Here is a 69,329-nt window from a genome sequence, read left to right as displayed (position 1 = left end):
GACAGTAACTTGACCCCTACCCAGGATGTCGCTTTCAAAGAAAGATTACATTTCTAACCCTTTCCAAGATCTCTATTACAAAAGTGACCCACAACGATGTGATTCCAGGACTGTCTTGATTCCTCATTTCCCTACTCATTAGCTTCGTCCGCACCAAGTTCGTCTTTGTGCGTATCTCGCCTTCGTCGATCAAGACCTTCCTGATCTCGTACTCTGGTCCCGGTGTCTTCTCGAAGCCAAGTCGCTGGGAGTTCCGTGGAGGCTTTAACTTCGGGAATCTTCTCCTACAAGACCACAGAGCGAACATCTTTGGACCAGTTAGCTTCGATTAATTATTAACTTCGGGAGAAGGCGCAACCACGAAGTCAGCGTCGGTGTCGGGGAGAGCTCCGCGCCGGCTTCGTTCTGGGTGTGTTTATGGGGCGGTCCCCAACAGCACGCAGGCCATTAAATACTTTATGGTGACAATACATATGGCTCCAGCCATATTGCCGTAAGCGTGACATGCAGGTCACAAATCAGTTACACACATGCATCACATACACAGGGGCCATACCGATCACAAAATCCTGCAAAACAGACTTACGCGTTCTAACGTTCCAAACTTAAAAGGCCCGAAACTCCATCTTCCAAGCTGAATTTGGAAAATCTGATTTCGCCAAAAATGCATAGCCATTGAATTTCATGTGTAACTTTTTTTGTAGATCAATTTACATATAAAATTCGCCTTGATCTGAGATCTTATCGAAAAGTTACAGCCATTTTACCGAAACACATGATCACGGTAAATAACCCGATCCAATAGTAGATCCAATCGACTACTGCGCATCATATGCATTTGGCATATGAACCTAGATTTCGATTCGACCAATCACAATGATCTTTGCTCGCTGCAACTGGCATTACGTGTATCACTTAACTCCCATGGCGGAAATCCGACCGGTAGGAGTATGTCGTTACACGACCATTGCAGCAAGAACACGAAACCAGGTCATAGATCAATCTGAAAAACCGCATATCTCCATATGCACACATCCCGAATCCATAACTAAGAAGCTACGACTCTGATACCACTTTAGGGATACGAGGTAGGCTACGCTAGCGCAAAATAAAATTTTCTACCGCGTAAACCAGGAATAACTGTTGTTATAGATCACAGGATTACCACTCGACGCACAGGTGCGAAAGTTGTAGATACGTGTCAGGGCAGCGAAGTCGATCACACGTCAATGCAGTGTAGTCGAACACATCGACGTCGAGCAGCTCCTCAGCAGCTCGACCACGTGCAGCAGACTCCCTCATCATGCCGCGGCTCGTCAGGCTCGTCGTTGGCTCGTCAGGCTCATCGTCGGAGCTCTCGTGCGGCAGCTCGTCCAAGTGCTGCAGATGCAACACCTCCAAGGTATACACGCGTGCAGGGAGGAAGTGTCGCAAGCCAAACTGCTAGGTCCGCGAGTTGCAACAAGGCGAGGGCATGGGAGGCGCGGCGGCTGCTGGTACAAAAGGGATGAAACCCTAGGGCGCCCCCCACCCCATAGTATATAGGGGTTCCTAATGGGCCTCTGGGTCCGAGGCCCATCAGTACTCCTAAACCTGATCCAATTCCGATCACATCCGAATTGGGCTTCTAGCCCTTTAAGTGTATGACCCTATAGGTTCATATACGTATAGACATGGCCCGAGTACTCCTACTCGGCCAATAGTTAGTAGCGGCCTCTAGCAAGACATACTAACTCCTATACGCACATGAAGATCATATCAGACGAACCATCACAACATTACGTACATACTATTACCTTTGCCTCATGATATTTGGTCTAGCTCCAAGCCGACCACTCTTTCTCGATGTTGTGATTCGGAATCCCTTTCTAGGTTAACTCTTAACCTCACGTAGCATGGCCATGCATTTTCGGACTCGATCACTCGAGGGGCTAGAGATATCTCTCTCAAATAGAGAGGGGCAATTCCATCTTGACTGACCATGCCTCACAGCATGCTTCTTGACAAACCCGAAAGTGACCTTTATGACTACCCAGTTACGGTGTAGTGTTTGATAGCCCCTAAGTAAGTCGATCCATATTTTGAGTACATACGATAGTCTCAGGTCTAAGGACAAAGCGTACACATTCTGTAAAAAGAGACTACATAACTCGTGTTGGGTCAGTCCTAGCACATGTCTCTACACATGCCCACATTATTAGTTTGACATCTCCATGTCCGTGACTTGTGAAACATAGTCATCAACTAGTACATGTGCTAGTCTAATATTCATATGTATCCTCATATGAACTCCGACTAGGGACAACTTTTAGAATAATCATACAAGTAAAGAGTTTCACACACAATTCACATAATTGTAAATCAATTCAAGTAGCCTTTAATGGATATTCAAGGAACACAATATAAAACATGGATACATAGAAATATCATCATCTCTATGATTGCCTCTAGGGCATACCTCCAACAGTTTTAGTCACTTGAAACAAACACCCTTTAGTCCATGGACTAAGGGTACCATCAACTGTTTAGATGGCTGCCGTCTGTAAGTCACATATAGATAGTGAAACCGATAGCTTGTACAATGATTTGTCTTTTAAGTTGTCTTTTAAGTTTGTCTTTTAAGTCATTATACAAGCTGTCAGTTTCACTGTCTATATGTGACTTATAGACGCCAGCCGTCTAAACTGTTGAACGTGCCCTAAAGAACCAAGCAGGGCCTTAATTGCCCATGGTGTGTGATGGAAACAGCTATGTTTTCTCCGTGGAACAACATCTTCATACTCATTTCCACGGCACTCCAGCATGTAGTATGACACTAAGTATCATTGCTTTTCTTCTTTGCCAGATGCAGTATCATTACATTACCAAACTATGGCCCTGTTTGTATACGCTTTTCTGAAACTCGCTAATCTGGCAAGCATGCTTATCTGATAAGCTTACTGTCTAGAGAATCCACTATCTGAATAAGCAGGGTGTTCGACAATCCTGATTATTTTGTGTCGATTGTCTGTCCTGGCTGGTAAATTGACCTGAATGCCCCTGAGGTTGATAATAGCTCATTTTTGTTGTGAATCTGTGAAGAAGATAATAATTCTAATGTCATTGGATTTTCTTAAATAGAAATTGCATTACAATAATTTGAAATTCATATGATAGATCGGTCTAGTATGGAAACATCCGTCATTGGTACAACAACGAATCACGAAACCATAGCGACAGCAATAGCATCACGCAATGCACCCATATCCATGTCATCTCCTAAAGCAGCATCACCATCATCTGTACTAGGTTGGGTTGGATTAGCATCATCTTCCTCAAAATCCTATTCAAAATGCACGTCATGTATGGCACTATCTCTGATGAAATTGTGAAGGGCCATACAAGCAACTATAATTTTGGATTGCTTGTTAACCGGATAACTGGGCAAATTCAAGAGAATGCACCACTTCATCTTTAGAACTCCAAATGATCGCTCAATCACATTTCTAAGGGATGAATGTGCATGATTAAACACTTCTTTTAATCCCACCGAATGCTGACCATGCTGCCATTCAGAAACATGATACCTCTATCCCTTGTAGGGTGCAAGAAATCCTTTTCTATTAGGATATCCAGAGTCAACAAGATAATACTTGCCTGCATATTATATTTATATGTTATATCACAATGAGGAAATATTCTCTAGAAAATAAATTGCAACATAACTCGTTCTTACCATCTGGAGGATGTGGAAATTGTTCCTTGTATGTGAGAAGCGTGTCCAATAATACACGAGTGTCATGGACAGAACCAGGCCAACCGGTGATAGCAAATGTGAACCGCATATCAAAGTCACATACCATCATAACATTTTGTGAAGGATACCCATGCCGGCCAATGTATTTTGGTTGATCAGCTAATGGCACAGTTACAGGTATATGGGTACCATCTATTGCTCCTATGCAATCTTTGAAAGGAGGCTAGAACCTTGCTTCTTGTAGTTTAGGATGAACAATAGAAAATTGTGGGTCCTTAGGTCTCACAATATCAATAGCTAATCTCATGATAGATTCAAGAACCTCTTCAAATTTCCTAGTGACAGTTTCTAATGAGCGACAGAAATTATTCTTGCATTGCCTAAAAGATTGAGGTGCACCACAAGTCCATAGAAACATTCCTAATGCTTCCTTGCTATAAAATTATCTACTTGATCTCAATCCATAATCTTGTACCAAGGTGTCATGAAGGCTTAAGAAAATTGATCTCCTCATTCTGAACATGTTAAAGCACTCCACTGGATCTTGTAGTTGCAACTCAACACACTGTATTCCAGTCATCCTTGGTATCGTAGTAGTAATCTTCTTCTTGTTCATACCAGATGATGCCATGTAGTCCAGACCAAGCATTGCCACTATGTAATCATCATTAGTATCATCAGATTCATCGACATCCAAGGTATGAACAGAGTCACTGTTGCCTTCACATTCACTAGTTGCACTAGAGGTACTCATCAAAAAAAATGCAAGCCTGTCAAAAAGCACTAATCAGATCATCAGATGAATTTTTATTGGTACAACACAACTGATAAAAGGTACATAGTCTCACACAACATACTTAGGAAATTGAAATAATGTCTCACACAACATAAGGGAAATGAAAGAGAAATGGCACACTAATGCAAGACCCTAATGCTTCTTCCTTATCTCCCAAGCCCTCCTCAGCCAATTCAACCTCCCATTTGATGTCTTCAATGTAATGAACACATCACGATTCTCCTTTTTTTGAAGAAGTTGTGTGGCATAGAAGTGTTCATCACTCCCCTTCTCAGCCCCATCCTTGATGACTTAATCCAACATACTTCCAATCTCATCTCTAACATGATCAACAACTTGTGAAGTAGCTGAATGTTTGCTACTTTGAGCTTTCAACTCATATGCATCGACCAAATGCTTCATGCACTGGTCTCTATAAGTATTCTTATTCTTTCCTTTAGGGGAACTAGGAGCTGGCCTTTTTGCAGCCCTCCGATCAAAACTTGTTGGGGCCTTAGGTGCCTCCCTATCATTGTTGCCCGCAGCATCAACAACATCATATTCATCAACATCAACATTGCCATCACCACTTGGAACATATGAAGTCTCATTTGTAACAATGACAGATTCAAACATGATTCGCATCTGATCCTCATACTCAAGCGGGGCTGTTCTAAACCGAATACAACCTTGCATAGCCTGTAAAATATCACCAAAATAGCATGCCATTAGACCTTCTTGTAACAACCTATCCTAATTAAACCATATTTAATCTTAAATAAAGCTATTAGAGCATAAGAAGAACAATTGGCAGTTGTGAAGACAAGTAAAAAGACACTTTTGCCCTCACAAGCTAAACCGTTGTTTAAAACGTAACTTAAATTTTTGCTTAAAAACTTAAAAATCTGTCCAACTAAGAGTTGTGGAACTCAACTTTCCCAACAACTTTTAATTTTAGTGTTTTGTCTCAATCTAAGTAGAAGACCTTCAAAAACTCAAAATTTGAATCTGTGTCAATTTAAGAAAAACAGATGAAGTCCCAACTTTGGGGCTCTTTATTTAAAAATTTTTAATATAAACTCAAGCTGAACTATATACCAAAGTTTTAGAGCTTCGAGACCTTAACAACTTTAACTAAGGGAGCAAGATCGAAATCTGCACAGAAAGCTTTCAAAACCCATGTCAAAGTCAGCCAGTTCGATCAACTCAGCCTCAATCAGCAATCTAGGCTGTCTGGAAGCAGCTCAACCAGGCATATTGGCGTGAGCTTATCTCTCAAAAGTTGAACAGAACATTAGAAAAACCCTTTATAAGAGTTTGATAACTAAAATTATGCAACAACTTTATCAATTGGACTCTGGTCAAATTCGCATCAGAAGCTTTTCAAAATTTAAGCTCAAGTCAGCCAAAAACCCAAAAATTGGCCAAACCACCGTTTTTGCCTAAGTCTGAAATCCGGCGTTCCTCCAAACTTTGAAGCTTTGTATCTTCAAATCTGCTATGAATTTGAACTCGGTTCAATTATAAAAGTTGAACTTGGATCTGAGGACTACAACTTTTGTAAAGGGAGTTAATGTCGCGCGGATCAAAAATCTGAAGTTAATTGCGCTCGAAGACCGCCTCATCGCCGGATCCTGTAGATCCCTCACACCTGAGCTCGCTGCAAGTGGCACTTGGCCTACCCAACTTCCTTCTGGTTGGACGGTTGAGTGGGATCCCTCCTCGGACGGCGACGACTGGGATCATTGATGTCATGATCGGCTTCGTCATGATATCCTGCTATGACGTGCAGCTTCCGCTTATTTATTTATGTTATTTGAGAATTCTGCAAACTTTGCTTGAATTTCGAACTTGAGGTTGTAATAACTTAATGGACTTGCTTAATTGAGATGGACTATTGTAATCTCTGTAACCACTCGCCTTCGTGCGAGTCTTGCTTTCTCGATCCTGAGATAAGTGGTTTTTCGGATGAAATCCGACAGACGACCAAGTTGATTTGTTTAAAGGACATGATTGCATGCTAAGTGGCTTAAGTGTGCTTTAACCAAGTTAATTTGGGACAATTCTGTTCAAAACAAACAAGTGTATGTGAACTATCTCTAATGGGAGTGTTAGTGGGCTCACCGCATTTTGTTCTTCCCACCATTCCTTATCAGCCACAATACAACTAGTAACAGGATCTCTTCCCAATCCGATTGCTCTCAAGTTCAAAGTCTTCCATTGGGTATACATTTTTTCAATATATCCCACATGTTCTTCATTTGTCTCATTGTATGGCCTCTTAGTACACTCATAAAACTTTCTAACAAGATTTGCATATCTCACCGCATTCAAATATTGCTGCGACCGATTGAAAGCAGGTACTTCTTCCACACAAATGTCATTGAAAGCTTTCACGGCAAATGAATCCCATTTTGCCACAATCTTTGACGTCTTTTCCATCTTAAATTTGATTACAGTATGTAGAATTAAATATAAATCTACAATCTTGCTTACTGACCATACAACCCACAATCTGCCATTTGAGCAATCCATCAAGAAGTGACAGCAATTTTACCTTGCTCTTGGTTGGCGGCCTTGCAATCGGAGCAGCAACAGCCGGCCAAATCCTCCGCAGCAACTGCACGCATGCAAACAAAATTGCTCAGTTGACTCTATCATCATACAGCTCCAGTTGCTCCAATGCAAAATGAAAAACGAATCAATATATATGCTAACAGTATGGCTGTATATTCTTTACATGTGAAGTTGCTTTGTGAATTAGTTAAGGGTAATGTCCAATCACAGAGGAACTTGAACGTTACTGGAGGACTACCAAATGGAATTAGTTAGGCATGGATAATTACAAACACATGTACCATTTAGGACTACCAAATGGAATTAGTTAGGCATGGATAATTACAAACACATGTACCATTTAGCACCGAACAGATGGATCGTAGAGTTCAAGACTATTATAAATACCTACAGATGTCAATTTGAACACATTGAAGAGAATAGGAACAGAGGTCAGGGAGGAAGGTATTTCGAAAATTTACCTGAACACTTCAACTTATGACAAATGTGCAGGGAGGTGGGCAGGGGCGGCCGGCGGCGGGGGCCAAGCCCAGGGGCGCGGCGTCGGTTGCAGGAGGCAGGCAGGGGTGGCCGGCTACGGGGGCCAAGCCCGACGGAGGCAGAGAGACGGGCAGGGCGAATTGAGCCGGCGGCGGGCGGCGAACTGAGACGGCAACGACGGGATCTGCAGGAGGTGGCGGCGGACGCTCTCGGTGGCGGACGGAAGCCGGTGATGGGATCTACAGCAGGCGGATGGCGGACGCTCCCGGCGGCGACGGGATCTGCATGAGGTGGCGGTGGGACCTGCAGGAGGCGGACGGGAGCCGGCGACGAGTTCTGCAGGAGGCGGACGGCGGACGCTCCCGGCGACGGACGGGAACTGGCGGCGATCGCGGGATCTAGGCGCGGACGGCTGGAGGTGTCGGTGGGGTGAGGGTAGCGGGGGAAAATTGGTTCGCTTGCCCCAGAAGCGGCTCCCGGGCCGCATACAGGATAAGCCCAGCGCCAGTTATTTTCTGGATTGTGGGCTAAGCGGCTTACATGGTAAGCGGGAAATAAGCAAAGTGTTTAGGTGAGCTTATGGTTTATTTCCCCCGATAAGTGGAAAATAAGCGGATATAAACAGGACCTGTGTGTCCACCATCGTGAAACCGAATGAGATGGATGGAATACGATTACACGAAGAATTGGGATATAGTATTAAAAAATCCCAGTTGTGCTCAGTAGATTGTAAAAAAAAAAGGAAACCTTTGTTCCGAAGAAAAAGAGAGAAAAACAACACTTGATTTAGAAAAAGTTTTAGCAGGTCGCTGAATCTTTGATGGAAAAGGATCGCTATTAGTGTACTAGCAGTAAATGGTCGTGGGTCCCACATCACCGCCCTCTGAGTGCCAGTCTGGCCCCACGAGGCGTCATTCGAGCCAGCGAGGCAGCGACCTCGCAGCCCCACCTCAGCGCTCCGCCTTCCATGAACGGAGTCCCTCCTGCACCGACCTTTGCTGATTCCACCGGGTCCCACAGGTCGGAGGTACACGCCAGGCTGCGCAGCCCACTCGAGCGTTACACCCGGCGCACCGGAGCGGGTCGCTGTGGACCTTGTGGTGCGGCGGTGCCCAGCGCAGCGCCCCCCGGCCTCTTCTCTTCCTCTCGCGCGACCTCACGAGCGCGAACCCCGCGAAGCCGCCAGGCCACGAGCCCACGGCTCCCCCTCGGCCTCCCCGCCTCGCTCCGTCCGCCGCCTAGGGTTTTCGACCGGGCGCCCGCCGCAGCGGCGGCGCGGGATGCGGGTGGGCCCGCGCGGGTAGCCCTCCGACCCACAACCGCCGCGCCGCGCCATGTCGCTCCTGCGGCGGCGGAAGCAGCCGCAGCGGGAGCAGCCGCCGCCGCCCTCAGATGGAAACGGGTCCGACCACGACGATGACGACAAAGGGAAGAAGGCGTCGGCCTCCTCCTCCGCGGCGCCGGAGTCCAAGGAGGCGACGAGGCGGACCAAGGCCAAGTGGTCGTGCGTGGACAGCTGCTGCTGGCTGGTCGGGTGCGTGTGCTCCGCCTGGTGGCTGCTGCTCTTCCTCTACAACGCGATGCCGGCGTCGTTCCCGCAGTACGTTACGGAGGCGATCACGGGGCCACTCCCGGACCCGCCCGGGGTCAAGCTGCAGAAGGAGGGGCTCCGCGTCAAGCACCCCGTCGTCTTCGTCCCCGGCATCGTCACCGGTGGGCTCGAGCTCTGGGAGGGGCACCACTGCGCCGAGGGGCTCTTCCGCAAGCGGCTGTGGGGCGGCACATTTGGCGACGTGTACAAGAGGTTGCTTCCTTCTTTTTTTTTTTGCTCTTCCCAATTCTTATTATTTTCTGCAATCGCTGTATTGCGCACGAATTTAATTTTTGTTGTTAGCGCTAGAGTTTTGTCTGGGTTATAGGAGGTGTATGTTTCGGTTGGTTGAACCACCGATTGAATGCTTGTTGTCTACATCGCTTGTGCTTTAAGCTTTACTACTTTGTTTGGTCGTTGGTGTTTGTTTTAGGAAATAAAGGTTCCTGCTAGGATATTTTCTGCCTTTGTGTTACTGGTGCCTTTGAGATGTCTTTGAGATGACTTCTGCTCTTCTGAGAGCTGTGAGGAGTTATGTATTGTGATGCCTCAGTGGCAGGGTGTTCCGCTGCGATCTCGGCAACAATGGTTGATCCATTGTTTTATTTTTGGTTCTTTAGCAATGGTTCAAATTTTCCTCGTACTTTCAATTTGGAATTTACTTGGTGAGTAGGTTGGTGGCTTGTTTTGTCTCATTTCTTTGTTTAGTTGTGTGGTTTCACAGGATGTGAAATATAGTGGCAAGAACAGCTTTATTTTGTCTTCATATATTGGGACTTTTGTTATCACCAGGAGTGAAATTTTGGGTGTGCAGTATGTGCATTTTGGACTAACATCAATCCGGTGTCTTGTGATACTATAACTTGTCCACACTTTTCTTGTCCTTGGCTTACTATTTATGTCTTCGAATTCCCACAAGTGACGAGCTTCTTGCATTTGCACTTCTGCATAATCCTTACCTGGTTTTAGGTGGTGGAGATATGGGAACTGTCTTAGTGTCTTAATGTAGAGAAATATCTTTTTCAGTAAATCATGCAGTTTCTGAACTTTTAGAAGAAAACTGCAATTTACATGAAAAGCAGGAGGTTTCCCTGTGGTACTGGGTAATACATTGTAAAGTTTGACAGAGAATTTGGTCCCCCCCCTAGCAGTTGTATCATGCTAGGTATTGCTTTTCTTTCTATAAAGATGAATGTTTCCTACTTTCCAATGAGAGTACCGACCAGAATTCTAAAGAACACACCTGCTGGATGTTCCTTCTGAGCATTGTGCTGTTGAACTATAGGGAAAATAAAGGCGTTATACTTTTGACGAAACAGTTTGTTTTTTTTAAACTAGCATTTCAGCTGGATGGTAATTTTCTTTGCAAGTATTTTTTTTGCTTGAAGTGAAGTATGCCTGCTGGAGGTTCATTACTTTTACTGTAACGTGAAATCTTATTTATTTGCTCATTTTGAACTAAAGTGGTCTTGTTCCTGCACTTAGGAACGTCATAATGTTTATGAATCACCTACTTTAGAATACGGTGGCAGTTTCTGCTTTGCATTTTGAGGATATATTTTTTACAATACATCTTTATCAAGTTAGCTGTGGTGTGCTTGTTATGCAAAATATCAGCACATTATGTAATCTTTATAATAATCCACAGCATGTTCCCCTAGCAATAGGAGTGATACTACGTAGATGAAGAACAACTGAAGCATTGTGTGCTGTACTGCTGTAGCCTTACCCTGAAAACATCCAGAGGTTGTTTAAAACTGTATCAGAATTCTCTTTTACTTTTCACAACCTATGCTATGGTCAAGCAGAATTGTAAAAAACAACTATGACATGAATAAAAGAACCTCATGGTGTTTTACCTTATTTGATAGCGTCACTGTTACGAAGATTGTTTTGAAGTGAATGTCATCACTTTGGGACTTCATATTATGTTTACTAAACTTGTTCTACTGGGAAAAAACTTTTGGCTACTATTCAAGTTGTTTATGTTCGATTGATTGGTCCTCTTTATATATCCAATCTAGCTATTGCAGTATTGTTATGTATCTATTAAGGTAGCATGTTCTCAGCCTTTCCTATGTTAGTGCAATTGTGCAAATACAACATTCTATGGAGTTGAGCTTGTGCACTTTTACTTTGGCTGCCGAGTCTTACTATCTCACCTCTGACATTTTCAGACCTTTATGCTGGGTTGAACATATGTCACTGGACAATGAAACTGGATTAGACAAGCCAGGAATAAGGGTTAGGCCAGTCACAGGCCTTGTTGCAGCAGACTATTTTGTACCTGGATATTTTGTTTGGGCTGTGTTAATTGCCAATTTAGCTCGTATTGGATATGAAGAAAAGACCATGTACATGGCTGCATATGATTGGAGGTTATCTTTCCAGAACACTGAGGTACCCTTCTTTGATGACTTTACGCCAGTAGATTAGTCAAAGGTCATGACAGATTGGTTTTTCGTTATTGATGATTTAGATATAGTTCCCTGTGTAAAAATGCTACTGGTATAGAATGGAGGTGTCCTGTTTCTAATGTAGGTTACTATCTCCAGGTTCGTGATCAAACCCTGAGCAGAATAAAGAGTAACATTGAACTCCTGGTAGCTACCAATGGTGGAAATAGGGTTGTGGTTATCCCACACTCTATGGGGGTCCTCTATTTTCTGCATTTTATGAAGTGGGTCGAGGCACCTCCTCCCATGGGAGGTGGTGGTGGTCCAAACTGGTGCGAAAAGCATATCAAAGCGGTTGTGAATATTGGTGGACCTTTCTTAGGAGTTCCCAAGGCTGTTGCTGGGCTTTTCTCATCTGAAGCCAAAGATGTTGCCGTTGCTAGGTAATTCAACTTAAGAGTTTGTTAGTTTTAGTAGGCAATCATTACTTTATCAGGGTTGAAGCTTAGTAGGTGGTGCCTAATGAGATTATACTGTCTCTTAATGCAGTTCTTTATAAGATTGCATCTAATTAATTCATTCTTTGTCTATTCTAGCTGTTAGTATGCATCAGACTATAGTTTACATTTTACATTTGTTAGTGTATATGCTTACTTCAGACAAATTATGCTTATATTTTCTTTACAAGATTTGCTGTATTTTAGTTAATCCATAGCCCTGACACTCGGGGGTCTTGCCGGTGATCGTTTTTCATAAATATTTTCAAATGGTAAATTGCTATGCTGACATGCTAATTTCTGCTCATCTATTATGCACTTAAAGTTAGCATATAAGCATGGTCATGAATTCTATTCAAGATCACATATTTTGGTATCAATTGACCATAATTATTATTTTTTGTTCTGTAATGGGTGGGGATTTAGTGGTACATGATCTAGCTCAGAAGGGTCATTACACAAAATCGTTATATATTAGCTGATATTCTGATAATACTTGTTGCTTTCTTGATACTGAGGAAATTCAAGAAATGCATGTTGTCCGCTTTCAATGTATGAAATTATTCTGTTAAGTTAGGTAGCAATCAACTCATTTATTTAACTAAGGGAGAAATAGAAAAATGCCATGAAACTTTCTCCTTGGAATCATAAAATTTCATACTCAATAAGGACCAGGCCTAAAATGTCATATATTTATGGACAAAAGGAGTAGCTTCTAAAATCAAAGTATCACTGCAATAAAGTAATCGTTGATGCAAGTCTCAGCACTTCTCTGTTAGCTGTCGTTCACCCCCTAAATAAATTGAGCGGTAATATAATTGCAGACTTAAATCTTATCTCTTTAGTGGTGTCATTCATTCTAAAATAGTGCAGAAATATTCGTCATGCGGTTTACAGTCAATCAGTTATATATAGACCAGTATCCCAGAGCCACAATGTACAATATGGCAAAGAAAGATATTCCATTCGTTAGCTTAACTGAATACAAATACTGTTCATCATTTGGGTTGTTCAGGTGTTGCAATGTGGATGCATTTGGTTGGGGTTTTTTTTTATGATTTCATTTTTAAACATGAGCTTCGAGCCGCTGGATACCTTTTTATTCTGATTTACTTATCTTTATTTGTTCAAAGAAATTACTTTCCAGTGTAAGAAAGGAAATTAGGTCCCTACTAAGTTTTGTTCTGTACATACAGAGCTATTGCACCTGATGTTCTGGACTCTGACTTTCTTGGACTTCAGACTTTGCGCCATTTAATGCGTATGACCCGAACATGGGATTCAACAATGTCAATGATTCCTAAAGGTGGTGATACTATTTGGGGAGGTTTGGATTGGTCTCCAGAAGATGGTTTTGAATGCAAAGCTAAGAAGCAAAAAGGCAACGATACTGGGGTTTCTAGTGACATTAATGTGGAAGATGTTGAAGTTGAACCTGAGCCTATTAACTATGGAAGATTGGTATCTTTTGGTAAAGATGTAGCTGAAGCTCTTTCTTCAGAGATTGAGCGGATTGAATTTCGTGTGAGTATTCAGAAGTGTATTAACATCTCTTTACTTATTTTCTGGGTCTTAGTGTCTTTTTTTGTGCTACTTGTCAGTGCCTTTTACATTTTGCATTATTCGTTGTTTCAGATACTCTTTTTCTGTAGCATGTGATTTCCAGTATTTAACTATTATAAATTTTGTAATTAAGCTATCAATTATGCTGGTTTGAACCTTTGAATTCACCATAAAAGGTTTGGGCCCCAGATGAAGCTCTTGATTTATCCTTTGTTTTCTGAGTAGTGCCTCTATACTCTCCCAGAAACAAGTTAAGAAATCTTGAAAGTTTTCTTCCAAAAAAAAATCTTTAAAGAGCTTTTCTAGTAGCGATAATAGTGTTGTTAACAACCAAAGGCCTAGTGTGCTCTAAAGATAGTAGTGAAACACTTAAACAAAGATCATTGAAGCACATCTGGACTTACCTTACCTTCTGTGTGTTACTCATGTTGGTATATAAGGTGACTTCATTGCATTAAGGTGTATATATGGTGGGCCTTAGTTTTATGAAAATGGATCTATGAGCTGCATATGATGTATTTTTGACATTGGAATGAAATTTTGCTTTGACCATTTCAGGATGCTGTTAAAGGTAATAATATTGCCCATTCAAATTCGTCATGCCGGGATATCTGGACAGAGTATCATGAATTAGGGTGGGGTGGAATAAAAGCAGTTGCAGACTACAAAGCTTATACTGCTAGTTCCATTATAGACCTTCTTCGCTTTGTTGCTCCAAGGATGATGCAGCGTGGAAGTGTTCATTTTTCATATGGAATTGCCGATAACTTGGATGACCCGAAGTATCAACATTATAAATATTGGTCGAATCCCTTAGAAACAAAGTATGTGTCTTTTGCCAATGCTCCTATTATATATTTTATACATTACCTTTTCTTGCTTCCGCCTATTTACATGACTGGCCATTATTCAAGTATGTTAACTTATTATTTCATTTTCAGGTTACCGAATGCACCTGACATGGAAATATTTTCAATGTACGGAGTAGGCATTCCTACAGAAAGAGCATATGTCTATAAGTTGGCCCCACAAGCTGAGTGCTATATACCTTTTCGGATCGACACCTCGGCTGAGGGTGGAGATGAAAATAGCTGCTTGAAAGGGGGTGTTTACTTAGCTGACGGTGATGAAACTGTCCCGGTTCTTAGTGCCGGCTACATGTGTGCAAAAGGATGGCGTGGAAAAACTCGGTTCAATCCTGCTGGCAGCAAGACCTACGTGAGAGAATACAATCATTCTCCACCGTCGACTCTCCTGGAAGGCAGGGGCACTCAGAGTGGTGCCCATGTTGATATCATGGGGAACTTTGCTTTGATTGAGGACATCATCAGAATTGCTGCTGGGGCAACCGGCGAGGAAATTGGTGGCGATCAGGTTTATTCTGATATATTCAAATGGTCGGAGAAAATCAAATTGAAATTATAGTGCATGGGAAGATGAAGTGCCATTAGTGGATTGCGTGCCAATGTGATTGCTCCAGAGTGCAATTCTATGGATTTTGCTTTGCTATTGTAGTTTTCCACTGATTCGTCCCTTTCACAAATTTACATTGAGACAGGAAGCTGATGCGGTGCTGTACCACTATTTTGGGAATCGTACGGCATTGTATATTAAAATGTACAGGTGTAAGTTACAGTCGCTAGCAGAATTTTATCTATTGATTGATTTTGAAGTATTTGCTAGGTATTTTCCCCCTTTTTAAAAAATGGTGCATACAATGGTAGGAGATAAATAAATTGTTCACTTAGCAATCATGTTTATCCATGTTCGTTTTATGTCTTCTCTCCCATTGCGTCCATAGCTTTCGTGATTTTCTAGCCACCTCTGATCCGGTTCTGTTGAGTCAGAATGAACAAAATATCGATCACGAACGTAAGTAGTTTTAGTCGTGTGCACGAATTAACGAGTTGGGAAACATCAGTACATAAGCCTTATTTATTGTCTCTTTTCCGAAAAAGTTTATTTGTAGAACAATGAAGATAACTAAAATCACTTAAATGTGTGATAGCAGAAAGGCTCAAGAAAATCCTGCTGGGCTCAGCAAACATGCCGACCCGTCCAGTGTTGTCTCGGCCCGCACCGAGCCGCGACGCGGCGTTGGGTGGTGAAGATGGATCACTCTGACAGGCAGGCCGCACTCGGTGTGCAAAGAGCTTGCAACGGGCGGGCGCACATGCACGGCGTGCCGCAGCGGCACGGGGCTCCCGTGGATACGATAGAAGAGACCAACGACGAGGCGGCGCGGCTCGTGGCGGCCACGTTCTCCTCCCTCTCCCTCCCGCGGCGCGCGACCGCAATTCGCGAGCATGTGCGCGTGAAAGCGGCGCGCGACCCACCAGGGGCACGGGCACCACGGCACCACCGATCCGCGCGCTCCCGTTCCCCGCACCGCCGGGGCGGGCGCATTCAAGCGGCTGCCCGCGCGCGCCGCCGCCGGGCACCTGCAGCAACAGTGCGCGCGGCGCGCCCACTTCCGCGCACGGTTCCTACCTTCCAGGGGTCGGGTCCGTGCGCCCGCGACCGCGACGGAGCGAACGGACGGCCGCGCCGCCCGCCACGGAGAAAGGCACGCTCTCTCTGCTGGCTGCCTGGCTCCGTTTGGCTCATTGGCTGCGACGTCCGCGTCTGTCTGGACTCCCGACTCCGCCCCCGGCCCCGAGCGCAACCACCGGGAGGATTCGACCGACCGGCCAGTCGATGCGTGTCGCGGCAAGTGGCCCGCCCGCCGCTGGGGACCTCGCGGCCGTGTATGGCCATGTATAGGGGCTTCGCCCTTCACCAGTCGAGAGCGCGCACCGGCTGGCGCGCGGCGCCCGCGGCACGGTCCGCGTCGCAATAACGTCCCTGCCGCCTATCTGCTCGCCCGGTGGCCTGGTCGCCCAGTTCATTTCCATTACTGAATGCTGATACTGCCGTGCACCCTGAACTTCACAGTGCATAACGTTCGCATTACCATTCGACAATTCGACCTGAGTGAGATCTATCAGATCACCGAAAGCTTCCTCCTGTCCCAAACCGGCGGTGCGCGAGCTATTCTAATTCGCGACACGCCACGACCACGACCACGGCCACGGCGCGTTACGTGCCATGTCGCGCGGCGCGCAGAACACGACATTCCGATCGGCGCGCCGCACCGCTGCCAGGGGCGGTGTTTCAGGGGAAGCTAAGGTCCTCCTGAACTGGCACGCTTGTCGTCTTCCCGACACGCTCCAGGCTCATCACAGAAAACACAGAAACGAAGGCGTGGTTCGATCGGTCATCAGGTAGGTGTACCCAGCGCCTGCTCCGGCCGGTCGTCCCGTCCCTCTCGCGCGCGGCCATCCTGTCCAGATCCTGCTCCGGCATACAGATCGGCCGTCCATGTCGCCGCTCCATGTGTGGCGCGTACTTGCGTCGCGTTGGATCCTTCCTCCACACTCCCATGCAGCACCGCCGCCACATCAGCCACGATCGATCGACGTCGAAGCGGAAAGCAAACAAAAGGTGCATAATAATTCAGTGACCACAGCTAATTGGACAGCACTGGCGATCGATCCTTAATCATGCAGTGCTCCTTTGCCCTGAGAGCTGCAAGTTTCGCAACTGAATCTTTCGTGCTCGGAACGATCCTGAGCTTTTCTAAAGGCCTAGAAATTGTTCTCGCCGCAGCAGCTGGGGTTGCAAAGACTTGTGCGCCTACGAGCGGACATGGACTGCTCTGCCCATGCGGGTGCTCGTGCTCATCAGATCGACTGGGGGAGCACGGATCTTGAGGGTAGGCCATCAGCCATGGCAGTGTCGTACATTTTCGTGGCATGTCGTACTATACAGGCCCAAGATTCCAAGATTCCATCTCTGATGAGGTTATCCATAACAGCATCTATTGTTTAAGGTCACATTGCTCCAGCTACTTGCTCCTCGCCATCTTCCTCGAAACCGAGCTGGAAATATTCTACATGCTGAGTGTGTACTTGCATATACGTCGTATCACTTGATCACTGAGAATGAGTCTGTATACAGATGTTGGGGCTGTTCGCTTCAGCTTATAAGCCGGCTGAAAAGCTGAAACGGCTGATTTGTTGTGAGAGGAAAACACTGTTTGGTGGCTGATAAGCCGGCTGAATAAGCTGAAGCGAACAGGCCGGTTATTACAAGTACAAACAATGAAACCGGAAGGCTGCTTGGTGCTCCAGCACGAGGGGCCATGGCATGATGGGACGGATCGCTTGCTGACAACGCATGCCCTGTCTCAAGCCAGTCCAAGAAGTCCCGGCCGGCCCACACAACCACATCAACATAGATGCCGAGTCCTATTTTTAACCAGACTGCATAGATGGTCCATGCAGCACATCATGATTAGTTTCGGACGTTATGTTGATGGGGTGCAAAGAAAACAAATGCTTCAGGTACAAGTTACACAAATCTATCCAAAGATGTAAAGGCTAGTCACGTAATATATGCAGATCATTCAAAAGCACATGAAACTAATGCGAGAAAGATGACGGCTTCGTCATGGAATATTGGTCGGTGGAGCCTGGCCTAATTCGATGGGTTAACCAATTAGTTGTGGCTTTGGTAGGGAGCATCAACACATTGAGCATAGCCATGCACGATAATGATCCCTGTTTGGCGAACAATGAAAGAATTGGCTTAGGACAACGTTGGAGCAACGTGCTGCCCCCCATGAAAGAAAATTAACTACTTCAGTTGATGGAGAGTCCCAACTTCTGAAATACTTCAGGTGGTGTACACTTTTTTAGATGTATATGGTTGTGGATGACAACGTTATGGAATCCTAAAAAAGAGGAAGCAATGGTTTCAAGCAATCTAGGCTAAATACAATTCATGTCAAATTGTCGAGGGTTTTACACATTTAGGCATGTAGCACAATTGCACAATGACAACCTTTATCAAAGAAGAATGCAATTCCATTTTTGCTCTAAGTCAATATTTTTCAAATTTAATTAAGTTTATATAAAACACTGCAAAACGCAAGTTTTCTTACGGTTTCCAAACACAAGTGTATCAATTTTTATGATACCAAATAGATATATTATAAGAAATATATTTATATAAATATAGCAGCACATACTTATTTAGTATCGTAAATATTGGTATTTTTATACAAAAATTTGATCAATCTCTAGATGATTTGACTCAGTACAAAACTAGAATCGAATTCCTTTTGGGATAGAGGGAGTACACAGTTCGATTCACTTCGCAAAAGTGCAACATGCCCACTCCGATTGGTTTAGAATTTGTTGTTGCCTCAATTCCTTTCTAACCACAATTTTTGGAATTTATATTTTTACATGGAAAAACAAATTTAAGGGAACGTACAAACTTCAAATATAGACACAAGTGCTGACCATACTGCAGCATTATTTTTTTAAACGAAAATACTGCAGCATTATTGAAGCCGAGAAATGAACGGAGAGCCGTGACAATGTTTTGACTTTTGACGGTGTTTTTACGGATCTTAACAAGCTGCTCCCTGTGCGATAGCGCGGTTGGCCACGAGGCTGGTCGTGCCGTACACGGGCAGCTCATCGGCGCCGGCGCGGCGAAGGCTCTCCAGCTCGAAGAGGTCGGAGCTGGCGTCGCTCCCCTCCTCGTCCTCCTCCAGCTCCTCGAGGCTGCGCACCAGCTCCTCCACCCTGCGCCGCACCACCACGGATGCCCCGGCGTCCGGGCCGAACCTTACCGTCCTCGGCTCCGAGGGTTGCGGCGCGTCAGCAGCTTTCGCAGTGCTCGTCGACGACACCCGCTGTGGCTGCAGTAGCGGAGGCGAGGCTGGGGGCTGGGGGGCGGCTGCCGGAGTCTTGGTCTTCCTTTGGAGGCGCGCCGAGGAGAACAGAGCCTTGAGGGCGCACGCGAACGTCGCCGGCGACGGCGGCTGCGGCCCGGAAGACGGCGGCACTGAGGCCCTCGGTCGGATTCTTGCCACGGGGAAACACGGCCTGCTCTTCTTCTTCTTCCCTTTGCTCTTCGGTGGCGGCGTTGCCTCCTCGGCGTCCGTGGCGACCACTGATTCCTCCGACATCCGCGGCGGGGGCGGGTCGCCGCTGTGGCGGCGGTGCGCGGACTCGGTGTCGGTCGTCGACGCCGAGGAGCAGGAGAAGCTGCTGTAGCTGGCCGAGGAGTCCGACGAGGACGTGGTGGACGACGCGTACCCGGAGTGGCGCGGCCGCGCAACCGCAACCGCCTCCCGGCGGCGCCTATCCCTGTCCGAGCTCGAGGAGTGCCTCGGCTTGGCCACGTCCTTCGCCCACCAGAACTGCGCCGTCGCAGTAGCGGTCGCGGCCGCCTTCTCCTCCACGCTCCCGCGCGCGGCCGCGTCGAAGACATCCGCGCCACCGTCGCCCTCGTCGAGGGAGCGGTAGATGGCGTCGAGGAGCGAGGCCGAGAAGGACCCGCTGGACGCCGACGCCTGCCTGCGCTCCCCGCGCGCCCGCCGCGGCGGCGGGAGCGGGGGCGGGTGCTTGGCGCCGTGGCAGTGGCCGCCGCGTCGCTCCATGCTAAAGAATAGCACACGCACACTGATCACACCCACCACCACCACCAGCAGCGCCAAATAAGGCGAGGGAGCTCGGTGTGAAGTGGGCCGGAAGAGGCGAGGAAGGTGGACACGATCAGCTGATGAGGATCGGAGCGGAGGGGGAAGAGGGCGAGACGTGCGCGGGAAGGTTTATATAAGTTGGTGGCGCGTGCCGCGGAGTGGTGGGGGGAATCCGCTGCGCTGGCGTGTCAGCATGTGTCCTTCGCGCTCGCGCTCGCCGCGCCGCCACCAACCGGGCTCGGGCTCGGCCGCGGCGGGGAATTATTTGCCCGGCCATCACGTACGTGGTGGCCGGCCGCCGCTGTATCATTGCCCGGCTGCCGGGCCGTGGCGTCAAGTCACCGGGCGCGGACGACGGACGCACAGCTGAAATGGCATGGGCTACCGGCTCTAGACCTCTGGTACAGTGTGTCATTTTCGTGGGGGAGGTATAGTACACTTGCTCTGGAGCTAAGTTTGTCAGGGAGCTTCCAAGGTAATCAGGCTAGCTAGATTATTGGAGACACGGTGATGCGGGCGACCGGCCCCCTGAACAGCTCAGCTTGTCCGTGCCTGATCATGCCTTTGTGCGGACAAAGTGCACAGGGCCAGGCATGGCTTGACAGCAGTGGCAAATTTAAAAGGAGAGGAGTTTATTTTCCCTTCCTGCTCTTTATCTATGGCTGAAATTTTTAAGGGAGCTTGGGGGACTCCATTAGCTGCGCGGGGGTAGGAGGCTCCAGCCTCCACGCTGAATCCACCCTTGCTTGATGGCATGTAAGGCAAACAAACTCTCTGAAATTGGGGTTGGCAAAAACATCACTGTTAGCACATTTCTGCGAGAAAACCATCCACATTATCTGCCGTGTGGTCATACGATACCTGCACCACCTACTAAACCAGTGCACCGATCAGATGGTGCAACAGTCCATGTGTGAATCCGCAACCGGCTATTGTTCACATGCTGATTTTTGCCCACTTTTTTGTTTAAGCTAAAACTTAATTTGCATATACCTAAATCATTGCATGCACTATCCTTTCTCAAAATTTTCATACATTTTTTAGATGTGCATTTTTTTCATGTCAGTAGCATCAGATATTGCACTGTATATTATCCCATCCTACAAGTACTAACATTTTTTAGAAAGGAACTTAATAATGAAATGCGTTTACTTCAAAAAAAATAATGAAATGCGCACATATTCTTTCTCGAGAGAGAAGAAAAATAGGCAAACTTGATTTTCCAGTGGTGGTCCGGCCCAAATCAAGAATTCGGCCCAATTAGAGCCTCTGACAGCGACACGAGCCTTCCTTCGCTGCAGCTGTACCATCCGAAAGAGTACATCTAAGATGCAAGGCGCACTTTATTTCACACGCACACACACACAAAAAAAAAGCAATGCACGTTGTGCAGCTGGTGGAGTGAGAGCCACTGGCACTGTTCAACAAGAAGCAACGACACCGCAGCCATACTACTGCCAACAAAAACTCCAAACGTGTCACCCAAACCGCATTGGACGAGTCGCCTCCGCTCTTGTCTGTTCGTCGATCGATCGGCCGGCCGCCGCGACATGCTACGCGAATGGCTTTGTTCCAGTAAAGAATGGCAGGCTACCAGTGAGGCCAACTCGCCCCTCCGTTTGTTCTCCGCGGATTCGCAGTGAGCGCACAACCGGATGAACAAGTGAAACGGTTTGAACTGTGAATTCCGATACCGCGGAAGCAACGCCGATGAGCGACGACGCGCGCCCGCGGCATGACCAGCAGCGTGGTCTCCGCGGCCGCCTCGCCGGCCTCTTCTCCTCGCCGCCCTCGCAGTCACCAAACCACCAGTCCAGCGAACAGGTACGGCACGTGTATCCTGCATCACGACCTGATGAAACGATCTGCAGTTTTGGCAGTTGTTCTATGCTCTGTTTTTTCACGTGGCGCGCCGTGATGCATTGCCAAGGTCGCGAATCTGATGGAAGAGCTCGGGAGGCAGAGGGATCTCAAGGAGACGTACAAGGCGCGGCTGGAGAGCACGCAGGGGTACCTCCGGTTCTGCCTCGAGGTCGCCCAGGAGCACGGCTTCCTGTACCTCATATCCGACAGCGCTCAGCAGCAGCACTCGCCGCACCGCGACGCCGATGCCGAACCCGGGACGCCGGCCGCCGTCGACGAAGACGAGCCAGCGGATCCATACCTGGTCGCCACGCGCGATCTCGCCGTGCGGCACGGCTGGTCCGTCGCGCCGGACGAGGTAAAGATCAATCAAAAACTCACGGCAGAACTACACGCCGCCTGACCGCGCGCGCGTCCGGTTCTTATGACGAGTCCGTTCTCCCGGCCATGGAACAGATCGAGCTGCACGAGGTGATAGGCCGGGGCACGACGGCGGACATCCACCGGGCGACGTGGCGGGGACTCGAGGTGGCGGTGAAGTGGGTGCGGCCGGAGCTCTTCGCCTCCAACCCGAGCGCCGAGGCCTTCTTCGCGCAGGAGGCCGACCTGCTGTCGCGGCAGCGGCACCCGCACGTGCTGCGCCTGATGGGCGCGTGCCTGCGCCCGCTGGGGAGCTGCTTCCTGGTGACCGAGCTGCTGAGCGGGGCGACGCTCGGGGAGTGGCTGCACGGGGGCAGGGAGCGGCGGCCGCGGGCGTCGTCATCCTCCTCGCCGCCGCCACCGCCGCTGGTGGACAGGGTGAGCAGGGCGCTGGAAGTCGCGCTGGCCATGCGGCACCTCCACGAGCAGACGCCCAGGGTCGTGCACCGCGACCTCAAGCCCAGCAACGTTCTCCTGGATGCTGAGCTGCGCGCGCGGGTCACGGACTTCGGCCATGCCAGGTTCTTGCCGGACGGCAAGGAGGCGCTCACCGGCGAAACAGGCAAGAGATCACAGTGTGCCATGTGCATGAACCAAAGTTGTAATCGATGAAACTTTTTTGTTTGGCTTTTATTTGTTTTGTTTTTTTTGAAAATTTTCGACATATATTCAGGGACTTATGTGTACATGGCGCCTGAAGTGATTCGCTGCGAACCCTACACTGAGAAATGCGACGTCTACAGCTTCGGCGTCGTACTGAATGAACTGATAACCGCAGAACATCCGTACATTGATACAAGCTACGGGCCTAGTAAGGTAAATTCGAGTTGCCTCTCGACGTGCTAATCTCTACAACATATAAAATGTTCAAACTTCCTGAAAATGATGGTATATCTCACCTAGCACAGCCTGCATTCGGAATTATCATGACAAAATTTGCACCATCTCAGATGAAACTTTGTTTCTAGTCGTCTATGCTAACAATCAGTAACGTTTTGCAGATTGCGCTAGGAGTAGCAGACGGAAAATTAAGACCAAAACTCCCAGACAGTGATGCATATCCTACTGGCCTGATTGATCTCATCTGCCGAACCTGGGATGCAGAACCTTCAAGCCGGCCTTCGTTTGCCACCATAACTTCGGCACTTCGTGAAATAAGACAGCAAATTGTGCAACACGAAGAACAAAACCAAAATTCCAATTACACATAGCCTTATAGGCTTATTTGCAAGAGGGGGAATTGTAAGAAGTGTAATGTATGGTACTACTATCCGTGCTCCATTCCCCTAAGTTTTCACCTGTCGGTTGGATTCCTTGAATAGTTCTGAATTTCTGATTTCTGGCAGCGCACGAAATTTCTTTGCAAATTGTACATAGCAGTAATCTCCTTGCTATTATTTTGCACCAATAGTAGCTAATTTACAACTAGCCGGCAACATTTTTTTGCTTACATTGAGACGCTGATACCTGAAGAACAGGTGAGAGGCAAACTCAGCGTGCTCTTCCATGCCCGTAGATGAACCTGGCATCGTCTTCTGTATACACATGGGTCTCGTTCAACAGCCTGCATGTTTTTTTTTTTCAGAAGGCAAATCGGTAGAGCAATTAGCATACTGATTGTGCACTGTCCTAACCATCTAAGTGCCTGATGAACTGAACAAAATGCACAACTTACGACTTGTGAACACTTTTGTTCAGTGTGGTAGAGGAAATGAGGGACTCCCCACTCAGGTAGTCGAGCTCTCCCAGAATCCTGTCTTTGATTCTTTCATTGATCTTCTGGGCATTGAGATTGAATGGATGATCCGAGGCCTGAAATGCGAATCGCAAGCGGCACATCATTTGGTCACACTGAACAAATGTGGAACGTGGGATAAATTCATGACAGTGCAAATACCATGACCCAGCCCCAGGTGTCTGCAAATGATGGAACATGAGCAGTGTAAGCTTGAACATCTGCAACACAAGTACAGGTTTAGGCAGAGGCCGGACTACCATATGGCCCTATGTTCTTACAAATGAAAACATAGCCACATAGGTACCTGACTACCGGCAGGGAAAAAATAGTAAGACATTAACAAAAAACTCACATTTGAAGACATGTTTAAGGGTGTTGTAGATGGATGAGAAGACCTCTTTGTGAGTAAGAACACCAGCAGGTCCAGCCTATGGGGATCGAGCGAATGATCAACAGTTTTACATCAGATTGTCAAGTTGAGATTCGAAACCAATGTGATTTCTGAAGTAGGGGGAGTATTGGTATGGAGTACGGTACCTGAGTGATGAAGATGCCGTGGTCATTAAGCTTGGGCTTGACGATGTGCTCATAGAATGACTTGGTGTACAGCTGATAGCAGGGGCCTCCTTCCACTGGATCTGCGAGGTCTCCTACTATCACGTCAAACTTCTCCCTGCTCTTCTCCAACTCAACCCTGCATGCATAACATGAATGGTTATGCTAGTAAGCATGGATAGACCAGAAAAGGCTTGCTCAACATGATCTCAGCTACTGAGCTTCGGAGTTTATGACGATAAGAAATCAGATGTGTGAAATTTAGTTTTAGGGAGAGGACTAATCATGATGTTTTCTCCAGTTATAACTTATAAGTGCACAGTAGGCAGTAGCATAGGCTTGCTCAACATGATGTTTTATGACCAAGCTATGCTTTTTATTGGGCCCACTTGTAAGTGCAGCCTGTTCAGGGAGAACCAGAGGATATGGTACATCGCCTTTTTTTCACTTTAATAAAAGAGATTTGCTAGCTGACTGACGTACTAGGAAACTTTGCAAAACGAAAAAGCAGGCCAAAAGAATGCTTGCTCTCCATCTGTTTGGGCCCATTGTCAGCTTAGCAGGATTCCAGTGGGCCCATATAGATATCTGGTAGCGAGTCCAAGCAAATTTATATCTTGAGACTGTTAGTGACTAATAAGCAGCAAATTTATATTTTATACTCCAGTTAACCAACTCTTAAATCTAGTGTACGGCTAGAGCTGAGGGAAAAAAGATCATTCGATGAATTAAGTTTGAAAATCGTATTACACGAAAACATAGAGGAAGGATCACATCATTCAGAGATACTAGTCCATGAATCCCTGCCTCCCGCAAAAGCTGTTGAATCTGAAAATTATTTAGAAATTAACTCCTAATTAATAATTAAAATTGTTTACCTGCTATTTTCTTATTTTTTCAATACTTCAACATAATACTTATATAGACATGTAGTTATCTCTATCCAGTTGTGATTCATTTTTAATTAGTAATTACTCTATAAACTTTTTATCCACATTCACACTTTTTCATTTTGTATCGCACCTCGATACATTGTGTTTAGCATAAAAATCAAAATTTTCATCAATTCCTCACATACATATATAAATGGTCTAAATGGTGACACTCATCATGTATATATACTTCAATTTACTATTTCTATATTAACAATGACATAAATAGATAATTTAGAATCATATATTAGTTTATTTTTGGACATTTCTAGATGAGGCACATGAAGATAATTAGATTATGATGTAGGTTCTTACTTTATGTTATTTTTAATAATAACATACGTGGGTAACTTAGATACAAATTTAGATTGACATTTTAAATTATGCTTTATAATGATATATATGAGTAAATTGGGTGAAGATTATTAGGTTACTTTAGATTATTTTTTATAATGGCTGACCTCAGTTATTTAGACATAGGATTAAAGTTTATTTTGAATATTTTTATAATGATAGTGGTAGGTAATTTTTTAGAAAATATAATAGATCAATGACTATGACTATTAGAGTTTACAGAATTGGTATTTGATGTTTTTAATTTTTTGAGAGTTTTTAGGATTTATCTTTTTTCCTAGCGTGTCTCGTGGGAACTAATGCGGAGTTTTCAATAAAAAAAATAAAACCACATTGCTACAAAACTATTAACATGAGCATATTTTCATCCACATTTATAATCTTTAACTTTTTACTTTGCATCGCAAGTATACGCTTGAATTTGTTTAATGGACCCTAAGTTTGAGCTGTATTTTAACATTGAAACCTATATTCTCATCACTGCTCTATATCTTTATAAATGATGATGCACATCATGTGTATATACTTAGTTATTATATCATATACCAATAGTGTAAGAAATAGACGATTTAGACTCATATATTGATGTATATTTTTAATTAAGGTGATTGGATTTAAATGTAAGTTACCTTATATTATTTTTTAATAATAGCATATGTGGGTAATATAGATGCAAATTTAAGGGGTTATTTTAAGTTTTTTAAGTATTAATTGTGGGAAAATTAGTTGCAAATTTAGGGGGTTATTTTAAATATTGTTTATAATAGCATGAGTGGGTAATTTTGATGAAGATTAGGGGGTTACTTTAGTTAATTTTATATAATAGTATAGGTGGGTATTTTAGATATAGATTTAGGGGTTACTTTAAGCTATCTTTAGTGGGTAATTTTTTAGAAAATATAATAGATCCAATGGCTATGATGATTTGAGTCTACCGATTGATGGCGAGATGTTTTGGTTTTTTTTTTAGAATTTCTAGGACTTCTCTTTTTTCTAAAGTGTCTACCTAAAAATCCTTTGTGGCTTCACCTGGAGGCTTCAAAAGAAACCTCCAATCAGTAATAGTAAGAATAGTAGGATAGTCTATCAACCAAGTGCAAACGAAAAGAGAGATGCATATACACCTGGCATCATTGATGATGAGGCAGAGCTTGTTACTGCTGAATGCCTCGCGGTTCACCGTCAGGTACGTACGGCAGAAGTCGACTACCTCCTGATCGTGCGTACGCCACACCATCAGGTAGTTGTGAAAGAAAGGGTGTGTGCGTGCGCTACCCTGAACATGTCAGCGTGAACTGTGATTTGGTTGTGAGTTTGTGGCATGGGTATGTACCTGGTCTATGTCGCACATGACCACCCTCTGAACGGTCTTGTGCCTCTGGACCTCCCTTGCTGCAGAGCCCTCGCCACCTCCCATGATGAACACGGTCTTGGGGCTGAAGCCACACCGGCAAAAAGGATCAGCGCATGCTGTTAATCAATTATCAATGTGTGAAAATGTTCTTGGATGGGAATAGAAAAGATAGGTTGTGCAAAATAGATCTTCCGAATTTAAACATAGGATGACCAACTTCCTCTCCCTGAAATACGTGGCCAGGCATGTTAAGGGGCTAGGACGATCAGGAATGTTTCGAGAACGACAGAACGTGTAGTGTACATTTTCATTAAGAGATTCGTTCGATTTCTTATTTTTGAACTTTTCAAGTGGTGAGAATTACTTTACCTGAGGCGATTTAATTTTCAAAAAGAAACAGAAGTACTTTTCTAATTGGTGATGGTTAGTTGGTTACTTTGGATGGAACAGCAACGGCGGGTGTATCAAGGACTCGTGGTAGATGAACTCGTCCATCTCCGTGCTCTGCATCTTCCCGTCGATTATCAAAGCCTGAACATTTGAACAAGCGTCACTGACAGTGTTCAGACATACGTCCAGACGTCTACAGATCACATGCTACAAGTAACAAAACAAACCAGGAAGAAGGAATCTGCAGAAACACACATGAGGCTTGACACATTGATCGATCAAGTTGACGCGAACGCACCTTGCCAAAATGCTTGGTGTCAAGGAGCGCGATCTCCTGATACTTGCTCGTCCCCCGGTGCAGCACGCTGGAGCACATCAAAATGAGTCACCATCGTCCATCTCCTTTTTTTTCTCAAGGAAAAGTTCGCGTGAATGCGAATAAGTCAGCGTTTCACCTGTTGAGAGCGTAGCAGAACTTGAGGTCGCCGTCAATCTCCTCCTCGTACCACTCGCACTCCGCCTCTGCAGGCTGCTGCTGCTTCGGCGGCGCCGGCAGCTGCAGGTGCAAGTGCTTGGCGCCGTAGCCGTTGCCGTTGCCGGTCACCTCGCGGGGCAGAGCCTCGGCTGGCATGGCGCCTACCATGTCGTTCGTCGTCTTGTCGCGGCAGAACGCGAGACAAAACTGGGAGCGGATATGAGTGGTTGTGTGCGATGTGAGTCCACTGGCGGGGAGGGTGATCTTATATGGGAGCATCGGAGGTCCCGGAAGGAGTGTGTGGGGCCCAAATAGATATCGCTTCCATCACGCAATGCATCTAGTGATGAGGTAGAGTTCACGTCCCAAGGTATTTCATGATTTCAATTTCAGGGGAGACACTTCCTATACTATACTACTCCCTCCATTCCAAATTATAAGTCATTCCAAGAATCTTGGAGAGTCAAAACATCTCAAGTTTGATCAAAATTATAGAGAAAATTATAAAGATTTATGACATCAAATAGGTATACTATAAAAATATAATTGATGAAGAATCTAATACTACTTAGTTGACATCATAAATATTATTATATTATCATATAAATTTGGTCAAACTTGATATACTTTGACTCTCCAAGATTCTTGGAATGACTTATAATTTGGGATGGAAGGAGTACAACTGTTTGTATCCTAACTATAGTATTGATGGTTCATCTAGCCCAACCTTTATAGCCCATCAATCTCCCTCCATAAATACTATTCAACATTTTATTACATTTAATTCAACAATCTATTAACCCTATGTCAACATATCATATCGAATACGCTAACTCAACGTCTCAATGTTACAAGGAGATCATATATTTATTTTTGACCTGCTCTCCCCACCTCACCCAGATTTTTCCACGTGTGATACATGCTTCAGCATTTTCTTACAACTGATTCAACAATCCGCGAATCCTGATTTAACATTTTGAATAGGCTAATTCAACATTTCAGAATCCGGTAGTTATTTATGGTTAGCTTGGTGGATTATGAGGTAATAATTTATGATTGGATTGCTCCCTCATTTTATTTTAGCCATTCCATCTACCCATAGCACGGATCACGAATACTGAAAACCATTAAAAAATACTTGTGAAAGTTATAAAGGTTTATTAAAAAAATGGTTTTAAAAGCGAGAAGCCGTCAGCTTATCCTATTTTCCACTCCCTCGCTCATTCAGCCGACGACGTCGTCTCATGTTAGAGATAGGCCTAACCAGTAAGTCTCTTTCCAATAGTTGAGCTAGTTCTATGTTAGCAAAGAGATCGTTCGGGTCCAAACAATTCAACTTTTGGCTGCTGTCGCGCCTTGTTTTAAGCGAGATGCTGAGATGAGCTAAGAACTGTATTCTTTCCGTCTCAAATTATAAATCATTTTGATTTTTTTAATGCATAGATATTATCATGCATATCTAAGTGCATAACAAAGTCTACGAATCTAATAAAGTTAAAATGATCTATAATTTGGGACGGATATCACCTTCATGCTGCCCCAGATCCGACAGTATATTAGCACACGACTTCGCCGTCTGTCGGAGGAGGCCCAACCTAACTAAAAATCTGTTGGTAGAGTGCCCAGCCCCAATCCACGGAAGCGGCAGTAACAGGACGTCAGGACGCGCCCCATCTGCTATATATGCACGCACGCCATCGTCTGTGGGCCTGTTCGCTTCAGCTTATAAGCCAGCTGAAAAGCCGAAACGGCTGATTTATTGTGAGAGAAAAATACTATTTGGTGGCTGATAAGCCGGCTGAATAAGCTGAAGCGAACAGGCCCACATGTATTCTCGACCCGGGCAGCATGCGATGCGATGCATCCGCCCGAGACGTGCGCCGGCCGGCCCCGCCGCTCCCCGTCCGCGTGGGGCCCCGCACGCAGCTGGATTTGATGGATGAGCTGCCGAGGTGCGAGCCAATCGGTCGAGACCGACTCGAGAGCGTGCCCGCGCCCGCGTGGGAGCGGCGCACCGGGCGGCCGGCAATGTGGCGTCCGCACGCGCACGATCGGTCGTCGTGGTTGGTTCGTGGAGCGCCCACCCACGGCCACGGTCCGCGCACTCCCCTGCATTAATCCAACCACGCTCGCGTCGCGTGCGCGGCCAAAACAAACGAGCAGGAACGAATTGGACGGGGCTCCGCTCTCGCTCCGGCGCGTTGGCATGCAGGCGGGCGCGCGTGATCCTTTTGGACGCCGGTTCCCAGTTCCCACCACGGCGGCGCGAGACGAGACACGGCCACTTCAATTTCCACCCCCGCGAACCGCCTGGGTTATTTCGACTCAGCCAGCACTAGGTAAGATGCTACGTCGCTACCGCGCGCAATTGTTTATGGAACACTTAAGGTAAGATGGGCAGGCGGCACGAGTGGTGCGGTGCGCCCTCGCCATTAACCACCTCGCTATTAACCACCTCGCTGATTGCATTGGATGGTGCCGCCCGCGCATGCTGCACTGCCATGGTGGTGGTGGTGCTGGGCTGGTCTGGTGCTGGTCTTGGCGTGCGAAAAGAGGGCGCAGTAAGTACCACATGGTTATCCTGATCGATCGATCGATGATGCGTCGTCATCTGTTTTTTTTTGAACGAACGGGCACGAGGTGCCTATTTCATTGATAGAGTAGGAAAATACAGGGAAACCTCGAAAGATCGGGGAGGAAAAAGAAAAAAAAGGAAAAAGGTGGGGTCAAGAGGGAAACTACTCGCGTGATAGAAGTATCGCTAGATCTTTGGCCCCCGCCAAGAGCCAAGCTGAGGCCTCATCTTTGATTTTCATCATCAGGGTCGTCGGTGATGTTTCGTGTCGGTTGAAAATACGTGTGTTCCGTTCCTTCCAGACTTCCCACATGATTAAGAGGGTGAGGCTTCGTAGAGCCTTGCATGGCGAGTCCGGTGTTGTGGTGATAGAAGTCCACCACTCCAGAGCGTTGGATGAAGGTCGCCATGCATTTGGTCGTAGGTTAGGCTGCGCTAGCCATGTCGCCGTTTGGTCCCAGATCCTCCGTGTGTATCTGCACTTAGCTATTAGGTGGTGTCCAGTCTCCATAGTGGATCGGCACAGGACGCAAGATGTGTTGTGCGGCCAGGCGCGCTTGGCCAAACGATCAGCTGACAGCTCCTTATTCTCTGCTTTAGGTTAGTTAGGTCGCACACCTGCAATTCTCTGCTCCGGCGGCAATTCTGACACACCCACCGTTCCCCTGCTGTTGGCGAGAGGCTACCGCTCCTTAGTGGTGCGCCAAAGAACGATCCATCCATCGGTCTCACTGTGCAGAGAATAGACTTTCCATCCAGCGTAATATGTCTCAATCGATGCTCGAAAGCTGCGTCCGCCCATTGCGCTCGTTGCGTCGTCCTCAGACAACACGAAGCTATCAAGCTAGCTGAATTCCGAGCCTGTCCCCTTCCCTCAACTCCCTGCTGCTGCACGAATGCAATTGGTAGATCTGTCACCGTCTACAGATACGTTAGTACGTGGTGCATCCCTTTACACATGATTCGAGCCATTAGCCACGACGCTGGAAATGGCCCATTTTATTTTGTCGCTCTTGAATACCGCATGCAGCTGATGGATTACTGCCAGGACAAACAAATACAGATATAATTGAGCACCAGCTCTGTGACTGACGTGGATTCAACCACACTACTGGACGTCTGGACAGGAGCCATTGGATGGACCATCTGGAAACTTTTGGGTTGCCTTGGGTCGAGGCATGATGCACAGCTGCTGCAAGCATTTGGCGCTATAATTGCGTTGAGGCTGTGGTGCTTAGTGCTGATGATCGCTGTGCCGCGGCAGCGTGGCGTGTGTGCTTACTGTTCGTTGATGGTCAGTGTCGAATACTGATCTCTGCGTTAGCATTCAGCACTTGTTTCAGTTATTTTTGCACCGCGCGCTGGCTCTAGTACTTCACAAGATCGCATTGTGGCTTGGACTTGAGAGGGCGGGCCACTACTCACGCAACCACGCCTGGGCGAAAAGGCAGGCAATGATCCTGTCCGCGGCCGGCCGGCGCTCTCATCCTTTGTTGAGGTAGCATAGCCACCTTGCACTGAGCCGCGCGAGGCCCGACTGCCTGAGCATCATTCCCGGCCGTGCCACACGCCTCGAGGTGGAATAATCATGCGTGTGCTTCCTTGATCCTCGTGGGTGGATATATAATCGTGGGGAACTGCTTGACGATCTACTGAATTGATCATCTAGCGCTAGGGGTGTGCGGGGGTCTTCATTTCTTTGGGCCGCCGGAGCTACCGAGCTAGGCAGCTGAGACCTCCGGCCTGCTCAAATCAATCTGCCGAATGCTTTGTCCCGGTTCGAAATGCTGGACAAGTGTAAACGCGACTGTTGCAAGGTTAGCCTAGTCCAATCAAAAAGAAAAGGCAGCACTCGGTCAGCTTACTGAGTCATCCAAGATCCGAGTCTGATCGAGAAGTATGGCAGAAAGCAGAGCGTGGAATCGTTGGATTCCTACATACGCACGAGGCACGACAGCTCGAGTACCTGAACGCGTGCTCCCACGCAGATACGCAACGCAGAAAAATTGCCGACCCGAGACGTGCTCGGCGCCAGAATCGTGTCCGTCGCCCATCGGCCCAGTTTCACGGCCGCCCGGTTATTTATCATCTTGCCTCTTCCGCTTGATACTGTTCCAAATTACTATTCATTTTGATTTTTCTAGATACATAATTTTTGCTACGTAGATGCATAACAAAATCTATATATCTAAAAATTTAAAATAAATAATAATTTGAAATGAAAGGTGTAGTGTACATTATTATCTACGGCATGTGAATATGTATACTCCGGCGTGAAATGCATTGGATGATCATGGAACTTGGAAAGCTGGTCCTCGGAGCCTGCATTTTCACTTTGCAAAAAAAATCCCTTCCTTTTCCACGTGGCGTAAATTACATGAGCGCTATTTAATATTTATTTTTTTTATAACAAGGACGCACACAACCAACACACTCGTGCACGTCCATATACACGTTTATAAAAAATATTGGGAGGCGTAGACCTCTGACGCACGAGGACGTGCAGTACTACTTATGTGCATGCATGTGTACCCTAACGAATCTAGTACTAATCCTAAACGCAAGAAGAATCTCGGTGAATCCCGATAAAGCATGTAGATCCGATCCCAAACCCGATGGCTGGGCGAACTTCCTGGGCAGCAGCCACCCGGGCTACGCTCCGCCTTCTAGGCGCGCTGTTTAATACACGCTGCAGAAAAAGAAAAAGTAACTGGCCACATCGTCGTTGGGCCTTCTTATTTGGATGATACACCTTCGCTCGGCCCACTTTTGTACTTTCCGGCCCACTACCCTGGCTCGTAATAGCGATCTCTTCTTACCCACTGCCAGGCGGCCCACGAGTCTCCGCACCCTCCTCCGCCCCAGTGAATCGGCGACCGGAACCCTCTCGCCCCTCGTCGTCGCCGGCGCCGGCGCCGGCGCCCCTCCGAGCCGACGCCATGCCCCCCGTCAAGTGGTACCGTACTCTCACATCTCGTAAGCTTTCCTCTCCCTCACTCCCTCCCCTCGCTCTCCCCTCACCCCCGCGGTTTTCGGCGGCGCAGGCTGATGCACTGGCACCCGAGCCCCGGGGCGACGCTCAACACCCAGATCCTCGCGGAGGCGTGCGGCTGCGCGGAGTCCCTCGGCGGGGCCAAGGACGGGCGCTGGAAGACCTCCATCATCTTCTACCGCGCCATGACCCGGGACGGCGGCGCCGCGGGGCCCGCGGGGCAGCAGGGGCAGCAGCACGGCGACCTGCCCAGGGAGCTCCTCGGCGTCGCGCTCCACGAGCGCCCGGGGCTCTACTTCTCCATCGTCCGCCTGGCGAAGCTCGTCCTCCAGGCCGACGCCACGTTCCCCCAGGTCATGGAGAAGCTCCAGTCATACAAGGCCCGCGTCGCCCTCAACTTCGAGGTCACCTCTTGCCCCTCTGGTTTCAGATCTGAAGCCCAAATTTAGGGATTTGCGCTTCCAAGCGATAGCGTGCGAATGTGCTTGAAACTGAACTGGATATTTCAATCAAACTCAACGCATTCATTATGTCTTTGCATGTACCAAGTCAAACAAATCTTTGTTTCATGTTTAACTTGGAATCGATCTTATGCTTGCTTAAAATTGTAAGAGAACTTGTCACCGTGACGAACGTCACAGCATGGCTTGGGCTAAACATGGTAACTGCCTGGGTCATAAGAGCAAGCAGCAAAAGGCGCACATGTGAATTAGTATTTACAGAATCGCAACTAAAATTAAAGTATTGGGTTATGAAAAGTGTATATTGTTTGAAAACTCAAGTTGGTAGGTCTGATTCCTTGGATTTTGGTTTGTTTTCTGTTTTCCTATGTTAACCTCTTTACATTCATAGTCTCATATGCAATTTCAATTGTTTCAGATACTTAAATATAACCTTTTTTCTCCAGGGGTTTCAGTATCAACTGGGTGATTTCTGCCTGAGGATAGGAAAATGTGTTCCTAATAATTCTGAAGTACTGAGAGGAATCATGATGGAGGTATCATTTGTTTTCTTTTCTTGGATTTCTCTTGTGCTGATGTGAGTCCTGTGATTGATTTTTGCCTTTTCTTATGATCAAACAAATGCTATATAGTGACCTTGTATTCTTGTAAGGTTTAGATTTGGCAAAATACTGCTTGAAAGTATGCTAATCTAAACCATTACTTACTCCTGTAGAGCATCCTCTGTTGATAATTAGTAGTACCCTGTGACTTGCTTCATTTTTATAAAGATTTTATTCTGAGATAGAGTTTCTTATAAATTGAAGCATTCACTTTTTGTTAAGCTTGATGAACTTTGTGTGACATGATGCCACATTACGTCACACAAAGTAATGCCTATCTTTAGTGTATTTGCTTCCTTGAAAACGTGCGAGCTACTGTTCACTTGCTTCACTAGTATGACTGCAGACTGCAGTTTGAAAGTACTTTCTGTATCTTCTCTGGCAATAGTAGAGAAAAATTGAGCAAAAAGCAATAATAGAAAAGTTCACCATGTTATTTGAACTTGCCTGCCATGCACACTTACTTCTGCTTCTGTTGCTCAAGGTTGCCGGCAAGCTAGTTTTGATTTTGTTCTTACTCTGTATGCAGGTAGAGTATTATCCCCTGTCTTCCATCGAAAAATCCAGGGCAATCATGGAAGATTTCTTTGACGTATGGCAGGAAACAGTTGCGAAGAAGTCATTACCTGGTCATTTCATTCATGTAGAATCAAACTTTTCAGAATATGGTCTTTCAGATCAATATTCTTTCCAACATACTGCAGTTCAGTATGCAACTTGCCTGCAGCAGCTCATGGCTGTAGTAAGGGGCTAGCTCTAAATATCAAGATTTAGAGAAAAAAACACCATGTATAACTTCTTAGGTTGATCCTGGTAGCATTCACAGTGCCTGGACGCATCTTATGTAATGACATGCAAATGAGGTTTGTACTTTCATGTAGTATCAAACTTTTCAGAATATGGTCTTTCAGATCAATATTCTTTTCAAGATACTGCAGTTCAGCATGCAACTTGCTTGCAGCAGCTCATGGCTGCAGTAAAGGGGCTAAGCTCTAAAGATCAAGATTTAGACTTGCTCCAAAAAAAAAGATCAAGATTTAGAAAAAAATAATCTGTATAACTTCTTAGATCCTGATAGCATTAATAGTGCCTGGATGCATCTTATGTAATGACATGCGAATGGTTTGTACTTTCATTTTCTTACGATTAAGATGCACAAATTACAAACTGGACAATTGATATCGTCAATTATTTGGAGGTGTGTATCCAACTATCCATGAGTCTAGCTTATGAGGACAGTTTGGTGAGGCCTGCCGTTTTTGCCTACTTAAGTGTAGTTAGCCGATCTTAGAGCATCTCCAGTGATTATTGGAGGAGCCCTGATAGGCTAATACCATTGTCAGTATTATTGGAGTAGAAACTCCAGCAGAACCCCAATGCTCATGAGCTAAAAGCCTAAAATTATGAAGTGGCGATGTCCTAGTTACAGTATGATTGGGCAATTGGCCTAGATGAAAACAATCCAAAACAATCGAAAACGTAATCACATTATCGGAAAACGAAACTGGGTCGATCGGGAATTTACCATATTTTCTAAATCAACTATTATGCGAGAAATGTAGTGTAGAGGTGAAAAGCGATTAGAAATACCAAATTTTATGTTTGGGTAGAATCGGAAACAGTTGGAAATGAAATTATTTTTTCGGAAACGAAGCTCAGTCGGCCAGGAATTTCCATCACCATTTTCACCCGTAATAGTGATCCTGATGACACAAAATCCAGCTAAATCAAAGTGTATTTTAATTTATTAATGTAGTGCTTCAATTCTCTCTTTCGATTTGGGTTTTCTGCTTCTGTTCCCCTAACGTAAGGCCATAGTGATGTTGACGCTGACATCCGGGCCCAGCAGGAGTGAGCCCCACATGTAAGCGACGGACCGAGCTCCAAGCGCGAGGGTTTCCGCGCCGATATACTTCAATTTGGCGCCATTTTCTCCCGCCACAGCCCCGTACTCCGCACTCCGTAGAGAGGAAAACCCCCCGTGAGGCCGAAACCGATCTGAGATCTCCACCAAATCCTCCCCACCGAACGGCGGCGCCCGGGCACCGCACGGTCGCCCTCGAAATGGCGCCACTCCCACACCGACCTCGCAAGAAGCGCCGGATTCCTGATGCCACGGCGCCGGCGGTGGCGTCCGATGCCCTGCTCTCTCTGCCCCCGGAGGTACTCGACGAGATCCTCTCTCGCCTCGACCTCCGCGACGCCGTCCGCACCTCCGCGCTCTGCCGTGCCTGGCGCCGCCGCTGGGAGTCTCTCCCCTCTCTCGACATCAACATCCCGTACGACCAGCAGGCGCTGTGGACCGTCGACTGCGTCCTACCCCGCTGCTCCGGCCGCGTCCGCCGCTTCCACACCTTCCTCGACGAGCTCTCCGCCCGCCGCTTAGACGACTGGCTCCTCGTCTTCTCCCGCCGCGGCGGCGTCGAGGACCTCAACATCCATCGGAACGACAACAAGTTCTTTCCCCTTCACTCCTCCGTCTTCTCATGGCGCCGCCTCCGTCTCCCTCGACCTCTTCACCTGTCACATCCCACCGCTTCCCCCGGGCTTCGAGGGCTTTCCAGACCTGAAGGTCCTAAGCCTTTCCAATGTGAAGTTGCAGCAGAATGGGGGGTACCAACTGAAGGAGATCATTGAACATCCCCGTTGCTCGAGAGGCTGATTCTTTCCGAAGTCTTCATCGGTGGGGACTGCTTCATAGAATGGGAAATTCGGGCGCCCAATTTATGGCACCTAACGATTTGTTCGCCTTACGATTGTGGTTGGAATCTTGTGGATCTGCCATGCCTGCATTCCGCTGTCATTGAATTGTGGGAGTATGGTGACCGAGATTTTGCAAAGTTTCTCTCTGGGCTTGTTCATGTTAGGAAGCTTATGCTCAGCACGTTTTATGCACCGGTACGTAATGCTGTTCCCAATGTTCATTCTACCTCTTCCTAATCACTACTTTTGTTGGTGGGACTGAAATGGATGGTTAATTTCTCCTAAAAGTCGAAGAAACTAGAAATGGATAGCTAACTAAAATGCCTTGCATCGTGCAAGTGGATAGCATAGGCCAGCAGTCGTAGCATGTCTGCAGTGGAATTAGTGTCTAATCGTGTTGCTCATGCTAGTAGGTTTCCTTGGGCTGTAGAAATGCATTCTTCTGTGGGCATTTCCGGATATTTAACATTTTCTGAAAGACATACTATTTCTTTCAGCTATGTTCCAATATATATGGGACATTTAGGATAGTGCATTTGGCTCTATTCTGCTTTGCCACTAGGATTGCTATTTTTAGTTCTAAACTCTGGTGAGCTTTTAGAAAACTTATAAATTCTCTGTGCTTCTTTGTAGTCAGGGTTTTTCCCTTTGTTTCCACTAGTTGTTTGTGGTCAGAAGTCATCTTATATTTCAAAAATTATAAACATAATAGAATATATAATCTAAAGCATTACTTTAATAAAGGAGACATGTTCAATTGCATGCCCTATTTTTGTAGGCTTGTGCCACCTTGGTCATAGATAACTGAAAAACACATCCATGTTTCTTGTTTCACATTCAGTTTCAAACTCCTGATACTATCTCTTCCCCCCTCTATTTTTCAGGTAAATGGAGTGAGCATACTGGAGACACTTCCATGCACCTTTGGCAACTTAGAGATCTTGAAATTGTTAATGCATTTTAGTGAACTGCCTCCCATTTTGTTCATGTTCTGCTTACTAAGGAACACCCCCAACCTTGAAAAACTTAAAATACTGGTAAGGTTGAATGTTTCCTTCCCATTGTTGGTGTTTACAATGTTTAAAGTTTGTATTGCTGCTTCCAACTAAATGCCCTTTTACCATTTGTTTGTGAAGATATGTTGGGGTGAAGAGCAGAAAATTGAGGCAAATGAGGAGTTTCTAAATGCACAGTGGACTGATAGAATGTGTGCCAAACTTCAGGTTGTGCAGTTGACTGGTATTGATTGGCTTCCAAATGCACTGTCTTTTATGGAGCTCATTCTCTCTAAAGCAAGGTTTCTGCATTCATTAGCTGTTAGTCATGATGATAAATGCTCAGTATCTCATAAGGATCCACTAAATGAGTTACTAAAATGCAGAAGAGCTTTAGCTCAAGCCCAGGTTTTGTTTCAAGGTAAAGAAACTTGATATTAGGTGGCAAATACAAATTTGATGTGTTTTCTTTGAACCTAAAGATTTCTGTGAACATCATATTTTGTTTGGCGTATTTCACATTATATTAGGGTAAAGTTTATTTTTCACGGGAGTTTAAATTTCAACCCTGAACTGTTGAAACCATGGAAATGATCCCTTTGTGTCGAATCCACCCCTCTTCATGATAAATGGGACATGCATGCTGTTTTGACATGTCGGCTTATTTGGAAAAAGTTAGCTAATGAGCAAATAGAAAACAAAATAGGCCAGCAAATCTTTTTTTTTCTTTCCTTTTTTCCTTTCTTGTTTTAAAATTCTTACCTTTTGTTGCTACTTGCTATATGATAGGCAGTTCTCCTGCTAGTTCGAGAAAAAAAAAGAACGATTATCTATGCAGTAAGAACTATGCATACCCTTCTGCTAACGTTTTTGAAGTTGCTGCTAGATGATAGTCAGCATGCAGAATTTCAATGTTGTTTTGTATACTGTTTAATCTGATTTATGCTGCTGCAATGGATTAACATTAGTGTTTTGTCCATGCAGGTTCAGCGGGATATTATTAGATCAGTGGCATCTTCTGTGCATTAGTGGATTTGATGTGCAAAATTGTTCCATTTGAATGATACAATACTCCCTTCGTTTTATTGTTTTGGTGGTGTCACATAAGTAAGATGTAACTAATGGCCCGTCCAATGGCTCTTTGTAGTTTGTGTTACGTTCTTAAAAAAGATTGACGTGCCATTGGTAGTTTGATAATTTGTTGATGCTTATGTTTTGTATGCAATTCCAGACTGCCTTTTGCAAGTAATGTATACTCGAGCATACCTGACCTGAGTTGGCAAAATATGGTTATCCTGTAGCTAAACTGAGAGGCGGGATCAGTTGAACCGTGCATGGGCTGTATGAGAGTGCGTTCATCATTGTAGCCTAGAAAAGGGGTCATATAGGGAAGGAGGCTTTGGTGATCAGGAACCTGAATATGATGAGTCTTTTGAAATCATTATCTTATCTGATTTTATCTCTCGTCCATTCCCTTTAGTTGACTTGCCAGAGAAGGTAGTTTTTACCATTTATGCAACGAGTTGAAGGTTAAATCAGTTGTATGCATTTTAATTTAGTACATACTACACAACACTCTGCAGGTTAGGCTTGCAGTTGATAAGGTTATCCTTGCTGAAAGTGCACATAGGAAGCAACAATTAGCTGCTTGGGTTGCTGATAAGAAGAATACTCCAAGAAACAAATTTTATGGCACCATATTGTCACGAATTTAACAAATACACTTTTACAAGTCATCATACACACTAAATAATGCAAGCATGCTAACAATGTTATTGAACAAGCGAATTATCATGATTTTTTTCAGAATACCGATACATACACACAACACAATAGTTGAGATGGTAAAATGGACTTTTAACATGGTAGATTTGAGGTAGTAATATGAAATATAAGTGCATTAAGATATCGATATAGTTTCTATTGTAAAACTCTTTCTAGTAATATCTATATGTAATAATATATTATTTGAAATAAAAAGAGTTAAATGAATGTATTTCTCATACTCCTAACTCGGTTTACACAGACCAAATCGGTTGGATCACCATAGCAAACCGGTCCGATCGGTTTTCTCAGGTGCAGAACTTTCTGAAGTCATAACTCCCTCATCCAAACTCCGAATCGGACGTTGTGCATATTCATTTTGATTGTCTTGATGAGTGCTACACAATGGTGAAGTCTAATTTACATTTTGAGTATTTTACCCAAACTTGTCTGACTAAACCTGTCTGACTAATTTAGAAATTGGTTCACCCAAATCTATCAATTTTGGTCGCCAACACATGGTGTTCTCATAAATAGTTACAACTGAAATTTGGAATAAATACTAAAGTTAGAAAATTCTAAAATATGGGCAATTGGATTTTACCTTTCTTTTAATTGATCAATTATAGTCATCCGATGCGCATTCAGAGGTGAGTATCCAACTATGAACTATCCATGAGTCAAATGAAAGTTTGGTGAGTCCTACAGTATGAGTATGAATGTACGATTGGCTTAGATCAAGGCCCCTTTGGTTGGCCTTCGGAGTTGCTTCTCCACCGGTTTCATCCGAAGCCCTACCAAACGGATCATGCTAAAACGGCTTCGGGGGTGAAGCTGTACTGAAGCCAGCCATCGAAATGAACTGCGCACAGGGAGCTGAGAAAAGTGGCTCCCCGCGGCTTCACCCTCACCTGCCGTGGTGCTCAGAGAAAATACCCTGCCCCGGCGATGCTCGTCGACAACTCATGCTAGGGAAGAGCAGCGACAGCCCATGTCGACGAGGAAGGTGACCGCGCGTCCATGGCGGTGAGAGACGTCAAGCGCCAGCGGAGATGCGGCAGGCCGCAGGGGATGGGACCGCGTGGACCGAGCAGGGAGACGAGGGGGCGTCATGAGGCGCGGCTAGAGCAGCGCGGGAAGAAAGTAGCACTGCTAGCCGGAGCTTGGAGAGATGTTGCGAGGGAGTGCGTGGTGCCGTGGTGGTGCTCTTATTCTAGCAGCTAGCGGATAAGGAAGCAGGGGCCAGTGGATAAGAAGGAAAGCAAGAGCAGCCGGATAGAAAAGATAAGAAAGAAAAAAAAGGCACTGGACAAGAACGAGAAAAAGATGCGTGAAAAAAGAAATAAAGAAGGGAAATTTGATTATTGTATAATTCAATATTAATCTCTTTTATTTTAATAAAAAATGTGCTGTGACTAAAAGTTGTGTGTATAATAATCCCTTTTCATTTATTTTCTAGAATTTCAAATGAACCCAATTTATAACTAATTCAAGCATGCAATTCACTAGTTAAAACATAACCATGGTACATTGGACATCTAACCTCCCATATCCATTTATAAAATTACGGGAGAAGCCGTTTTGCCAAGTACTTTTCAGAACAGCTTTAGCTTCAGCAGAGAAGCTGCTCCACTAGAGGAGACACAATCGGAGCCATTTCAACCACAGCCGCAGCCCTGCTAAACAAACCCTAAATGATCCTGATGGCACTAAAATCCACGCTAAACCAAAGTGTATTTTTATTTTATTGATGCAGTACTTCAATTCTTTCTTTCGACTTGGGTTTTCAGCTTCTGTTTTTCTCCCATTTCAAGAGGGAGGCAGTTCCTCCAACGTAAGACCATAGTGAAGCAGGCGTGGACCCCACATGTAAGCCACGGAACGTCAGCTCCGAGCGCGAGTGTATATCCTCGCATCGGCTGAGGGTATACTTTCATTTGGCGCCATTTTCTCCCGCCATAACCCCCCGCTTCGCACAGAGAAAGGGAAACCTCCCGGAACCGATCTCCATCAAATCCTCCCCACCGAAAACGGCGGCACCGCACGATCGCTGACGAAATGGCGCCGCGTCGCCCTCGCAAGAAGCGCCGGATTCCTGGTGCCACGGCCACGCCGGCGCCGGCGTCCGACGCCTTGCTCTCTCTGCCTCCGGAGGTACTCGACGAGATCCTCACCCGCCTTGACCTCCGCGACGCCGTCCGCACCTCCGCGCTCTGCCGCGCCTGGCGGCGCCGCTGGGAGTCGCTCCCCTCCCTCGACATCTCCACCCCCTTCGGCGAGCAGCCGCTCTGGACCGTCGATTGCGTCCTCCCCCGCTGCTCCGGCCGTGTCCGACGCTTCCACGCCTCCCTCGACGAGCTCTCCGCCCGCCGCCTAGACGACTGGCTCCTCATCCTCTCCCACCGCGGCGGCGTCGAGGATCTCGAGCTCAGTCCTCCGTACCCCTACAAGTTCTTTTCCCTACATTCCACCATCTTCTCCTGGCGCCGCCTCATCTCCATCGACCTCTTCGCCTGCGACATACCGCTGCTACCCCAGGACTTCGAGGGGTTTCCGGACCTTAAAGTGCTAAGCCTTGCCAATGTGAAGTTACAGCAGAAAGGGGAGTATCAACTGGAGGAGATCATCGAGACATCCCCATTGCTCGAGAAGCTGATACTAAGTGAAGTCTGTATCGGCGGGGACGACTTCATAGAATGGGAGATCCAGGCGCACAATCTGCGGCACATAACAATTTGCTCAAATATCGATTATGGCTGGAATTTTGCAGAGTTGCCATGCCTGCACTCTGCTGTCATTGATTTGTGGGAGTATGTTGGTGGCCGAGATTTCGCCAAGTTCCTTGCTGGGCTTGTTCAAGTTAGGAAGCTTAGTCTCTGCACGTTTTATGCACCAGTAATATGCTGCTCTTCCCAAATGTTCATTTTATCTCTTCGAGTATCTTGTTTGGCTGGATTGAAATAGAAGTTAACTAAAATGCTTAGATCTGGCAATGGGAAAGGATGATGGGACAGTAGTGAGGACACTGAGGAGTCATATGAGCATGTTTGCAAGTTAGTGCCTAAAGCCTAATTATGTCGTTTGCGTTAGTCGTATTACATTTGTGTATACTTGAGGTTTATCCTCCGTTTCTAGAAATTGGAAACGGTGTTCCACTGTTATTATTAAAACCAAAAAACATCCATATTTTATTGGTTGGCATCACTGTTCTTTCAATTATAGTCTAATTTAGGGCTTTTGGGCTACTCCATTTTAGTCCCTTCTGATTCACTACTTAAACCTAAATTTATGGTTGTTAAATTGCAGCGGGTCTTTGGACAACATAGGCTTGCCTCCTTGTTTGCACATTTGAGCTGTGGCTCAAAGTCATCTTGTTGTTCAGGTGTAGTAAAATGTGGTCCCCTTCAAAGATTAAATAATGTGAAAGGTTGCTTCCGAAGAGGAACCGTGTTTGATCGTATATATGAGCTTGTGCCCCATTCTGGAAAATTACCGGAACACTTATCCATGATCCTAGATTCTCATCCAGCTTCAATATTCTGATATTATTTTTTTGTTCTTTCCATTTTTCAGGTAAATGGGATTAAGATATTGGAGACACTTCCATGCACCTTCAACAACTTGAAGAGCTTGAAACTGTTCATGCACTTCTGTGAACTGCCCCCCATTTTGTTAGTGATTTGCTTCCTAAGGAGTGTTCCAAATCTTGAAAAGCTTAAAATACGGGTAATTTTGAATGTTGCCTTTCAGATATTCCTGCCTACATTGTTTGAACTTTGATGGTCATCTTGCTGCTTTTAACTTACTTCGTTTTTGTACATTCATTTGTGAAGATTTATTATGGCAAAGAGCAGAAAGTTGAGGCAAATGGGGAGTTTCTAAATGCACAGTGGGCTGATGGCATGTGTGCCAATCTTCAGATTCTGAAGATGACTGGTATCAATTGGCTTCCAAATGAAATGTCTTTTATGAAGCTCATTCTCTCTAAAGCTAGGCTTCTTCACACATTATCCATTAGTCATGATGATGATTGCTCAGTGTCTCATGTGGATCCGCTGCATGAGTTGGTAACATATAAAAGCACTTCAGCTCAAGCTCAGGTTCTGTTTCAAGGTAAGAAATTATAAACTTGAATTTAGTTTGCAAAATTCCATCTTTTGTGTTTTGTTTGATGCTAATTCATTTATGTGCATCTCATATTTCATTTTCTGAAAGTTTGTGGCATATTTTCACATTATATACTTTTGTCTATTACCTATTCACGGAAGTGAGAAATATAAGGCTTTAGCTGTCACATTGTACTGAAGTTTTCTGTGCCTCATGAAGAATGGGACCTGCTATGTAGTCAGGCAGCTATGGCTGCAATGGAATATTCTTGCCGAAGTGGTCACATCTGTTTTGTTTTTCATCTGCACTAGACAGGTTGAGTTTTTGATTATTCCTTTCCACTATGCTTTGATAGAATCCTTGTCTTGGGGTAAATTCAGAAAGACATTCAACATAGGGAGGCTGAACTCAGACGTAAACCCTTTTCAAAGCCTTCTTTTAAATGCTCACCATTTACTCTCTTTCATATTAGATTAGGTTATTGACTGTTCATACTTCATACTGGGGTGGGTTGGATCATCATGGTCATAGATTCAAATAATGTTGTCAGGAATAGGAACAACGTTGGAATGGCAAAGGAACATTTTGTGTGCTTTAGTTCTGTATGTTTTTATCCATTTTAGGTACGGTGGATAAAACAATTCATCGAGGTAGCCCGTAGAAAGGGAATCACATTCAGTGCTTGGTACTAAACAGAATCATCCGATGGTTGCTAAGCAGTTAGAACTATGCATATGCTTTTGCTGAGTTTTTAAGAGTTGCTGCTAGAGTATGCAGAAACGCAGTGGTGCTCTATGCATTTGTTCTGCTTCACGTTGGTGTGATGAATTGTAAACAGTTTGCTTTTCTCATGCAGGTGCTGCAGGATATTATTAGATGGCGGCATCTTCTGTGCATTTCTAGAATGTGCGAAATCGGTTCACTTGCATGAGACGGCGCTCCCTTCTTTTGTCTGAACTCTGAAGTAGCTTCTTGAGGTCAGAGTGTCAGATAGGAAAGGCGCAGAAAATGGCTTATCCAAGGAACTGTCGTAGTCTTTTGTCTCAGAAAGAAATTGACGTTCTATCGGTAGTTTGCTAAGGGTTGTAACGCTCATGTCTTGTACGACATTGCAGACAGTTTTCTGCATGTGGAGTAGTACTAGTACATACTTGGCCTGAGTAGGCCAGGTAGATTATCCTGCTTAGTTGAGCTCCAGAATGTTTTTGTCGGCCTGTCGGGTGGTCCGCATGCGAGCGCATTACCGTTTCTTAATCGTTAAGTAGGACATTTTGCAATCATCCTTGTTAGGGAGATATTAGCAGTGTTTTTGAACTGAGGGTTGTCACGAGTTCTTCTATAAGTTGAAACCAAATTTAAAATTTTAATCCAAAATTTCACTCCTAACCTCATACGATCTCGGTACGAATGCAAATGTAATACAAGGAGAACTGCAGGAACCACAATTTGATCGAAGCATATGATGGCCACAAGAAACCTTCGTCGGCGCTTCGTCTCCTGTAGCATTCGTATCGGCCAGCGCTCCAAAGAGAACCTCAAAATCCTCCACAAAACGGGCGCCACCGCACGGTCGCCCTCGCCCCACGGAATGGCACCACACAGGGTCGTCCTCGCCTACAGAAACCGATGGTGTTCTCATAAATAGTTGCAATTGAAATTTGGAGTAAATACTAAAGTTATGAAAAATTCCAAAATCTGGGCAATTGGATTTTGCCTTTCTTTTAATCGATCAATTATATCCATCCGATGTGCATCCAACCCTCCACGACACATGCATGACGCATTCATCTTCTTCCTCTCGACGCCATTTCCCGCCTAATTCCGCCCATCACTGGTGGTGTCTCCGCTATCTAACTCCCATGCACCGCCTGTGTGCTAGCTATTCTATTTTTGCACTTCGTCACTGCAAACCCCGCCTGACAGCCAATCTTTCACCTCGCACCTCCAGCGACGCCCTCACTGCCTCGCCACCTGTCCTCGCCTCCATCGCCATGGCTGAGCTTACATCTCTTGAAGTCACCCTCCAAGGGTGTAATTGAGAAAACTCCACGAGAAGTCAATCTATGCCACTAACTAGTACTGGATAGGAAGAATGGAAGATGAACGTCGACTAAACAATCGTGAAAAAGGAGTATAGGAGGAATACACCTCGCGGTGTGCGGGGTTAGCAATATCTCAAAAAGGAGTATAGGAGGAATGTAAAATTATCGCAAGCCTAATTTCGCCCTCTCCAAAACACGGCCCAACTAGGCTCACCCAGTGGAGAGACCGCGGACGAAAAGTGGGTGATCTCCGTTTCCGTCCTCGTTAAAATCGCCGCGGAACTCGCTCTCTGTCTCAGTAGACACAGTTGACAGGTTTAGGGTTCATGGAGCCCTTGCCCTTGAACCACCAGGCCACGCCGGCGGCCGATCCGCCGATCTCCCTCCTCCCGCCGCACCTGCTTGACAACATCCTCACCCGCCTCGACATCCTCGACGCCGTCCGCACCTCCGCGCTCTCCCGCGCCTGGCACCGCCGCTGGGAGTCGCTCCCCGTTCTGTCCCTTTCCTTTATCGATCGCCCCGGCACGCCCCCGGCGGCGGTCGACAGCGTCCTCGCCCGCTTCACCGGCCGGATCTCGCGCTTCTCCTTTTACTTCGACCACCGATCTGCACGCCGCGTCGACGATGGCTGATCGCAAACTCTCGCCGCGGCGTCGAGTCCATGGTACTCCGGAGCAGCTGCTACATCCGCCTCCACTCTTCCATCTTCTCCTGCAGCCAGCTCGTGTTCCTCGAGCTGTGGGGGTTCTACATCCCACCGCTCCAAGTTGGATTGGCCGGCTGCCCGGCGCTCAAGAAGCTAAACCTAATCTCAGTCATGTTCCCGGTGGACGGGGCGATCCTATCGGAGGCTATAATTCGTGGATCACCGTTGCTTGATGCCCAGAAGCTATATGGTGCGGAAATCCCTGGCGGCACTTGTGTGATTGAGGCGTCCAATAATCTCCGTACCCTAGCGATCAATGCGATGGGTCTTAATGCCTGGCAAACTGGGGAGCTGCCGCGACTCGACCATGTAACCTTCGTTTGGGTCATCCATGTGGACTATGATTTGGGAGGATTCCTTGCGGGGGTTTCTCATGTTAGGAAGCTCACTCTCTCTACAGGCTACGCTCCGGTACATTATATTTGATCTTTCTTATTTATACCTTATCTCCCTAGTTGTTTTGGAATGTTATCTCTCTAGTTGTTAACTGTGATCAATAAACGTAGAAAATAAGAAAATAGCTGAACTGCATTATTACATCAAGCAACATATATATAGTAGAATGTGTAAATCTGGATAGCATACGTGTTTGACACCCCCATAAGGTGTTTTCGCTTTTAGGTGCAAGAATCATGTAGAGTGGGATGAAAACTTATAGGGGAATGGCTTATTTATGCACTTATTTGTAGTTTTTCAAATGCTTAATTTCTATTGCAATTTGTGTGCTGAGCAAAGTGATGCTTATACATATGGCAATTGAATGCTGTGACCGTTGCACGCTTTGTGTTTTGTCTTGAATTGATCTTAATGATTCCAAGGCATCGGGGTAGTGTTTCTTCTGACATTTGTAACCTTCTAGTTCTGTAGGAGTGGATAACTTTGATAGAAAACAAGAGGACTTAAGGGCTGTTTGGCAATAAGGTGTTAAAATTTAACACCTGTCACATCAGATGTTTGGATGCTAATTAGAAGTATTAAACATAGGTTAATTACAAAACTAAATGCACAGATGGAGTGTAATTCGCGAGACGAATCTATTAAACCTAATTAGTTCATGATTTGATAATGTGGTGCTACAGTAACCATTTGCTAATGATGGATTAATTAGGTTTAATAGATTCGTCTCGCAAATTAGCACAGGGTTCTGCAATTAGTTTTATAATTAGCTCATGTTTAGTTCTCCTAATTAGCATCCGAACATCCGATGTGACACTGTTAAAGTTTAACACCTCGTATCCAAACACCCCTAGTCAATACCAACAGTTAAAAGTTTCGCTTTGATTTTATCATCATTCGAGAGCAACCTTCCATGAAAAGCAAATAATACGAGTCATGAAATAATTCTCTATTTTTGCATGTGTATCGAGTTTCACATGCTTAACAATTCCTTTTGTTTTTCAGTTATTCGAGTGGAATTTGTTGGCAACTCTTCAATGCACCTTTGTCAATTTAAGGAGCTTATCTCTCAAAACCCACTTCCGTGAAATGCATGTCGTTTTATCAACATTTTGCTTGCTAAGGAATGCTCCCAACCTTGAAAAACTCACAATAACGGTATGAATGCTGACTTGAAATTATCATATTCTTGTTGTTTGGAGCTTATCATGTTATCATTTTTCATTAACATTTTTTGTTATATTTCCAAGATCAATGAGAATCGAGAGCAGGTAGCTGAAGTGAATGCAGAAGACCAGAATGCACAATGGACCATTGGGATGTGTGCCAGCCTTCAGGTTGTGAAGATGAATGCCATTGGCTGTTTGCCAAATGAAGATGTGCTTTATAGAATGTATTATCTAAAGCAACAGCTCTCCGCACAATGTCTATTACTCTTAGTGACAGAAGATCGAAGTCTATTGGAACTGCACTGAGCTGAGTGAGCTAAATACATATCGAAGAACTTCATCCCATGCCCAAGTCTTTATCAAAGGTACATTATCTTGACTCCAATTAGCAAATTTTCATATTGTGAATTCTTTTTGAGGATCTACATGACTACCTGATAGAATCATCTTTTACAAGCTCCTGGGCATACCTCATATTATCATAATAATTAGGAGTGCAGGGCATCATCATAACTAGGTGAGGGAGAGGAGGGGGCATGAGCAGAATAATTGCAATAGCTGCCTTTCTAGTTGGGCATCATCATAACTAGTTATCATAATAATTAGGAGTGCAGGGCATCATCATAACTAGTTATCTTAATAATTAGGAGTGCAAGAATTCTAGCTTGCTAATAAGCTTTGTAGTTTTATTTGGCACCGGTTTGGTGGAACAAAGCAGGAGAGTAATTGGAGGTGTATGGATATGGAATTATGGATAAACAGGGAAACAAAAAGAAGGGAAGTGGTGGGTAATAAAATGAACTAGTATCTAGCAAAGCTCTAAGTGTTTTGTGCAGTATATATAAAAAAATCGTCGTATGCATTTCTTTTGTGTACACTAGTGGTCAACTGGTCATATATAACTCATGGTCTTGATGCTAATGAGGAACGGGAAAGGTAGGCTCTTTGTTAAATTTTAAAACCATGATCTTGTTTTAAGGACTAGCGACATATCTGTGTTTTCCCATGTCGACTAAGTTGATATGCTAGCTCATATTATGTTTTTTGGTTTGTAACTTTCTCTTCAGATCCAAGTCTCGATCCTCTGTATTTTATGTTTTACATACTACTACTCTGGAACTCAGATTGTCACCTTTGTTCTGTAACATGCACTGAGTTTGCTAACTGTTATCTGTAGTGCCATGTTTCATGTATGTTCATGCATATGCTTCTGCTAACCTTTAGGTGTTGCTACTATATATGGCGGCCAGTTAGCAGATATGTAGTGGCGCTCTGTATATTTAGTTCATCTGCTTCAAGGGATGAACTGAACAATCTGTTTTCATTATGCAGATTCAGTGGGGGAATACTAGGTTCAGTCAGCATTTTCTATTCATTTTTGGAGATGTGGAAAATTGGTTCCCTGATCGCTTCATTGTACCTGTTTGGAATTGCAATTAGTGGTCTTACTAGCTAGTCATCATCATGACCAGTTGTCCTACTAATTAGGAGTGCAAGAACACCAGCTTGGTTGGCTTTGTTGGTTTATTTGGCACAGGTGCAACCGAGGAAGGCAATTGAGAAGTGGGATCTTTATAAATAGGAAAAAGAAAGGGAAGTGGTGGAAAATAAAATTAACTGGTATATTGCAAAATTGCAAGGGCTTTGTGCGGTCTATGACAAAATCTCTGTATGTAATGCTTTTGCTTATACCAGTGGTCAATTGGTCATAGTCTTGATGCTTATGAGGACAAGGAAGAGTAGATTATTTTTAAAATATTTAAAACCTTGCTGATTCTGTTTGGAGGAATGGAGACATACCAGACTGTTTTTCTTTGTATGCTAAGTTGCTATGCAAGATCATATCACTTTGTGTTTGTAACTAGCTCTAAAGGTCATGTGATCATGTCGATCCTTTGCATTGTAGGTTTTTCATTATTACTACCCCTTTGTCACTCTGATAATCTTTTTCTTGCTACCGAACTACAAACTTCATCCACTATGAAAATCGAAAATTTGAGTTTCATACATGATGCTCTCAATTAAATCATGTCACTGATATGTTGTTGTCGAATTTTGTCTTCAAAATGCCATTTGTCTACTGTTTGTATCTTTCAGAGTTGAGATGTTCATTCTGGTAAAACTGAATCTGCCAACTGTTGTCTTGCACGCATGGGCTTCAAGCCAGGCCTAGGCTCATGTTTTTTGGGGCATTGGGCCGGGTCTGGGCTTTCACTACCATTTCCCCCCTGCCCCGGCGTTTGAACTTTGAAGAGGCGTGTAACAGAAGGCAACCGGCCGACGATTGCGTGAGCAGAGTCGTCACCTCATCTGACACTGCCCTAAACCACGAAGACAGTGGACTGCCGTTTCAGTTTCTCTAGGCGAGAGAGAGAGAGAGAGAGAGAGAGAGAGAGAGAGAGAGAGAGTTTTGGGGCGCATGGAGCCCCCCGCGCCGCCGCCGCCGCCGGCGGACGCGCTGTCGTCCCTCCCTGACGCCGTGGTCGACGGCAGCATCCTAACCCGGCTCGACCTCCGCGACGTCGTCCGCACCTCCGCGCTCAGCCGCGCCTGGCGGCACCGCTGGGAGTCGCTCCCCACGCTCTCCCTCTCCCTCCGCGACGGCATCGGCACGCCTCCGTCGATTGTCGACAGCGTCCTCAGCTGCTACGCCGGCCGCATCCCGGACTTCTCGATCCGCATCAACTCGCAATCCGCGTGCCGCGTCGACGACTGGCTGGTTGATTTGTCCCTCCGGGACGTCCAGTCCATGGACCTCCGAAGCAACGACTGCCTCTTGAGCATCCGCTCCTCGATCTACTCTTTTAGCCATCTCGTGACCCTCAAGTTGCACAGGTGCGACATCCCAACCAGCCCCGTGGGATTCGCCGGCTTCCCGTTGCTCAAGGACCTCGAGCTCGTGGATGCCCATTTATCAGAGATCGAGGACTTGGAGGCTATCGTCCGTGGGTCGCCCTTGCTTGATGCTCTCATGCTATCTGATGCATATATCCTTAACAACGAGCTGGCGGGTTGCGTGATTGAGGCGCCCAATCTCCGTAGCCTGACAATCATTTCGGTGGTTGTTTATGGCTGGCAATTTGGGGGGCTGCCGCGTCTCGACAACGCTACCATTGATTTGGACACCTATATGTACGAGGGTGATTTGGGAGAATTCCTTGCCGGAGTTGCTCATGCTAGGAAGCTCACTCTCACAACATTCTACCTACCGGTACATTTTACTATATCTCATCTCCCTATTAGCTGTTAATTGTGATAAATCATGGTACAAAACTGATGGAACTGCATTATATTAAGCGCAATGGAGTAGAATTTGTAGATCTGTCGACTATCGTCAATGTTATCTGAAACGCTAGACGGCCAGACACCCTCCGTTTAATGTTTAGACGATTAATCGAACTGTTTATATGGTTTGCAATGTAGCAGTAAATATACATACAAACATTGTAGTTCCACACTATACTTTTTGGTAGCTACAATTTGAAGCAAACAGGATTTGCAAAGTAGTTTACATATGCATCAAGTTTCATGTTGTTAATAGTTTTTGTTTTTCAGCACTTCGATGATGACCCTTTACTTTCTTTTTTTTAGAAAATGGGTGATGACACTTTACTGGAAACACTTCCATACAAATTTTTCAATCTAAGGAGCTTGTTTCTTTGCACCCACTTTTGTGGATTGTATTCCATTTTAGCAACCTTCTGCTTGCTAAGGAATGCTCCTAGCCTTGAAGAACTGGAAATAACGGTATGAATGCTGACTTAAAGATGATCACATTCTTCTTGTTTGGAAGTTGTCATGTTGTCTCCTTTGATTGACCTTCTCGGTTTTCTTCTTTCAAGATTAATGGGGATCAAGAGCAGGAAACTGAAGCAAACACAGAATTCCAGAATACACAATGGACAAATGGGATGTGTGGCAGCCTTCAGGTTGTGACGATAAATGACATTTCCTGTTTGTCAAATGAGATGTGCTTTATAAAACTGGTCTTATCTAAAGCAACATCGCTTCGAACAATGTCTATTATTCTTGATGATGAATTCTCAAGGTCTAATGAAAATATACTAAGCGAGTTAAATACCAATAGAAGAGCTTCACCTCATGCCCAAGTCTTTTTGCAAAGGTAAATTATCTTTACTTCAATTAGCAAATGTTCATATATTGTATTTCCTATGGGTATGATGGCCGCTCGAATTTTTTCTTTAAGGATCTGCATATATAAGTACGGATAGATACAAATGTTCATATACCATGTATGAATACCTGATAGATTCACTTTTTGCAAGCTCCTGGGTATACCTTATGTGTATATATGGTCTGTTCTACTTTAAAATGCTGCAATTGAAAGAATGCAAATTGCTTGTTAGGGTCACTTGGAATTGTTTTCTTTGGGACATGGCAGTTAGAGGAATGCCACTCAGAATCCAAAATTAGTACACCAAATTGTTTTTTTTTCATTTTCCACATATTCCCATCTATTTCCTATTTCCCCCTTTTTTTGTCCAAAAGTGAGTGGTCCATTATGCCCTTACATCCGCTTTTTGTATGAAAGTGCTTTTATATTGTTGTTGTTGGCAAAAAAAATAGGTGGCCAAGACCATATGTCAACTCTACTATCCCATAGCCAGCCAGGCGATTAGCCCTTTGGACCTAAATGTCTAACTAAATGGAATGACCATTCTCATAGGTATTAGAGCTGCATAGCACCATTGCCTGATTTGGTGACATTGTTGATGTGGAGTGGTAGGCAGGCAAGGACAGGGATGGGGAGCCATGGCAGATGACAATAGGTGGGGGATAACCATTTGGATCTGGGATGGGCATTTGATGATAGGAGGGGCTGCAAACTCCCACAGTTAGGATATATAGATGTAACTATAGTGGTCTGACTAGTTGGTCATCATTATGACTAGTTGTCATGCTAGATTGAAAGAACTCTAGCTTGCACATCTTTGTTGGTTTATTTGGCACAGGTTCAATGCAACCAAGTAGGAGGGCAATTTGAGATGATGTGTGCAGATAAATAGAGAGAGAAAAGGGGGAGTGGAAAAAAAAAGCTGCTATATAGCAAATACTTTTTTGGAGGGGGAGGGGGGACGTTGCAGTATATATCAAAATCACCGTACATATGTATTGTTTTTGTTTACATTAGTGAAACTGGTCGTAGTCTTTATGCTTACGAGGAATATGGGAAGTTACTTAAAAAAGAATTAATAATCTTGCTTTAATGCAAAGTGACATATTGGTTTGTTTTCCTTTGTCTAGTACTAAGTTGAGATGCTAGATCATATTATGCCTTTGTGTTTCTCACTAATTCTTCAGAATTATGTTGGTCCTTTGTATTGTATTTTTTACATATTATTATTTAGTCATATTGTATTTTTTACATATAATTATTTAGTCACTAGAGGGGGGTGCTTGTTGCACTTTGTACATAGCAATATATTTGTCTTGCATTCCTAACATGTTAACAGAGTTTTAGGGTTTCCATTGATCTGCCATAGTCTTTAGTTACTAGCTAGCTGTCATCGACCCTTCGAGCAGCTATTATCTCTCCCTTACCTTCCTCACCCTCTCCTCCACATCCAGTTGTTTCTACACCTCTTGAATTTCTCATTGGGAGGTCATTTATGAGTATATTCATCATTAGCCGCATGTTTCACCACTTGGCTCCTTTTCGTCCCTCCTTGGACCTAATACTCAGAACTCTTCTTCTTGGTATGATCTCTCTGATTGTAGCACCCTCGATCCTCCTATGCATTATGGCTTCCACCCTCGATCCTCCTATGCATTATGGCTTCAGCGTTGCTGCCCTGGTTGAGCCCACGACCTATCAGGAGGCATTTGCTAAGGGTGGTAGCGTGCAATGGCTAAGGAGATTTCGAGTTTGGAGCATAGTTGCACTTGTGATCCTGTCCCCCTTCCACCCTCACATCACTCCCATTACCTTCAAGTGGGTCTAAAAGGTCAAGATTTTCCTTGATGGCTCTCTCAAGCACCACAAGGCTCGTCTTATAGTGTGTGGTTTCTAGTATGAGAAAGGTCATGATAGCAAACCTTTGCTCATTTTGCTCACATGGCCACTATTTCAACTCTTCTAATTATTGTTGCCTCATTCAATAGTGGTACATCTCTCAACTTGAGGTTAAAACCACCTTAACTAATGGCGAGTTGCAGGAGCAGGTTTATACGCATCTGCCTCCAAGATAGTTGATGGCATTGTTTGTCGGATGTAACATTCCCTTTGTGTCTTGAAGCAAGATCCTTGGCATGTCCACAAAAAAAGGTCTTGTTATAAGTCCAATCCTCACATTAGGTTAGGATATCTATAAAATAGGTTATCCCTTTCGGTTTGCAACCTATGTTGGTGTGAGTATGCCTAATATCCTGATGAGAGTCCCCCCGTGTGTCACGGTAGGCTCCACCTCATCTTGGGTTGAGAGCAAAGCTTGATGCCAATTTCTTCACTTTTCATCAAGGGCTTTTCTTGGCACTAGGCTTCGATATAGCTGGTGCTTAACCTCAGCTCTCCTAATTTTGTCTATTACTAGTTCAACCTTATAAGTTTATATTAGGTATCTCGGTTCAATCATGCCCCAGGCACACCATACCTGATACAACCCTTTCCTCACCCAAGAATTTCATTTCCACTTCAACTCCTAACATCCGGCGTTTTCATGATCCCCTCTCTTTTGGCCTTTCTCCTCAAGGTTTTCCTATACAAAGAAGAGAATGATAAGCCTTGTGACCACAATCATGTTCTCTCTTTGTTAACACCTCTCCTAGTGGTCAATCACTTCTTCTCTATCATGGGTACGGTGATGATTCTCAATTCTTTGACTTTTTGGAAAAAAACATCTTCATGATAAGTTCTTGATGTATGACTTGGGTCCCCTTACCCCCTTGATATTGAGGTCTCTTCCATTTCTTATGGTGCGTACCTTTCATAGGACCAGTACATTTAGGATACCCTTTCTTGTTCTGCTCTCACTTATCACCACACTGTTGGTAAACACGCTATCGTCACCTTGTCAAGAGACTTGTATATCTTGGGATCACCCATCCTGACATTTCTCACCCAATTCACATCCTAGGTTGGTTTCTCTCTTCTCCAACTTAGGTCCACTATCCTTACTGCATTTGTGTTATGTTATACCTTCATGGAACCTTCTCTCATGGCCTTTTCTTTCCTCCCTCTTGCTCTCTCAAGGTTCAAGTGTACTATGATATCCTTAAGCTAGTGATCTCTTTGATCTCTCTCTCTCTCTACTTATTGTGGTTGCTTGGCTCCTCCTTGATTGCATGGAAGACCAAGAAGTTGGTAGCATTTTCCTTTTGAGTGTTGAGGTTGAGCGGTGGGCTACTTGAGGATTTCTCTGTGCCAGTTACTACACCAACCCCTCTGTCCTAGCTCTGACAGCACTGCTATGATTAGTATTTCTCAAGATCCCGTGAAGCATGAACTTACCAAGCACATTGGAGTTGCTTCATACATGAGATCGCATGTTGTAGATCTCAAAAAGAGTTTGTTGAGAGGGGGAGTTAGATGTAAAAACCATTATGTATTTAGTCACGTAGGGTGCCTCTGCACTTTGTACATCTCAATATCTGCTGAGTTGCATTTCCAACTACTAGTACTCTATAACTCTGAATCATCTTTTCTTTGGTAGTGATTTACATCTTCTTCCACCATAAGAAAAATGATATTTTGACTTTCATACTTCAATGAATGAATGAATCACTTAGTGAATTCAGAATATACATTGATAATTCCTAATTAGGCCTTGTTCGGTTAATCGCTTCCCCGAGGAGATTGAGGATTGGAGGAGATTGAGAGGGATTTTGACTTGTAGGGGATTTAATCTCTCCCAAACCCCTCCAATCCCCTTCAATACTCTTCAAACCAAACAAGCCTTTTTTTATTATGAATTACTTAGTGCTTTAGTCAAGGCATATGCGGTGATGATTCACACTCTGTTTTATATGTCTTTTGTCTTGCAACTTTTTGCATAACCATTTACTTGTTCTACAGGTACCATTGGACTAAATGATTGAGTTATTATAATAAAATTAGCATAGCTAGGAAGGTGCTACTATTTATTTTCTTCACCTTCTATTTCTGGAGGATAATGGACATGCAGCAACAACAACAAAGAATGTCTTTTAGTCCCAAGCAAGTCAGGGTAGTTTAAGATGAAACCCACATGAGAGGGTATTGAACATGCAACATGATGACAATAGATGTATTGCTATGTTCTATACATAAATGACCTATATAAGTGCATGGTCAGCAAGATTTTCAATTATAGGCATTGCTTAATGAGAAAAATCTAAGGATGCAAGTGGTCCTACCTGTGGACCTTCCGCAGGCATTCACATCAGCCGCTAGATAGTTTACTTGTTCCTGCAGAGCCTATCGATACTTGTTTCCAACTACGGCAATATCCTGCTAGGCTTTGCAGGGGGAAAATAAGAAGCATGCGGCCTGCTGGAGCCTGCACGCGTTCAACTCCTGAGCTTTAATGCAACATGGAATCCAAGGTTGAAGACACCTGCAGGAATCCCACAAGTAGAAAACTCAACCTTGTGAAAAGTGGAGCGGACCGCGGATGATGAGGAGAGCACTCGCGGGAAATGGTGGTGGGAAAGCAGAGAGGCAAGACATCATGCGCTTGTTGAAGGACTGTGCGATAGTGACATGGTGGCCACTATAGAAGGAAGAAGAGAGGCAGGACCAGCATGCATGCACCAGAGATCAATCGATAGAAAAGTGGGATGGATTGATGGCAGCGGCACTACTACGGCGCTAATGTGGATGCATGCACAACTAAGGTGTTGTGCGGACCTGCAAGCTTTGTGCGGGTGTTGCAGGCTTGATCGCTAAGCCCGCAGGGCTTTGCAGGCGGTGACTACTTGAGCCCACATAAAAATGCATGTGCATTGTCGCAAATTCATTTTTGCAGGGCAGACGTTGCAGGCTAGCAGGTGAGTCTGTGCTCGCTTACATCCCTAGAAAAATCCATAACTGGCATAGTTCCTTCTGTGACATGGAAAAACTTTCCCTTCCTTATATGAGACATTATCAACCTTTTATGCGACGCTTATCACTACCAAATAGTTCCATCCATGACTACTTTTAGGTCAATGTCAGAGTAATCTAGGTCCATGACACACTCTTCTCATTCGAAGCGACATATCTCCCGCACCCCTCTTCTCTCCCCAACCCTAGTGCATTTGGTGGCGGGGTGGACCTACATGCTTACAACAGGTTGGGTCCGATTGACGGCGGGCTTGAAGGCAACAAGGGGTGATTATTGATGATCACAAAATAAAGGGAAAAGATCAAATTTATAATATTCTTCTTTGGCTTGAAACCTTGCATAGATGAGTTCCTTAGTGGCCACATGCTCAAATAAGGCAATAGACAACATATTCTTGGCAAGCAAATACAAGAGTCAATTGGGTACATAGATTGGGAAAGCAACTATGAAGGTTGAGAGGTAACAAGTTGTCTATATTTACTCTTTTTTGCATGGCTTCCTAAGTAATACTACATGCTCATTGATTTCTTGTCATTTTCTTATGAGAGAATTCCTTATTAGATATCCAAGATGGCAAAACTCCCCATGGGGTTGGGGGTTTGCCCCAAATGGGGTGGGGATAATGGGGCTAGATTTCCCAGCAGAGTTAATGGGGTGGGGTTGAATTGTACTGGGGAGGGGGAGGGGGCAATGATTGATTTCCCCCCGGTGTTGCATTGGGAACCTGGTGTTCATTGTCAATTGTAAATTTGGCCCACCAAATGCAGCCCAACAATAGCCCCTGCATGCGTCCAAATATGTTCCAAAAGAAACTCTAGCCCTATCCAACCCCAACCTCATTGAGTCATCATATGTCGGCTACCACCATGCACTATGCGTGATCCATGCAAGGCACCATGAGCATCGAGGTTCTCCTTCCATGATGCCATTAGTCGTACTCTACCTCGTGCACCTCACCGGTCATCCTCGAGGCAGTGGCTTCTGAGGATTTGTGGGGGCTAGATTTCCTACCATCAAGCATATCAAGGCTGGGGCAAGGAATCGAATTTGCGGATCAGGGCAGGGAGCGTCCTGCCAGCCTATCCCACCCCATTGCCTCCCTGATTTTACACTAGATTAAAATGTGCTTTCCTCTATGGCCTTGCAAATTTTCCTTATTTTACATTGAGTCTAACCTTTATGCCTTCTCTGACACTGCCTTCCAGTTGGATGTTAAGTGCTACTTGAATAGACACTATTGCCCTTATAAACCACTTTTGATACATACCTAAATATATTGCAATTTCCTTCCAACATTGTTTAGTGGTTTTCATGCCCCTAGGTATTGAGAATTATAGGTTCCAAACATGGCTTGAATCTTTGGAATCACAATAATGACACAACACACTAGCTAGAGATGCATTCCTGGTCTCCCATTAGTCCACCTACTATCTATGTAGCATAACTGCCTAGTATACAAAGAAGCAACTCCTATTTCTCACCGATGAGCCGAGTCCCAATACCACCAATGCCCAACCGTCATTGAGACATTGACATATCTGACATAAACACGCATGCCCTACCATTTCATCATTCTTGTGCCCGTTCTGTCTCCCACCACTTCCTCCTTGTCAACAACCTTGCAGAGCAACGGTGCATATGGTAAGCAACGACGTGGAGGCTACACTAGCAAAGGTGACCCCAAAGAAGGGTAACCTCCTTGCACTCCATCAAGCAACTTCTCAAAAAGACCATTTCCAATGCTATTGAATTTTGGTGGCTAAGCTTGTCAAGCGAGTGAGCCTGTTGTAGGCATCTAGCCCTGAGGCCACTAAAGTCCACCTAGCCTAGTGCAGCTCCCCATGACCAAGCCCACTACAGCCCCCTCCACAAAGCTCACTAGGGCTCCTCGTGGCCAATGACTCCTGTGCTCCCATCTTTGCAAGATCTAAGTGGCCACCACATTCTCCCATGTGCTATGCCACACCGCCCGCTTTGCATACGCCACCACTTCATGCATAAACCAAGCCATGTCACCATGTGTGGGCAACCAAGTGTACAACCGCTTCTCCCAATTCCACCCTCTCCCCACCCACAACTTGAGCCCGCTGCTTACCACCACAATATTTCTTAGGTATAAAAGAAAGAGAGATCAGGGAGGTAGGATTGAGCAGGGATGATGTTAGGATAACGCGGTTAGGCAAGGGCATGTTAGTCCTTACATCTAAAATCTCACATCGACCATGGGAGAAATTGAGTGTATCCACTAATAGAATGTACGTCAATGTCATGGAAGGCATAAATATCGGAATTATATTATATTACAATGTCAATTGAGGATTTTTTTCCTTATTTTTTATGTAGAGTACCACCAAAGAGGAGGAGAAGGACCACCAAACAAATGTCTCAATCCAAAATTGTCCCTTTTCACGAAGGTTAGTGGCCTCTTTATATCTTGTCCACCAAGGTTAGAAGTTTTATCATTGCGGTCATGATTTTATAAATACTTCTTTGAATCCTAAGCAGCTCTCTTCTCACCATAGCTAAAGCATGGAAGCTGGGACTAAGAAAAAGGAAAAACGTTGAACGTCAGAATCTGGAGGGTCAACAAGGTAATCTACAATGTGACAATTTCTGATTTTTAGTGCTAACTCAATTGTGTTATTTAACATTCTTACCGAACTTTTTTCTCAAATCAACAATGCCTAACATCAAAACGTGGCTCTTGTACTAAAATATCAATGTTGTATACTAATCATCATTTGTACTTGTGCTCATCATTTTTCGTGTTCTTGGGCTTCTAATCAGACTCCAACTCCACCACCTCAACTTCTATCTTCAACATCGACCGAAAGATCCTTCAACGTTGGCTGAAAGATCCACCTCGCCGCTGTTGTTCTCACCTCGAAGTAGCTAGGTATCATTGATGTCTGAATCAAAACTGGCAGCACTACAAAATAAATAGGTGATGGTGGCAGAGTAGTAGGTAGCAGCGATGCGATAAATTAGAAAGAAAAAGGAGGTACAACCGTTTTGATAATGAATTGTGCAGTTGGAACAGTGAAAATGAGGACGAAGATGTCATGGTGTAAATTTATGAGTAAGGTGGGTCTGCCTGACCACGCCGTGTGGGCCAAGGCATGAAGATACATGGAGCACAAGTCCGGAGACCAGGCGAAACACGAACACGAACAAGAACAAGAAGTCGATTACTTGGGAGAAGACACGGACAGATTTCCCACCTTTTCAAACCGAGTGCGCAAGATGATTCTACCCGACAAGTTTAAATTGATGAGTATCAATAAATACGACGGCAAGCAAGATCCAGTCCAATGGCTGAGGTGCTACTCGCTAGCAGTTCAAGCAACGATACCAAAGTCATCTACTTCCCATCTGCATAGAGGCGGGGTCACTCACTTGGCTCGAGTCTCTTAAAAGGAACTCCATCGATTCGTGTAGTCAACTAAAGGCGACGTTCACAAACAACTTCGTCGGAGCAATGCAACGCCCCGGAAACAGGATCAACGTATTGCAAGTCAAGCAGCAACAAGGCGAAACCTTTTGTAGTTACTTACACCGTTTCTTTGACAAGAAGGCCACTATCGTGGACATCACGAAGAAGGATGCCATAGAGTGCTTCCAGAACGGTCTCTATGACCGCCAGATGTTCCAAGACTTAGGCAGGAGACGCCCGGAGGACATAAAGTCTCTCAAGACCATGATACAAGCCTGGGCGGATGAAGAAGACAAAGAGATCGAGCGGTTTGAATCTAGTCGTAACAGAGGCCAGAACAACAACAACCCAAGTAATGGCCAACGCCATGATAAGAACCACAACGATCGCCCCAATGACAACCAAGACAACTACTCGGGTGGTCAAAATCGAAAGAGGAAACTAGACAACACTGTCACGGCAATGTCCGAGTCCTCCAAGAAGAGCGGCGGAAAGCAAGAAAGGACTTCGTTCAAGGAGCTCCTAAAGAAGCAGTGCCCATGGCACCCACACTCCAAGCACTCTGTGATGGATTGCATAAACCTTCGCAGAGTCATAAAAGATCTGCCGAAACCTTCTAGGGCAAAGGACAAGGGAAAGGCAAAAGAAGACGAAGACGAGGACTACAACAGCAAAATCCAGAACCCGTCGAACACCGTCAACGTCATATTCAGTGACACTTCGGGTACTGCTACCAAGCGGTCCCAGAAACTAGCCCTCCGGGAAATCATGTCCATTGAACCAGCAACGACTACATTCCTTAAGTTGTCCGAGGTGCCAATCACCTTTTCAAGAAAGGATCAGTGGACTAGTTTCTCTGACCCAGGATGCTATCCTCTCATCCTGGATCTAGTGGTCGTAGGCTCCCACCTCACAAGAGTGCTCATTGACGGCGGCAGTGGCCTCAACGTGCTCTTCGCCAAGACTTTGAGGAAGATGGGCCTCGACGTAACACATATGCTCACCTCGACGAACTCTCCGTTCTACGGGATCATCTCAGGTAATGCGGCTATACCCCTTGGTCACGTGGTTTTGCCAGTTACTTATGGGACCAAGGATCACTACCAGACTGAGTACATCCGGTTTGAGGTGGCTGTAACTTCGTATCACGCCATCCTCGGAAGACTAGCACTAGCCAAGGTCATGGCCATCCCACATTATGTGTACCTCATACTCAAAATGCCGGGACACAAGGGAGTACTTTCCCTGCGCGGTGACTTGAAGAAATCATACGACTGCAACACAAAAGCAGTGGAGCTAGCATCAACTACTCAGATGCCAAACTCCATGTTGCAAGTCTTCGCTGCCTCCAAGTAATTGTCCCCGATAGAATTCGAGATCCCAGAGAAGAAGTCGGGGGCAACCAAGGTCAAGCCGGTAGGAGAGGTTGATATCAAAGCTATCGACCTCGAGACCTGCGACAGCTCCAAGACAACCTTGATTGCCTCAGGGCTAGATCCCAAATAGCAAGACGCGTTCGTCAGCTTCCTCCAAGCCAACTGAGACATCTTCGCATGGAAGCCTGATATGCCGGGGGTGCCCACGGAGTTGATCGAGCACTCCCTAAACATGGATCCCAAAGCTATGCCTAAGTGACAACGACTACGCCGATTCGCCCAAGCAACATCAAAAAAGAGTTGGCCAACCTACTCGTGGCTTGCTTCATAAAAGAAGTCTATCATCCAGAGTGCCTAGCCAACCCCGTCTTGGTACGAAAAAGGAACAACAATAAGTGGAGAATGTGTGTTGCTTACACCGACCTCAACAAGCACTGTCCAAAGGATACCTTCGAGCTCCCTAGGATTGATCAAGTCATCGACTCAATGGCTGGGTGTGCTCTACTTTGTTTTCTTGCTTGCTACTTGGGTATCACCAGATAGCCCTCAAGGAAGAAGACCAGATCAAGACCACGTTCATCACCCCGTATGGAGCTTTCTGCTACACCACAATGTCCTTCGGGTTGAAGAACGCAGGTGCCACATATCAACGAGCCATCCAGGAGTACTTCAAGAACTAGCTACACCGCAGTGTAGAGGCGTACATGGATGATGTGGTCGTAAAGACCAAAAATCCTGATGACTTCATTGTGGATCTGGAAGAAACCTTCGCAAGCTTGCAAACATACCGGTGGAAACTGAACCTAACAAAGTGTGTGTTCGGTGTACCCTCCGGAAAATTACTCGGGTTCATCATCAGCAATCGAGGAATCAAGGCCAATCCCGAGAAGATCGCTGCCATCACCAACTTGCATGCTCCATCGTGCATCAAGGACGTCCAGAAGCTGATTGTATGCATGGCAGCCCTCAACAGATTCATCTCAAGACTTGGAGAATGGGGTCTTCCATTCTTCAAACTAATCAAGCGGCAAGACAAATTTCAGTGGACCGAGGAGGCGAAACAAGCCCTTCAATAGTTGAAGGACTTCTTATCAAAGCCACTGGTCCACACGGCGCTTACTCCCAATGAAGACTTGCTGCTTTATATAACCGCAACTATAAATGTTGTCAGCACCGCGATCGTGGTAGAAAGACCAGAACCAGACCATGTATACAAAGTACAGAGGCCTGTCTAATTCATCAGCGAGGTGTTGTCAGACTCCAAAACAAAGAACATAGCATCTCCGTCATCACAGACTTCCCCTTGGGAGATATCCTCCACAACAGAGATGCAACAGGAAGAATCTCCAAGTGGGCAGTAAAACTTGGAGACTTATCCCTAGAATTTAAACCAAGGACTGCCATCAAGTCACAATCACTGGTCGATTTCATGGCAGAATGGCGGGAAAATCAAGTACCCGCACCGGCAGAATGACCAGAGCATTCGGTAATGTACTTCGATGGATCGCTCAAGCTCGTAGGAGCCAGCGTCAGAGTACTCTTAATCTCTCCCAAAGGCAAACACCTCAAGTACGTTTTACAAATCTTCTGGGAAGTATCCAACAATGAAGCTGAATATGAAGCGCTCCTGCATGGGCTCCGCTTGATAGTTTCACTGGGAATCAAGCGATTGTTGGTCTACAGTGACTCACTAGTAGTCATCAACAAGGTCAATGACGAGTGGGATTGTCACAAAGACAACATAGACGCATACTGCCTTGAAGTGTGCAAGCTGGAGAACAAGTTCTCTGGTCTGGAGTTCCATCACGTGGCTTGTGACAACAACATAGCTGTAGACATCTTATCCAAGCTTGGAGCTACTCGTGCCCAAGTCCCAGCTAGGGTCTTCATCCATGAACTACACAAGCCATCCATACCGGAGCCGGCACCATCTAAAACCACCGATCGAGGCAATAATGAGCCAGACCGGGAGATTATGATGATCGGTATAGATTGGCGAGTACCCTTCATCAACTACATCAAGGAGCACAAGTTGTCTCCCGACAAGACAGAAGCAGAGCAAGTCTCACGGCGTGGCAAGAACTACCTTCTAGTTAGAGATAAGCTCTACAAACGAGGCGACTCATCAGGAGTACTTATGAAGTGCGTCTCATGCGAAGATGCAAGGACAGATTGGAGGAGATTCACAAAGGCATCTGCGGCAACCACGCATTTTCAAGAACGATTGTGGGCAAAGCTCTTAGAGTCGGGTTCTATTGGCCTACAACTCTCAATGATGCTGAAGAACTAGTGCGCTAGTGCTAAGGTTGTCAATCCTTCACCAAGCAGCAGCACGTCCCTGCCTACAAGCTAATCGCTATACCACCCTCTTGGCCCTTTGCATGCTGGGGGCTAGACATGATTGGTCCTTTGCCTACAGCGTTTGGAGGCTTCAACGGAGTACTGGTGGCGATCGACAAGTTCACCAAGTGGATCGAGGTCAAGTTAGTAACCTGCTCGAAGGCAGACAGAGTACTCGACTTCCTTGACGAGATTGTCCATCACTACAGCTTCCCCGATCGCATTATCAGAGACCTAGGCTCGAATTCAACAATCACGAGTTCTGGGAGTACTGCGAGAACAACGGGATAGATGTTTGGTACGTCTCCGTCGCTTATCCACAGGCCAACGGCTAGGTTGAGCGCACCAATAGGATGGTACTGGAAGCTCTCAAGAAGAGACTACATGACATTGGAAACACCAAATGTGGCAAGTGGCTCAAGGAGCTACCTAGTGTCCTCTGGGGCTTCGCACACAGCTGTGCAAGCCTATGAGGTACTCACCCTACTTCCTAGTCTATGGATTAGAAGCTGTCCTTCCCGTCGATGTCATGTGGAAATCTCTAGTAGTCGAGCAATACGAGGAAGGTGCAGCTGAAGAAACAAGGCGTCTAGACTTAGACATACTTGAAGAAGATCGTTGTGCAGCACTCGTCCAGTCAGCAAGATACCTTGAAGGAATCCGCTAATATCATGATCGCAATGTCAATGAACGTTCGTTCAACATAGGTGACATGGTCCTCAAGCGTATTCAAGATACCAAGGGGCTGCACAAACTAAACTCGCCTTGGGAGGGTCCTTACATCGTCTCCGAGGTCACTGGACCTGGGTCGTATAGGCTCCAAACTCTCACTAGTGAAGAAGTCAACAACTCGTGGAACATTGAACACTTGTGTTGATTCTACCCATAGTCTACATACTCATGTAGATTGGCCATCAGCCACAGTTGTATAGTTACAATTTAATAAAGCAGAGTCATTTTTGTCGCAAAAGACTAGCCTCTGCCTATTCGCAACTTGTATTCACAAGTCTGCACACACTTCTTTCGGGTTATCAAACTTGTTGGATAGCAGCAACTTGCGCAAAAGCAAGTCTGCCCATACAAACTCGAGCTATTCAACTCCTTGGACAATTCTATCCACCGACTGCATTCGCAAAAAGAAGTTGTTAAACAACTTGGGAGTTATCTACACTATCCGAGTCTTTATCTACATAAGTCTGTCTAGCCATGGCTTGTAAATAACAAGTTTGCAATTTCCAGGTCTTTGAAGCACAGCACCCAAACAACCCAAAGAGGTTGCAAAGGTAGGCTCCAGTTCATGAAGTCCAGAAGAGTCTACTCATCTGAAGAGTTTGACTACCCAGATACACGAGTGCTAGAGCTCCGTAAAAAGGAGTCACATCCTAAAGGTACTCTACATAGTGTATTTGAAGAGGCTCCCAGGAGTAGCCTTGTACGTGGACACTCATGACTACCACATGAACAAATATCAAGGTAGTCCGTGAGATGTACTAAACTGAAGGAATTCAAACATGTTGACAAGCAAACAAAAATTGCGACAAGAGTTCAGACAAATTGCATTAACATAACTTGTTTTATAGACAATTGTTTTTGCAGATCACTCAAGGTCTATCTGACTGGGTACTTCTTGAGCAATGGGAGCCATCTCCTCCAAGATTAGCTGGAGCTGCTCATCAAAGCAGTCTCCGGCAATGCCAGAATTGTTATTGTACATCGCAGCAATTGATACATCTCTAAGTGCAGTGTTGGTAGAAGAATGAAGGGTAAAGGACAGGCTGACGCAGTTTCCTATCTCTTATGTATCCAAAGCCCTTAGTGGTTCGAAGCTATTTTACACAGAAATGGAGAAAATGGCCTACACGGTGGTTATGGCTAAGCGTAAGCTTCGGCATTATTTTCAAAGTCACAACATAACAGTGCCAACCTCGTATCCTCTTTGGGACATGTTTGAGAATAAAGAGTCAAATGGAAGAATGAGGAAGTAGGCTGCAGAGCCGACAGAACATGTCATCAACTTCGTTCCGAGGAGTGCCATAAAATCGCAAGTATTGGCAGACTTCGTTGCAGACTAGATGCTAGCATCGTCACAGAGCGAAGGCACAATTACCGAACCAGTGTGGGAGGTCCAGTGTGATGGAGCCTACTGTCATGCGGGAACAATGGCTTCAGCAGTGCTGAAGTCACCATTGGGCACCAAGCTAAGATATGCATTGAGATTGAATTGTGACAACTGCACCAATAATGTAGCAGAGTACGAAGGGTTGCTGTTAGCCCTTCGGAAGGCGAGGGAAGTAGGCGCACAAAGGGTTGTGATCCTAACAGATTTAGAGTTGATATCAGGACATGTGGACAAGTCTTACAAAGTAAAGAACCTAGATACAGCACAATATCTCAAAGTTGTACGAAGCATGGAAAAGTACTTCCTCGGTTTCACAGTAAAGAGTTTGTCGAGGGGTCATAAAAAAGAGACTGACATCATTGCAAAAGCAGCAGCATCAAAAGACCCCTTACCTCTTGATGTATTCTATGAGACTTTGTCACACAAGTCAATAAACACGAATGAATGAACCACCTGTCAAGTTCATGAATCCTATACACAGCGAAGATTGGAGAGCGCCCATCATCGCATTCCTGAATAGGTATTATGAGCCGGAGGATGAAAAGAGTGGAAAAAGATTGGCACTTCGGGCGAGAAATTATTGCATGAGGGGGGAGAACTTGTATAGAAAGGGAGTTTGCACTAAGTTGTTAAAATGTATTGCCATTGATCAAGGCAAAGAGTTGTTGCAAGAAATACACAGTGGAATGTGTTCACATCACATTGGCACAACGGAATTGGTCAACAAAGCTTTCAAGCAGGGTTTCTACTGGCCTTCGGCAGTAGCAGATGCACACAAAGTAGTTCGAAATTGCTGTGACTACCATAGGCATGCCCCGTACAGTAAGTTTGCAGCAAATGAGATACAATTGATACCTCCGATCTGGCCCTTGGCACGATGGGGCATTGACATAGTGGGACCATTACCCACCGTACAAGGAAATTTATCGTACACCATTGTAGCGGTAGAATACTTCTCCAAGGGGATAGAGGCAAAGTCAGTGCAGAACATCACCCGAAACTATCCAAAAGTTCTTTTGGCAAAACATCGTCTGCCACTTTGGAGTGCCTTACGAAGTAATAGTCGATAGTTATGATTTCAAAGAATTCTACCGCCAGTTGGGTACAAAGTTGTGTTTCGCATCAGTATATCATCCACAGTCGAATGGAGTTATAGAAAGAGCAAACAGGGTCATTTTCGCTGGCATAAAGAAGAATATAACAGATCTGCCAAAGGGAAAATGGGTAGATGAGCTGACGAGGGTCATGTGGTCACACAATACGAAGGACTCAAGAACAACACAATTCTCACCATTCAAACTGCTATACGAAGAGGAAGCAATGACTCCGGAAGAAGTGAGGTTGGGCTCCTGGAGAACAGAACAGGAACCAAAACATGAAGACTTCGGAGTGTCAGTAGACAACATCGAAGAAGTTAGAATGCAAGCATTACAAAACCTCAAGCAATACCAGGAAGAGACGAAGAGATGGCGAGACAAGAAGATAAAATACAGGGGCATCAGATCAGGAGACATGGTCCTTCAACGGGTACCAAAAGGGAAAATGAAAGGAAAAATGAGCTGCAAGTGGGAAGGACTATTCGTAGCAACACCTCGGCATTCAAACTAAGAAGCCTGAGCGGCAAGGAAGACCCGTACACGAGGAACAAAGACATGCTCCAAAAGTACTTCGTCTGAGAATGGACGAAGAGTAGTAGTTATTTTAGGAGTTTTATTTTTCTTAGTTTCTTTTTCATTGTAATTTATGCTCTTCTCCCTTATGTAATTTCGAAGGGACCATACTCTTTTCCTCATGTGGGAAGCCCTCAAGGATCACAGTGGTCTGAGGGGCTGTAAGGTTTTTAACGAGGCGGACACCCATGTAAACCCCTTGTGAAATATACACAAGGTACCCTCGAAATGAAGGCGAACACCACCAAAGCAATCAACCCCTTCGCGATATGAAGCGGCATTGTCTTCGGTGCAGAGGTTGATCACGACCAAGCTAAGTAAAGATGGCCCCCCTCCGCATGAAGGGCTGCGAGGGGACACCGTTTACTTAGTCGCATTGTGGAAAAATGAAAGATACCCCGATGGGCCTAGAGAAAGGTATCGGCATGCTCACACGAAGCAAACAAGATACCCTGATGGGCCTAGAGAAAGGCATCGGCACGTTCGCACGAAGCGAATGAGATACCCGAGGGACCTAGAGAAAGGCATCGGTGAAAGAGTAAAAGCCGCGAAGGGCTAAGAGAACATTTATTTTCATGCTGTTTTCATGCTCACTCCTTTG

The 69,329-nt window shown here is 45.3% G+C and overlaps 8 protein-coding genes across 9 annotated transcripts; 6 read left to right on the top strand and 2 right to left on the bottom strand.

Annotated features, from left to right (window-relative positions):
- The first annotated feature begins 8,691 nt into the window (after positions 1-8,691).
- LOC101769545 (phospholipid:diacylglycerol acyltransferase 1) lies at positions 8,692-15,297 on the top strand. The gene is made up of 6 exons (XM_004956894.4): positions 8,692-9,372; positions 11,337-11,559; positions 11,715-11,998; positions 13,249-13,576; positions 14,174-14,439; positions 14,557-15,297. The coding sequence occupies exons 1-6, from the start codon at positions 8,903-8,905 to the stop codon at positions 15,038-15,040; spliced, it is 2,055 nt and encodes a 684-aa protein (XP_004956951.1). The 5' UTR covers positions 8,692-8,902; the 3' UTR covers positions 15,041-15,297.
- A 3,776-nt stretch (positions 15,298-19,073) lies between these two features.
- LOC101769136 (protein BIG GRAIN 1) lies at positions 19,074-20,111 on the bottom strand. Its single transcript, XM_004956893.2, has one exon. The coding sequence runs from the start codon at positions 20,109-20,111 to the stop codon at positions 19,074-19,076; it is 1,038 nt and encodes a 345-aa protein (XP_004956950.1).
- A 1,688-nt stretch (positions 20,112-21,799) lies between these two features.
- Positions 21,800-23,819, top strand: LOC101759421 (serine/threonine-protein kinase TNNI3K-like). The gene is made up of 4 exons (XM_022824604.1): positions 21,800-21,977; positions 22,084-22,374; positions 22,473-23,252; positions 23,438-23,819. The coding sequence occupies exons 1-3, from the start codon at positions 21,864-21,866 to the stop codon at positions 23,046-23,048; spliced, it is 981 nt and encodes a 326-aa protein (XP_022680339.1). The 5' UTR covers positions 21,800-21,863; the 3' UTR covers positions 23,049-23,252; positions 23,438-23,819.
- LOC101768731 (thermospermine synthase ACAULIS5) lies at positions 23,619-28,462 on the bottom strand. The gene is made up of 10 exons (XM_004956892.2): positions 28,215-28,462; positions 28,058-28,124; positions 27,806-27,900; positions 27,349-27,451; positions 27,140-27,228; positions 24,712-24,868; positions 24,527-24,602; positions 24,334-24,392; positions 24,112-24,248; positions 23,619-24,000 (listed from the first exon to the last, which is right to left on the bottom strand). The coding sequence occupies exons 1-10, from the start codon at positions 28,400-28,402 to the stop codon at positions 23,928-23,930; spliced, it is 1,044 nt and encodes a 347-aa protein (XP_004956949.1). The 5' UTR covers positions 28,403-28,462; the 3' UTR covers positions 23,619-23,927.
- A 5,173-nt stretch (positions 28,463-33,635) lies between these two features.
- On the top strand, positions 33,636-35,809 carry LOC101768328 (mediator of RNA polymerase II transcription subunit 20a). The gene is made up of 4 exons (XM_004956891.2): positions 33,636-33,765; positions 33,854-34,205; positions 34,709-34,798; positions 35,394-35,809. The coding sequence occupies exons 1-4, from the start codon at positions 33,749-33,751 to the stop codon at positions 35,616-35,618; spliced, it is 684 nt and encodes a 227-aa protein (XP_004956948.1). The 5' UTR covers positions 33,636-33,748; the 3' UTR covers positions 35,619-35,809.
- A 1,037-nt stretch (positions 35,810-36,846) lies between these two features.
- On the top strand, positions 36,847-39,957 carry LOC101759019. Of its 2 annotated transcripts, none has more exons than XM_022824606.1 (4): positions 36,847-37,762; positions 38,452-38,604; positions 38,704-38,790; positions 39,547-39,957. In XM_022824606.1, exons 1-4 carry the CDS (start codon positions 37,739-37,741, stop codon positions 39,589-39,591), a joined length of 309 nt encoding a protein of 102 aa, XP_022680341.1. In that variant the 5' UTR covers positions 36,847-37,738; the 3' UTR covers positions 39,592-39,957. The 2 variants fall into 2 exon arrangements, with proteins under 2 accessions (XP_022680341.1, XP_022680340.1); XM_022824605.1 differs by having other exon boundaries at positions 38,704-38,983.
- Positions 39,958-42,384: 2,427 nt separating this feature from the next.
- Positions 42,385-45,309, top strand: LOC101758609 (F-box/FBD/LRR-repeat protein At1g13570). The gene is made up of 4 exons (XM_022824323.1): positions 42,385-43,185; positions 43,900-44,052; positions 44,160-44,262; positions 45,290-45,309. The coding sequence occupies exons 1-4, from the start codon at positions 42,385-42,387 to the stop codon at positions 45,307-45,309; spliced, it is 1,077 nt and encodes a 358-aa protein (XP_022680058.1).
- A 5,859-nt stretch (positions 45,310-51,168) lies between these two features.
- Positions 51,169-52,876, top strand: LOC111256394 (F-box/FBD/LRR-repeat protein At1g13570-like). Its single transcript, XM_022824322.1, has 3 exons — positions 51,169-51,960; positions 52,341-52,496; positions 52,592-52,876. The coding sequence occupies exons 1-3, from the start codon at positions 51,169-51,171 to the stop codon at positions 52,874-52,876; spliced, it is 1,233 nt and encodes a 410-aa protein (XP_022680057.1).
- Positions 52,877-69,329: the final 16,453 nt, after the last annotated feature.

Source organism: Setaria italica, chromosome II, assembly GCF_000263155.2.
Source record: "Setaria italica strain Yugu1 chromosome II, Setaria_italica_v2.0, whole genome shotgun sequence".
NCBI classification, from domain to species: domain Eukaryota; kingdom Viridiplantae; phylum Streptophyta; class Magnoliopsida; order Poales; family Poaceae; genus Setaria; species Setaria italica.
This window is presented reverse-complemented; position numbering and strand designations above follow the sequence as displayed.

Bases quoted from the DNA above. Each gene is read 5' to 3' on its own strand.
- LOC101759019 (XM_022824605.1), top strand. From the start codon at position 37,739: ATGCTCAGCACGTTTTATGCACCG. The intron at 37,763-38,451 runs GTACGTAATGCT...TCTATTTTTCAG, and splicing joins TCAGCACGTTTTATGCACCG to GTAAATGGAGTGAGCATACT. The intron at 38,984-39,546 runs GTAAAGAAACTT...TTGTCCATGCAG, and splicing joins AGCCCAGGTTTTGTTTCAAG to GTTCAGCGGGATATTATTAG.
- LOC101769136 (XM_004956893.2), bottom strand. From the start codon at position 20,111: ATGGAGCGACGCGGCGGCCACTGCCACGGCGCCAAGCACCCGCCCCCG.
- LOC101768731 (XM_004956892.2), bottom strand. From the start codon at position 28,402: ATGGTAGGCGCCATGCCAGCCGAGGCTCTGCCCCGCGAGGTGACCGGC. The intron at 27,901-28,057 runs GTGCGTTCGCGT...TCAAATGTTCAG, and splicing joins ACACCAAGCATTTTGGCAAG to GCTTTGATAATCGACGGGAA. The intron at 24,869-27,139 runs GTGTATATGCAT...TTATGCATGCAG, and splicing joins CTCATCATCAATGATGCCAG to GGTTGAGTTGGAGAAGAGCA.
- LOC101769545 (XM_004956894.4), top strand. From the start codon at position 8,903: ATGTCGCTCCTGCGGCGGCGGAAGCAGCCGCAGCGGGAGCAGCCGCCG. The intron at 13,577-14,173 runs GTGAGTATTCAG...TGACCATTTCAG, and splicing joins TTGAGCGGATTGAATTTCGT to GATGCTGTTAAAGGTAATAA. The intron at 14,440-14,556 runs GTATGTGTCTTT...TTTCATTTTCAG, and splicing joins TCGAATCCCTTAGAAACAAA to GTTACCGAATGCACCTGACA.
- LOC101768328 (XM_004956891.2), top strand. The intron at 34,206-34,708 runs GTCACCTCTTGC...TTTTTTCTCCAG, and splicing joins GCGTCGCCCTCAACTTCGAG to GGGTTTCAGTATCAACTGGG. The intron at 34,799-35,393 runs GTATCATTTGTT...CTCTGTATGCAG, and splicing joins TGAGAGGAATCATGATGGAG to GTAGAGTATTATCCCCTGTC.
- LOC101758609 (XM_022824323.1), top strand. From the start codon at position 42,385: ATGGCGCCGCGTCGCCCTCGCAAGAAGCGCCGGATTCCTGGTGCCACG. The intron at 43,186-43,899 runs GTTAGGAAGCTT...TCCATTTTTCAG, and splicing joins TCCTTGCTGGGCTTGTTCAA to GTAAATGGGATTAAGATATT. The intron at 44,263-45,289 runs GTATCAATTGGC...TTTCTCATGCAG, and splicing joins TCAGATTCTGAAGATGACTG to GTGCTGCAGGATATTATTAG.
- LOC101759421 (XM_022824604.1), top strand. From the start codon at position 21,864: ATGAGCGACGACGCGCGCCCGCGGCATGACCAGCAGCGTGGTCTCCGC. The intron at 21,978-22,083 runs GTACGGCACGTG...TGCATTGCCAAG, and splicing joins ACCACCAGTCCAGCGAACAG to GTCGCGAATCTGATGGAAGA. The intron at 22,375-22,472 runs GTAAAGATCAAT...GCCATGGAACAG, and splicing joins GGTCCGTCGCGCCGGACGAG to ATCGAGCTGCACGAGGTGAT.
- LOC111256394 (XM_022824322.1), top strand. From the start codon at position 51,169: ATGGAGCCCCCCGCGCCGCCGCCGCCGCCGGCGGACGCGCTGTCGTCC. The intron at 51,961-52,340 runs GTACATTTTACT...TCTTTTTTTTAG, and splicing joins TCACAACATTCTACCTACCG to AAAATGGGTGATGACACTTT. The intron at 52,497-52,591 runs GTATGAATGCTG...TCTTCTTTCAAG, and splicing joins TTGAAGAACTGGAAATAACG to ATTAATGGGGATCAAGAGCA.